The sequence below is a fragment of the Terrapene carolina genome, unplaced genomic scaffold (genome assembly GCF_002925995.2).
Source record: "Terrapene carolina triunguis isolate 2854851 unplaced genomic scaffold, T_m_triunguis-2.0 Scaffold199, whole genome shotgun sequence".
Taxonomy (NCBI): Eukaryota; Metazoa; Chordata; order Testudines; family Emydidae; genus Terrapene; species Terrapene triunguis.
In genome coordinates, this window is record NW_020664550.1 from 129,843 (window position 1) to 201,763 (window position 71,921).

At 43.9% G+C, this 71,921-nt stretch overlaps 3 protein-coding genes across 3 annotated transcripts; 2 read left to right on the forward strand and 1 right to left on the reverse strand.

Moving 5' to 3' along the window:
* Window positions 1–17,657: 17,657 nt before the first annotated feature.
* LOC113407138 (polymeric immunoglobulin receptor-like) lies at window positions 17,658–29,582 on the forward strand. Its single transcript, XM_029912310.1, has 10 exons — window positions 17,658–17,749; window positions 18,962–19,300; window positions 19,968–20,297; window positions 22,259–22,582; window positions 23,144–23,458; window positions 24,536–24,650; window positions 25,416–25,534; window positions 26,195–26,323; window positions 27,824–27,882; window positions 29,322–29,582. The coding sequence occupies exons 1-10, from the start codon at window positions 17,692–17,694 to the stop codon at window positions 29,397–29,399; spliced, it is 1,866 nt and encodes a 621-aa protein (XP_029768170.1). The 5' UTR covers window positions 17,658–17,691; the 3' UTR covers window positions 29,400–29,582.
* Window positions 29,583–33,597: 4,015 nt separating this feature from the next.
* On the reverse strand, window positions 33,598–34,059 carry LOC113407147 (small nuclear ribonucleoprotein F-like). Its single transcript, XM_026655244.2, has one exon. It carries the CDS (start codon window positions 34,057–34,059, stop codon window positions 33,598–33,600), a length of 462 nt encoding a protein of 153 aa, XP_026511029.2.
* Window positions 34,060–34,445: 386 nt separating this feature from the next.
* LOC113407176 (fas apoptotic inhibitory molecule 3-like) lies at window positions 34,446–54,205 on the forward strand. Its single transcript, XM_026655306.1, has 7 exons — window positions 34,446–34,520; window positions 36,290–36,622; window positions 36,959–37,063; window positions 39,770–39,977; window positions 40,159–40,277; window positions 41,199–41,360; window positions 53,573–54,205. Exons 1-7 carry the CDS (start codon window positions 34,484–34,486, stop codon window positions 53,617–53,619), a joined length of 1,011 nt encoding a protein of 336 aa, XP_026511091.1. The 5' UTR covers window positions 34,446–34,483; the 3' UTR covers window positions 53,620–54,205.
* The last annotated feature ends 17,716 nt before the right edge of the window (window positions 54,206–71,921 follow it).

The window sequence follows — 71,921 nt, forward strand, 5'->3', positions numbered from 1 at the left end:
CTTAACAAGAGATCTTTGCCTAATCCCTCCCTCTCATGGAGGAGCAGTAAAGACTCCATAGTTAAGATGGCAGCAGAGTTTTTGTTTATTTCTTTTCAGTTGTTAAGCACTCACAAAGTGCTCATCACTGTATACAATGCAAGTAAGGACAATCTCTGCCTGCCTACATGGTCCGGCCCCATCAGGGCTATGTGGGTGGGTAGCCTTGCACCCCTGCAGAGCCTTGCTGATTTGGAAGGGCCATCTACATGGGTCTTCTTGGAAAAGACTGAAAGACATTGTTTTCTGCAGAGCTGAAAAACTTGATCCCTAGCAAATGTAGATCTCCTAATTTTCTCAGCACTGAGCAGTGGGGCTGGAAATGACCAAAGGTGACTAAGCAGTATGAGTTCCATCAAGTGCACTTCATATAAACTGCTGGTAACTTGTCTTCATGAAAAAAATAACCTGCTGGCACAGGTTAATTCCCCCCTTCTCTTCTTCCCTGTCTCTCTCCCCTCTATTTCCATCTCATCTTGTTATTCTTTGAGGCTGCTCTGCCACCAGTTCCCCTCATTGCTGAATGACAGCACCATGACACCAAAGGTGAGTCATGAAGATCTCAGCTCTATGAGCTTCCACACAGTACACGAGGGCTGAGGTGTGAGAGTGCAAGTTATTTGGATGCAGAGCGGGAAATGTATTTGATTGAACAGCTAGCAGCGCATCAGTTCAGGACTGCACCGCCCCATCTCCAGAAGGGCCTGAGTTGTAAAGATGTGTGACATTGCAAATACCAAGGCCCACCAGGAGGAGGGGACTGGCTGCTTCCCAAAATTGGAATAAAAGAGCACTGTACCATTGAGCTGATCCAGCTCCCATAGAAGTCTTTGGGAATCTCTGTACCTAGGATTTCAATTGAGCCTTTTAGGACCTGATCTTTAGATCAGGGAATCTCAGACTTTTTTCATAGCATGGGCCACTATGGAAAGACTGATCCATGGACACATCCTATCCCATTCATGATGAGGAATCCACTTGCCTTCCCATGGCTAATCAATTAACAGGCCCCTGGGAACTTCAGCAATTGCTTACATGTGACTAACATTAGGAAAGTACGTACGTACTTTTAAAAAAGGCTCCAAAGGTGATCCTGGCAATTATAGGCTGGTAAGCCTAATTTCTGTACCAGGCAAATTGGTTGAAACTATAGTAAAGAACAGAATTTTCAGACACAGATGAACACAATTTGTTGGGAAAGAGTCAATATGGCTTTTGTAAAGGGAAATCATGTCTCACCAATGTGTTAGAACTCTCTGAGGGGAACAATAAATATGTGGACAAGGGTGATCCATTTGATATAGTGTACTTGGACTTTCAGAAAGCCTTTGACAAGGTCCCTCACCAAAGGCTCTTAAGAAAGGTAGGCACTCATGGGGTAAGAGGGAAGGTCCTTTCATGGATCAGTAAAGGGTTAAAAGACAGAAAACAGAAGGTAGTAATAAATGGCCAGTTTTCAGAATGGAGAGAAGTAAATAGCAGTGTCCCCCGGTGACCTCTCTGGGTTTAAGGGCACTGGTTAGATCTTGGAAAGTTCAGGTGCTCAGGTTTTGAACATGGAAGGGGGAGGGAAAGATAGCCATTGATGGACCTATTAGCCAAGATGGTCAGGGATGCAACCCCATGCCTGGAGTATCCCTAGCTTCTTATTGCCAGAAGCTGGGAATGGGCGACAGGGGATGGATCATCTGATGATTACCTGTTCTGTTCAGTCCCTCTGAAGCTCCAGGCATTGGCCACTGTCGGAACACAGGATACTGGGTTAGATGGACCTTTGGTCTGACCAGCTATGGCCGTTCTTATGTTCTTAATGTATTTTTAAACTTATTTTAATCCAGTTTAGCAGCTTGAAATGAGAGAGAGGAACCACACACACCATGTGGTCAGTCAGCTCTCTGCAGGCCACCAGCATGTGCTCCATGGGCCCCCATTTGGGAACTCCAGTGGCAGATGAAAGAAGGCAAGCCATTTTCCTGCAGCTGGCCCAGAAAAGCCTGCACCTATGGGGGAAAGAAGGTGGCTGGACATTGTTGTGTGGGTGGCCCAGTTAAGTCCACGCTTTGGGAGCCTATCCCGCAAGCAGCGAGCAAGAGGAGAGGCCTAGGAATTTCTTTAAGTCTGGCTCAAAAACCACTCCAAGATTCTTTCCCCTGATCATGGGCGTCAAGAGAGGGCTGGTCACAAACATGCACTCTCCCACACCTGGAGTAATCATAGTCCCATAATAACTGCATTGCCACCAGAGTACTATTGCACCATTTAATCAAAAAGTAAACGACAATGTCAATAAACAAACAACACATCAGCAAAACTAAAATGAGACTTGAACAGTCAGTCACATGGGATATTCCGACCTGCCTGCATTTTTGGAGGATATTCCTTTAAGAAGGCTCAACAGGTAGAAGTTCAGGGCTAGAGTTGAGAGGAGTATTTAAATCACTTTCAATTCTTACAGAATTCAGTGTCCTGTTGACTGCACAGAGGGAGGCGGGACATACCCACACACACAGGATCCTCAGAGGTCCGGTTGCTGAGATGGAAGCAGAGTTAAAGTGACCAGACTAACAGAGAAAAGAAGTCACCCAAGTAGTCTGCAGAACCAACAGTGAGTGTGAGTAATGTTTATTATTTGTCTCCCTAAAATAGGAAATCCCTTGTAAGCTACATGTGGGGCATGGAGAAGCAGAATAATTTAAAGCATGATGTCCAGTGTGAATAAATCCAGGGAGCCTTATTCATATATAAATCTAGATAGACAGACAGAGACACTGTGGATTTCAATGGGGTTTTTTTGGTTTGTTTTACAGAAGTCAGGACTGCAGGATTGGCCCCAAGATTTTTATTGTTTCTTGTCTGCAGGGAAATGTACAAAATACTTCTTTATTTAAAAAGTGCTACTGTATTCTACAGTAATGATCTAAAACATTGCAGATCATTATCAGATTATTAAAGCATTTTGGATCATTAGTGTAGAAAGGGCCAAGATTTTAAAGCCAACTAGGGAGTTTAGTTACCCAGCTCTTGCTAATTACAGTGGGAGTTGTGTAGCTAATTCCCCTGGTGGGCTCTAAAAATCAATCATGTTTGCACAATAGGCAGAGATATGGGAAGTGGTGGAAACAGTCAATGAATGGGTAATACATGATTATCCCTAAGCCATGAAAATAGAAAGTTTACTGCACCCTCTACCATCATATATCCCATTTATACCACAGCAGAGAAGGGTTTTTTCTGCACAACAATATTTTGACTTTGCCCAGCAAATATGCTAATAAAATTATTAGTCCGCATTATCATTTAGAGTATGTAGAAACAGCATCTACCTTTATTTAATCCTAAAATATATGCACTGGTGCAATAGCTACTTGTGTCAACCTTTATATTGTGCAATCAGTAGCAACACAGCAAGTATTTTTGAATTAAAAGAACTTCTTGCTTGACATTTTAATGGCATTCAACTATCATTCTGTTCCCTTTGCAAGTAAGGCAGCTCAAATACAACAAACAGAAAACTAGAGACATGGGAACTGGAAGAATCCCAAATATCTGAGACATGGCAAAATGGTATATTGCAGTGTGACACATTTTAGATTAAACATGAGACCAAATCATCTGAGAGCTTGCCCTCCTGATACTGTGAATTTCAGTCTTTGTCTGACGTTAGTCACTTGATATTCTATGGTGAAAATCTTCTGAGTGTAATTCCTAAAACATGCTATGATGATTATACATGTTACAATGATTCCAAACATTAGGATGTGTATTTTAGCACACAGTGTGTAGATACTAAGGTCCCGGGTGCTATAGAAAACCCTAAGACAGGCAAATAGTCAATTTTATCTTAAATCCTGGGACACTTTCTGTTTAGCGCATCACAATTTCATGATGATTATTTATTTTCTATTCATTCAACACCATAAAGGGACATATTCAGAACCTGAAGTATTTCCTCGTTTCTAAAGGTGCTCAGGATGGCTGTGATTGCTCAGGATGGCAATGATGAATTGCTCACTCAGAGTGCCATAAAATGCATTAGAAATGTTCTATCCCTGTGGACTTGCTGCATTTCCTTTTCCAGCCAATAAAAGTTAATCATTCTAAATGCACATGGTGGTGATCCCACTGAAATATCTGCTACATTAATATCTGATTTACATTAATACAGTACATTACATTAATACATTAATATCTGCTACATTAATATCTGAATATTGCCAATGCAGCCTATTGGCTGAATTCTCACAACCTAAGAATGTAACACTGCATGGGATGTGGTCTAGTAATTATAATCCAGAAACGGGAGTCAAGCTTCTTGGGCGATCTACCAGTGGCTTCCAATGCGACCATGAGAAAGTTACTACCACTTTGTGCTTCAGTTTTCCTATCTGTAAAATGGCTGTAATATTTACCTTCAAAGGGGTGCAGATATTCTTCATGTGTGCATAAGAAACCCGTTGAGATCCTCCGAAGAAAAGGCACTACCAAATACAGAAGTGCTAGACGTTAGTCACATTGTAAAAGGAGACAGAATGAAATGCAGCTCTTGCTTTACCGGGTTCTCATTGTCTTGTTTCTGCTTACAGCTTTACCGTCTCACCATCAGCAAACTTACCCTCCTACCCTCTTCATGCCACTGATTCTCCTGACCCCGAGGTCCCGTCTTATTTAGTCAGTTTTTTCATTATCTCTTTTGTGAAGTGGCTCTGCTGGAATACTCTCATTCTTAGTAAATTCAAGGGAACCACTAAATCTTACAGTTGTTACTAAGGCAAAATCCCATTGACTTCAATGAATATTTTACCTAAGTGAACTCTGCTAAGGTGTGACTAAGGCATTCAGCATTTGGTTCTGGGTTTTTAGCCCCTATTCTCCTGTAGGGCTGACAAATGTGAGTCTTCGATAGTCAGTTATTTGTTATAAATCCATTGTAAGAGCAAAATTTTGTTTGCTAAATATAAAATTAAACTAGTGGTGAAGTCAAAGCCTCTCTGAGGCTGATTTGGGTCAAGAATGTTCCCTTATCGCACTTCAATCTTCTTTTTAGTTTGCTTGCAAACAGATCAGTTGTATCCACTGAATTTGGCTACTCACCCAAGTAAAATCTACTTGGGCTAGTAAAGATTTGCAGGGTCAGACCCTCGGCTTGGGTTTTCTTCCTTAATTATCATCCTGCTTCCTTTTTTCTTTTGCAGCAAAAGGACTGTACAAGGCAGCTAAGTAATCAGAATCCTTCTGTACACAAGAGAAGTCTAGATCTGACCACTTCTGGTGACTTTGCATGGGCAAAGTGAAGAGCCTGTGGCAACTTTCAAAAAAGGGTAGGGAATAGCCCCTCAATATCCCTACTCATTGACTAAGGTTACGATTTTGTCACGGAGGTCGCGGAAGTCACGGCATCCGTGATTTTCAGAGACCTCCGCAGCTCCCCATTGGATATTTTGAGTAAAAGTTAGGGACAGGTCACGGGCTTCTGTGAATTTTTCTTTATTGTCCATGACTTTTCCTAAAAATACCCCTGACAAAATCTTAGCCTTACTCATGATATAACCTCTGAGGATGAATATAGACTATGGCTCAGCAAAAGAGGTCACTATCTGTGTCTGTACCAGGCAACTGCATTGCTGCGTCTTACTCATTGCTTTGTGGTACACATTGGTTTAAAAGGCAGTGGGGGGGGGGGGAGAAACATTCTTATTCTATTGTATCTCTGTTATCTCAACCATTTTGAGTTATGTTGAAGGAGCCTACAAACTCAAGAATGTCTAGAAGTAGCATTATCCATTACATTTATAAAATCACATTAGACTGACTGTCTGGAACAGGTCTTGCTTTGGAAAAAAGAGTGAAAGGCCAATGGATGCTACTACTTTGTGATGCACCCAAAAATTCATTTTTCCTCATACTCTTTCAAGGTGCAATACAGCACAACTTCCATTTTCACCTGAGACAAAAGTGAGGGAAGAGAAAGTCTGATTTAGAAAACACTCACAAAATTCAGCAAAACGCGATGAACTTTCCCACTAGTAATTTTTAAAAACTCAGGAAAGTTGCCACCATCATGATTAGCTACTCAATGCTGGGAAGCTTTGCGGCAGCCATTAATGCCTCCTTCCAACTCACACGCCCCAATACTTTAGAGCAGATACAAAAAGTCCATTCCAAATGGACAATAAAGAAAACCCTTCATCTACACGGAGGTGACTAATTCTGGTCATGTTTCTGGTGAATGTGACCAGCCTGAGAGCAGCAATTTTTTTTAAAAAAGTGCATTTGGTAAAATTACAAACTGTACACTGTATTTTTAATGCTTTAATGATCAAGTAATGTTCCCTTGACATTAGCCATTGTTAAGAGCAATAGCTAATGACTAATGGATTAGACTGCTGGCCTCAGGCTATCTGTACTGCTAGCATATACCAGTTCCTTAGGGTTCATTCACAGAGCTGAGTCAATGGAATTTGGAAGGGAGCTCTGGCACTTTCCTCTGCAGCAAGAGCCGCTGATTACCCGTTCTTATGAAATCCTGGGGCTGGATCTTGATCTCAGTTGCACCAGTGCAATCTGGAGCATCTCCAATCGTGTCAATGGAGTAATAATGGTATAATGGAGATCAGGAGATCAACCCTGGGAGCAACTTTTTAAAAAGGTTTCTTACGGTTTTACTTGAGCAAGAAGAAAAATACAAAGATAGAAAGGACTACACAGTTAAAATCAAAGAAAGATTCATATTCCCACTTCTACAGTATTTTTAAACTGAGACTCTGAAAGCACTTAAAAATATTAGTGAATTCAGACTTGCAACATGCCTTGAGTGAAGGCAGTCTATTCTTAGCCAGCCCTTTCAGATTCTTATACTACCTACATCAAGTATGCATTACTGTTCCCATGTTACAGATGAGGAAACTGAGGGACACAGATGTATCCACAGTTGCACACAAAGGCAGTGGCAGAGCTGAGAAAAGACAGGAGTCCTGACACCCAATCCCTTGCTCTAACCACAGAAACACACTCTTCCTAAATCTCTAATCAGATCTAGTGAGCAGGGCTACCTTCCATGCAGCTCTTCTTTCCAGTTAAAAGCTGCACTGCTGCTTTCCAGGTGATGCCGTCACATTTTTCTTTCATCCAGTTTTCTCCACTGGCTACATTTATTGTATTGTGCCCTGGAAGAAGTGACATAAAAACATAAGAATCAAAGGTCCATCTAGCCAAGTATCCTGTCTTCCAACAGTGGCCAATGCCAAGTGCCAGAGAGGGAATGAACAGAACAGATAATCATCAAGTGATCCATCCCCTGTCGCCCATTCCCAGTTTCGGACACGTCTATTTCTCGTGACTGCGGCCCAGAAATCTGCCACACAGGGGAAGTGGGCCTAAAGCAATTGTAGCATTCTTGGGATCATGGAGACCTCACTTGCCACAAAGATTCCAGGAACGGTGCAGCTGGACTGTGGGCAGTAGACCATCTTCAGTTGCTTTAAACGCACCTGCAATTCAAAAGCTACAAACTTGGGGGGAGGGGGTTCTGAAAAGTGGCATATCACACTCGGAGACCTTGAGTCACACATCAAGTTGCTAGTAAATATTTATGTCCCACTGGTACTAAAAAAGCCTTGAAGATAGTGCTTCTAATAGCGCTGCTGATAGAACCTATAATTTTAGTGGTACATATGGGCCACTAATGTTTTAATGAGGGAATAAGCCTTTTTTTGGCTAATAGATTAATGATCGGTTTTAATGCAAACACATATCTAGAGGCTGTTCTCACAGGTGATCAGCATCTACAAGGATGGACACCCTACAAGAGCCTAGATAGATTAATTCTTTATCGGCAGCAGTAGTGAAATCCCTGAGTTTCACGCAAGGCTGGTTTAATATGGGGGGGGGGGGGGGGGTGATTAGGTCCCAGGCCTACACAGGGATTGTCTTTTTGTTCTGTGTTTGGGGAACTGGTCCATGAATGGGCTCGGACACACTAATGCAATATAAATAATAATTAACAAGCAGAAGATGGACAATAACCGGAAACAAAGATTTTCAGATGATTAATATATGTTTCATGCAAATGTAAATTTCGTTTTGGCTAAGGGGGAATTCAGTGACAGATTCTCCCAGGTGAACAATCACTGGAAGGTAGAAGTACACAGTGTGCAGGTCCAAATGTACACCATGAGAACCCCGTGGAAGGTAACAAAATCCTTCACAAAAACTGCTCTTGTATCTCCACGTACATGGATAATGCACTTTTCAATATTAAGAAACTGTCTGGACTGGAGTCCAAATTCTTGCCCTTAACCAGGAAGAGATCAGAAAGTTTCGTATGCAAATATCTAATCGGCTTTTTGCCTTCTTGCAGAGTAGAATAAACTTCAGTCTAATCCAAGTAAAACAGTGCAAAGAGGTATTTTACAGGCCATTATAACCATTATAACCATGGGCTCACACCAATGGTCTAGTCTGTTTAACAAGAGTGACTCATTCTCCTTACGATAGCATTTATGCGTCCTTGGTGAGGTCTATATTGGCTGGCCATGGGGGTGAAGCTGTTAACATTCTTGTTTGCCTTTTTGCTTGATTTCCTCTGGAGATCTCAGGATGGTGACCATTAGAAATCATCCCAGAGCATTAAGAAAAGGATAATGGAGGACGAATATCAGAATAAATCTATTACCATGTGGAACAGAGGCATATTAGAAGCCCTTTCCAAAAGAGGTGGTGGAGAGGTCATTGCTTGGTGTGTTTAAAACTAGATTGGTCAAAGCAATAGAAAATACACTGTCAGGAACAATCCTGCACTGGCCAGGAGGGTGAGCGGGACGGACTAGATGACCCAACGGTCTGGTTCTTGTTATTAATATTACAATAATGTCCAGAAGCCTCAATCAGGATCAGCGCCTCATTGTGCTGGGTGCTTTACATACGCATATGAAGAAATAGTGCCTGCCTCATCCTGTTGCATGAATCCAAAGCTTTGGTATTTTGGACTTGGAAAATGCACAGTTCTGGGGTGCTGCCATGGTTGTAATGCAATGAATTCGTTAAAATAAAAGCACAATCAGATTCCCCCCTCCACCTTAATAGCAAAACACAAGCCATATCCTTTCATAAAAATTATGGGCCACATCTTCAGCTGATGTAAATGAGTAGATGATTTACTTCAATGAAGCTTTGTCAACTTAGATCAGCTGAGGATTTTGACCTTTGAATTTTGCAGAGGGGAATTTACAAACAGGGCCAGCACACACCTGTGCCGTGCAAGATAAAACAAGCCTACCCATATGTTTTTTCCCATGCCAGTTATTTGCTGAGAGGCAAAGAGTATCAGTGGGAACTGGCACAGCTTGTTTTTTCTTCAAACATTTTGCTTTCTGTTTATATATATATAGAGAGAGAGAGAGAGAGAGCAGCTTCAATCAGCTGCGCATCCAGGCAGTGCAAACCAGAAGAAAACACTAGCGAATGCAGACAGACCTGCAGGCGAGCAGCCCCGGAGCTGACGCTTTCTGCACCACAGCTTCCTCCTGCTGCATTGTGCATCTATTGGTCGCATTTCCCTGCACAGTGGCAGCCCTGCTGTCCAGGGCCGTAGCAACAAAGAACGTGGCCCCCTCCGAACGGTGGCCCCCTCCGAACATATGTCCGGGCGGGGCCCCTTACAATGCAGAAACTGGAATGCGGTATTTATTTTGCCACTTTTAGGGGCCCCCTTCCTTGCGGGGCCCCCTCTGGTCGGAGGGTACGGAGGGCGCTCGCTACGCCTCTGCTGCTGTCTCCCACCACAGTGGGGATACAAGATCTTTTCATTTCATCCCTTCCTTACCAGCCTCTTTCACTTCCTCCATGCAGATTCTCTCTGTGATTTTAATATTTCTATTTTTAAGTGCATTTTGACACGTGATTTTTAATGCTGGTGGAAGATTCTTGGATTGGCAGCCCTGGAGACCGATATCCTCAATCCGTATGCATAGATACAGCACAAGCAGTGGCAGTCCAAGCTTCCCCCCAACATACCACCCCCCTGACATTTCTCACACCTGGCCTAGAGTGAGCCCATCAGTGGGAGACAGCACAGTCCAGCCTCCAGGGTCCATTCAATCCTGGGCCTCTTCACTGAAACGGTCCACAAAGGAGGCAGGTATGGCAGGTGGGCTGCATGCTTTTCTCCACCAATAACTGGACTGAGCCCCTCCCCAGCTCATTGCACATGAGCCACCAAACTTTTGGCCAGTCCCAGCCTAAGATGTATTTGACCTGATGACCCCTGTGTGAAGGGGTCTATCCCATTCACAATTCCTTGGGCCACCCTGATCTGCCAAGAAGTGCTCTTCCTTATCTGAGAAGGATCAGAATCCCTCTGGAGAAGTGGTCGGTCTGGACAGGGGTGTTATCTTTAAGGAGGAGCTGGGGTAAGAATGAGAAAAATAAAGGGCTATCCCATTTAATTACACAGCACCACTGGCAACCATCCGCCTATTGCAACTAAACTCACCTGAAATGTCAATAGACATAATTGACGTTTGCAGAGTGCCTTGAGACCTTTGGATCAAAGTGCAAAGTAGAGTTGTTAATTATACGTATAACCATTTCCAAATCTCAGCACAATCAAGGTCATCTTTCACCAGAAACATTTGGAAGGGATATAAGCCCTCATGCTTCAGGGCATAGGCCAACCTCTAATGAGGGGTTAGGCAGAAACTTCCCCTGTGGGCACGTGATCCCATCCCTGCCTACTGCAGGGTTTCTTGCCCCTGCCTCTGAAGCAGCTGGTGCTGGCGACTGTCAGAGACAGGATATTGGACTGGATGAGCCCTGGGTCTGATCCAGTCTGACAATTCCTATGTTCACAACAGAGGTGCAGATGACACTATTTTGGAAACTTGGCATGAAATCCTGGCTCTAATGAAGTCAATGGACATTTTACTATTGACTTGAGCGGGGCCAAGATTTCATCCTGATACGTACTATCAAGGAAAGACTATTTTTCTCCTCTTGTACTCCTGAAAACCCATGATAAAAACCTTTACGAGATACCTATGCAAATGGGCTGTAGTGCACAGACCGGGCACAAACAAACACCTCACTAGACAGAAACCAGTCTCAATACTCTACCACCATGTTCATTAGGCTTAGTCGAGTGTTCGAGTTGGGGCACTTCTCAATAGACGTCAAATTTATGTAAGTGCTGCAGCAGCAGCAAGAACAAAAGTTTAGAGCATACTCATTGTTCTAAACCAAACACGCACCATGGATGTTATAAACCCTCTTCATCACTGGTCAGAATGCAATATATATGGCATATCACTTTGCTTTTAGTCCTCTGAAGTCCCTTTGACAGTGCCCGGCAAACAGTAACTGATTGCTTCATCTTCTGACCCTCTCTCCCCTTCAAGGGCCTCTTGTCTGCACAAGCAGTAAAGTTTAGTGAATTTCAATGGTACTTACTTACATTCTCCTTCACACCAGTACTATATTAATTTCCCTTCTGTGGGTGGCCTGATGTTCAGTCTCACACTGTACCTGCAAATCCAGCAGCAAATGGTCTTCGGAAACAACATGAAGGAAGAGCCCTGTCAGCAACAAAGGTTTGATAAAATTCTCTTCCAGCGTCTTGGATAGCGCCTGGGTCTTGTAGACATAGCAGCAAAGCTTGTCTGTGCCATTTGTCTGTACCTGGGAAATGGCATTCTTCCTGGGCGCAGTGCATAATATGCAGCAGGAGAAAAGGGGGTTTCCAGTGAGACTAACCTTCACTCTTGCCATGGAGGTACCAGACAAAGAGCAATTTACGCAACAGCTGATTGTACTTGCTTGGGCTTGTTACTTGGGGGAAATTCTCCATAAATGCCATGTTTGCAGTGAAGGAATCAAACTAAGACTCTAATAGGATTTGACTGCCAGTAACCCAGTGGATGATTTCAGTGATCACAAATGTGTTTGCCTACACATGTGAATAGTTGTGCTCACACATGAACGCGCACACGTGCACTTGTGTTGATATGGACGCATCGATGCTTGCATGATCTTATGCACACACATGCAATTTAACACACATGCACAAACCAGAATATGCTCCTACATTCTAGCTGTCCTTGAACAAGGCTACAGCTGTGTTCCAAGGAGCTCACAGACCACAGTTGATGTTCCTTTGTTACCTAACAACAAATATTGACCATAAAGAACCACAGAATGATTGACTATTTGCAATGAAGTCAGCCTAACTTCTGACTCCACAGAGGTTTTTCACCTCTCCCACTACCTCTCCCTTGGGCTGTTTAATCTTCTTGTAAAAGGAGGAGGAGGAAGGGTGAGGGGTCCTGGCCTTTCCCCATCTCTCCTAGGCTGGAAAGGCCAGCTCCAATAAAACACAGCAACTGTTGCAAAAAGCAGGGCCCATTTTTGTGTTGAGTTGGTTTTCTGCAGCTGAGTGGGTCATGTTTATCTTACCAGCTTCTTCTGGGGGTGGCTAGTTAAGGGCATTTTTCATGCTCCAGGAGTTAATTATTAGTTACAGACAAGTAGCCATTGAGCAATTAGATATCACAGCAAGAGAAAGAAAGCACAACAGAACACCTTTTATCTGAAGGAGGAAATAAAACCCTCTCTTTGCTGGGAAAAACCCCTTATAAAATAAAGCCTGTCACCTGTTGCCCAGAAAATAAACCAGTCTGGCTATTTGCACAAACTTTTCTTGGCACCCATCATATTCTTGGTAACTGAACAATGAAACACCACAGCTCCCTGGATTAGTTGATGGGTCATTGATCATGCATGGCCTGACACACACATACACACACACACACACACACACACTCAGTGATAGGCAAGCTGGTTTAAAATATTAAGAACCCCAGTTCCCTCCAGTCCATCACTCAAAAGCCCATCCAAACCATTAAAGGTTTGGGACATATGAAGGTTTGAGAAACATATGAATTATAGACAGACTCAGATTAAGATGTGCACAGTTTGATTAGGAGCATTTTAATGTCCCGATGTTTGGAATTTTGATCCTTGACACCTGGTTTCATTTTTGGGGCTCTACTCTGTCTTCCCCTGGCTGGATGCTATGTAGCAGTGGACACAGTATGGTAGATGGGGTGTGACCAGTACTCCGCAGTTTAAACCTAATTCTCAGAAATGTTGAGTACCTGCATCTCCCATTGACTCATCAGAAGTTGCGGAGGAAGGGGTGGGGGAAAAAAAAGGAAAATTTTGTTTAGACCTGCACCTGTGATTGAAAAAGGAAGAAGACCAATGGTCAGAAATCCAATATAGTCTTACGGGAGCTATGGAGCAGGTTTTTAAGGCATGGATTTGGCAACCAACGTGATGCCAAGTGAACGATCTTTCTTCCTGCTGGGTGAATAATGTTAAAAAGCAGAAGGGAGAAACTGAGGCACCAAACTCTTGAAAAGGGGCTTTGTTCCAAAATGGGCCCAAGTTGAAGAGTTTGGATACAGATCCCAGTCGGGCTTCCCTACTCTCGCCTCCCCCCGCCCCTTCAAAGTTCAGAGGTGTTTGGATCTAGGTTTGCGTTCAGCCCATAATAAGGCTAGGAGCCATCTGAAAAGTGTGGGTCCAGATTTTGCTTTGGATTTTTAAAACCTAAAACTTGGGGGAGGGGGTTAGATCTGGCCCATTTGTCCTTTGGAGAAGACTGAGCCCTGGTATGCCCTACAAACCGATGTTGGTATAAGTCCATCGGTGAGGGGTGTGGAAAATAGACATCCCTGAGCGATGCAGTTATCCTGACTCAACTCCTGCTCTGGTCAGTGCTATGTGGACAGGAGAGCTTCTCCTGTTGATATAGCTACTGCCTCTCAGGGAGGTGGAATACTTGTGCTGATAGGAGAAGCTCGCCCGTTGGTGTAGGTAACATCTCCACTAAGTGCTACAGCTGTAACGCTGTAAGTGTCGACAAGCCCTAATTCTTTGCTCTGAGCAGTGGTTTAGCATAATGATGTCTATACACACACACAGGAGGTTTGAGGTGATCTTCATATCAAAAGAACTAAGAGGGGCAGAAGGGAACATGAAGCAAGGTAATTCCATAGTGCAGGCTGTCATCCTGAATACAAGACTAGGCCTTACAAATACTGAACTGTTGTAGAAAAGTATTGGCTTTTACAGACTGTTCGGGGTTACAGAATCCAGGTGTCTCACTCATTCTCTGTACAGAGAGTGTCTCCAGAACAGAAAACACCACCAGATGAATCCATTCTCCAAACAAAGATTGTACCAAGAGTCAAAAATAATTAACATCACATTGTGGAATGCTGTGGTCCAAGCCTTGTCCTCCAGAGTAAATTATCCATGGGAACCTTCAACTGGGCAGAGATCTACAGTACATTTATTCTCATAGAAACTCATGTGCTAACACTGCCCAGACTGGATTGTTTTAGAATGCCATTGCACCGTAGATAGGAATATACACTAGACGGTACTTTCTGTATGATACCACTGCCCTCTAATGGATGGAAGTCAGACCTTTGCAAGCAATCTTTCTTGTAGCAGGCCTACAAACTATAGTGACTTTTATGCAAAGATAATAAAGAATTTAACACATTAAATCATTTAGCATAGCAATACCCCACAGGAAGCAGGTAAATATGATTATCCCCATATGACTCTAAGAACATCCTGATGCCAGATGGCTAGAGGCCTAATGGTATCAGGCTAGGTGTTTCAGCTGGCCTGATCAATTCAGTGTACCCCGACTCAACCATGGTTACAATCTGTATCTAAAAAGGTGTCAGGTAAGGTATCATTGGAAAACCAATAACTCACTGAGCATTAATATTCTTGCATGATGTATACACAGGGTTTGTGCAAAATGTTATGAATATGTGCTAAAATTATATTCTTAAAATGTGTGTGGCTAGCAATGCATAAGCACTGTGTACCTTAGACAAAGGAATGGCCACTTGATTCTCTGACCAGCCCTGTCTTCAGGCAGAGACAATGAAGGCCCATTTTTACATATCAGTTTGTGATGGGGCACTCCACTCACCACAGGTCTAGCACCTTCTCCTGGCTGTTCTGGGGAATAGCTCGCCGGGTCAATGCCACTTCCTCGGTTGTATGCTGTCACTCCCTCTCTCAATCTGGTCTGTAGCCCCTTTCTTGCTCTCCGTGACTCGGCCCTCCAGCCAGGTCACTCGGTGTTCTCCCCTTCCAGGAGCAGAGCCGGCGCTTCCATTTAGGCGACCTCGGCAGTCGCCTAGGGCACCAGGATTTGGGGGGTGGCATTTTGCTGGGTCTTCGGCAGCAATTCTGCGGCGGGTCCTTCATTCGCTCTGGGACCCGCCGCCGAAGTGCCCCAAAGACCGGGAGCGCGGAAGGATCCCCTCCCCCCGCCGCAGAATTGCCGACAACGACCGGGAGCACGGAAGGACCCCCACCTAGGGCGCCAAAAACCCTGGCGCCGCTCCTGTCCAGGAGATAGTTCTTCAAAGTCTCTGTCACTCGCAAAGTGACCCAGGCAGTCTTCCATTCACTGCCCCACCAGTGCCACTTCCCCAGTGGCGGGTAAGGGAATCCAGGCCCACCCTCTACTCCGGGTCCCAGCCCAGGGACCCTACCACATACAACCAAGGTCAGTTCAGTCCCCAACCTTGCCGCTTACTCACTAGGCTGCTTCTTACCCCGGCACTCCCCAATCTCTGGGGTTTACCAGCCTCTCTATTCCCTCCTCCTAGGGAGTCACCATGGGCTACTTGTCTCTATAACCCCCAAATCCAAGGGAGTGACTACAGACTACCTCCCTACAGTCCCCTGCCTTCTCTCAGCTCCCTGGCTTTATAGAAACCCCTCCTGTTCCTGCACAGGTGAGCTTCCCCTAATTAGAGCTTTCCTCTCAGCCTTCAGCCTAATAGGTTAATTGGCCTATCTGGCCTCCATTAACCCCTTCAGGGCACATGTGTGTGTGTGTGGGGGGGGGAGGACGACACCCCATCACACAGATAAACAAAGCTACCAAGCAGGCAAGGACGCAGCAGAACATCTATGCCCACTCCCCGCAGGAGAGAGAAGCTTGGTCTGGGTTTTTACTTTCCAGAGACTACATTGTGAAGATTCGCTGGTCTATAAAGATGGGGGGTGGGGGTGAACCTCAAGTGATAAGCAACTGAATCAACTGATTGTATACAATATTATTGTATTATTAAAGTGTATCAAGTAGGTGTTTATGAAAACTAATGACACACTGGTGTTTAATATCATCATAAAATGTATGTATTAAAACTATATAAGGAATTATGGATACTCATTGATATAAGGCTTTACAGTCTATGTCCAAACAAAGGGAGAAACAGGTCTCTCCCGGACAGGAGGGAACGTAAGAGCTATTTACCTGTTTCCTATGTAAAGTACGCTTGGTGGAATCAAGACAATGGAAGTTCTGTTTACATACACGGAGATGGAAAGCCCACAGGAAGGGAAGAATGAAGTCATCCTGTCTCTTGAAGCAAAGTCATTATATTTTGGGAGATATAAGCAGAGATATGCAGACAAAAGGGAACAGAGCTCTTGCGAGCTAAGAAGGATGGGTCCTTCAACCAGGGTGGGCTGAAGTCTCTAGGAACTGAATTCCACTTAGGCAAAGATCTTTCACCTAGGAAGACAAGGGAAACCAGCCTCTTGTACTTCTGTGGAAGGTCCTGATAGAGGAAAAAACAGCCATGGCTGGGAAGGAGAATGATTGGTGAGACAAAACATTTTAAACAAAGCCTGTACCTTGATAGATTAAGTTTGTCTTTTAGCTATGTGTTTTTTCACTTGTGTTTGTTGGTAACCCTTTCTAACTTTATTCCTTTTACTTGGCATCACTTAACCTATGTCCTATTGTTAATACAGTTGGTTTTTTTTTTACTATAAACTAGCTCAGTGCTGTGTTTAAATGGAAGGGTATATTTGCCCCAGTGAAGTTAATAAGCTATGATATTCTTTTGTGACTTAGGGAAAAAATAAACATTGTTTTTTCTGAACTGCCCAGGAGAGGATTGGACATTACAGAGCACATGATTGTGGAAAATTCAGGACTGGGAGTGTGCTGGGGTCACTCTACAAGTAGCAACCAAGGCTGACAGAGACCAGGAGTGTGACTGGTGTGTTGCTGGCAGACTGCTGGGTTCAAGTTGCTGGATCAGAGCTGCCACTACAGAGACACTCAGGGTGTGACCTGCATGTTTGCTGCTCACTGTGAACATCCCAGGCATGGAGTTACAGTAGCATAGCATTTGAGGCACCTATGATTACAGGGCAGGTAGTGACTCAACCCCTCACTGATCTGGATTGCACCCCACACAACCTGACACCCCATTTTACTAAGAAGGAAACTTGGGTCCGGGGATATTAGGTGACCTATTTCTAGTCAACGGTAGAGCCAAGAACACAAGTACCCTGAGGTCCAGTTGCCTGCTGTGAACCCTAGATCATACTGTTTTTCCTTTAGTACAAATGGCTATAGGCCTAAGTTTCTGGTAACACTCCGTGCACGTGCCTTAACTCACGACTCAAAGTGTTTGTATCATGGATCAGTTCAACGGGTGGTTTTAAAAAAATTTAAATGTCCAACTACATAAATAATGTGACCTTCCGAATGTGGTTATTTACAGATTTCAGGAGAGGTTGGGGAACCAGGCATTTGAAAGGAAAATGACTTTCTTGGTGTTCATCTTCTTGCTCTCCCTCCTCCAAGCTGAGTCTGCAAGAAGTAAGTATCTAATAGTGACTAAGTTAAGAGTGTGAGACATGCCGACATTTAGCACAGTCAGTGTAAGGCTAATCCTATATAGCAGATATCAGTGAAGACATAGTTATGACCAAATAGATGAATGTTCTTTATAGCCCTTGCTGATCTCTTGAGACCATTCAGATTAGAGGCAAATCAGCTGATATATCCGATTTCCTGGCTTTCCCATTCCTTGGTCTCTCTCTCTCTTTGGTGTGGTATTTGGTCTGAAATCTCCTGGGAACAAGAGCTGTGTGATGCACTGCAGTGTTTGTCCATGGGGGCTCACAGAAACCTTTCTACCATTTTGTGGTTTGGATTCCACACCCCGAGTTTCATTTTGAGGTTGGGGTTCAAGTGGACCTAAAATTTCAATGTAAAGCTTAGCCCAATCAATTTGCCGGAGTTTGGCCCAAAATAATATAATACCCATCATGTTTAGCATTGTTTCTTTTAAAAGATAAAATCAGCCCCAGGGATCTCTGCAAATTCAGCCCCCCCCTCCCGACCCCTCAAAGGTTCTTGAACCTCAGTGAAACTATAGGCAAAACCTGAGTTTGAGGTTTGAAACAAAACTAGCAGATGAAACCATCATTAAGGAAGAGTTGCCTAGCTCTGACAGGGACCCACTGCTTTGCAAGATTTCAGATATATGCTGCTTTGAGCCAGGATGGAATAATCAGAGCAGTGACTATTTTCACAACTATTTAGTATTTCTGCCGATGATTGAAATCCAAGGTTGCAAGAAAATTAAAAGAACGTTAAAAAGCCAAGTAAGCTAAAACAGTGAGGTTCATTTCAAGTTTGGCATGAAGGTTTGAATTGGTTCTTACTTCATCCAAACCAGTTTAATCATCACTAGTAACTACCACTCTATATTGCCACAGAAATTTCACAGCACTTTCAGAAACAAAGAGGGGTTTGTGGCTAAGGCACTAGATGGAACACAGGAGATTAATTTTTGGCTCTGCCATAGACTCCTTGTGTGACCTTGGGCAAGTCATTTAATTTTTCTTTTGTCTGTCCTGGCTATTTTGACTGAAATCTCTTTGGGGCAGGGATTGTCTCTTACTTTGTGTTTGTAGCTATGTGCCTAGCTCAGTGAAGCCCTTATCTCCATTGGGGCCTGACGGTGCTAGTGTAATAATGACTTGACTTGTGGTGAATAACATGAAACATGTTTCCTCTTGCCAGTTTCAAGTTCAAGCCCCATATTCGGACCGAGGCAGGTGACCGGTTTGCTGGGAGGATCAGTTACTGTGAAATGCTTCTACCCTCGCACCAGTGTGAACCGACATGACAGAAAGTACTGGTGCAAGGAATCAACACGGCAATGTGTGACCGTCATTTCTTCCAGTGGCTACACTGCTCAAGACTTCGCTGGCAGAGCGACAATCACAGACTTCCCAGAGCAAGGCATCTTCACCATTGAGATCTCAAAGCTAGTGGAAAAGGACATCGGCTTTTATAAATGTGGCATTGGTCTCGTAAATAGAGGTCTTTCCTTCCGAGTCAAGCTGGATGTTTCCAAGGGTAGCTACAGCCTGGGGGCTTCTTATATTATTATTACCAAAAAAAATAATTGTGTTTGGGAAATCTATCCATCGACAATATCCAAGAGAGCAAGGTGATTGGTACCTTGAGTAATAACCAAGATCTCTGCATTTCTAGCACCCCCATCGCTGTAATGTAAAGGTACCATATAAAAATGGAGATGTACACTAATTCTGTTCAAGGCAGCCAAAATTCCTTGATTTATCTACTCTCCTGAGTGGAAAGTGTTAACTCAGCAAAAATAAAGGTTGTAATTTACAACACCATATGCGATCATGTGGTGCAGCATAGCATAGTACAGGACACTACAATATGGTCTACTGTAGTATGGGAGAGTAAGCAGTGCCATATGACATAGTGTAGAAGCATATGATATGGTGCACAGAAGCATGGTGCATTAAGATATCCTGCAATGCAGTGCATATGGGATGGCCTGGTACAAAATGATGCAGGGTTGAAAAGTATGGGAATGTGTATGGAGGTATGGTACAGTAGGGTATACTATACTGGAGTAGACTCTGGTACAGTCTGGGGAAGTATAGAAGAGTAGGATTACTGCAGTACAATCGGGCATGGTATAGAAGAGTGTTGTAAACCGCAATACAGTCTGGGTTCTGGATACTCACTTGGACTATCATTCACACAGGTCCAAACGTGCCCGAAGAAGCCGAACTCTATTACATCGAGCTGGGAGGTTCTGTGACCATCAACTGCGCGTTTGGCACGGAATATGGTAGTGAGAGGAAGTACATGTGCAAAATGGGGGAAATCGGCTGCTCTAATGTCATCGACACCTACGGGAATGTTAACGAAAACTACAAAGGGAGAGTTTTGCTGAGCCCTCAGGAGCTTGATGGGTCATTCAGCCTCTATATGACCCAGCTGAGGAAAGAAGATTCAGGTGTATATTTGTGTGGGGCTGGGACTTACGGAGAGAAAGGAGAATCCAAAGAACTGGATGTGCATGTCTACCAAGGTGAGCGATGGGCAGGGTGTGTAGATTTCAGCCATTCCAACAGTCTGAAGAGATTAATATTTTATTTCCTAAGGGTCTGAGTTTCCCTTGAAAATCTCACTGATACTCTTAATTTTATCTAGAGAGAATAAGAATTGTGCTCGTTGTTCTTTTATGTTTTCATCTATTTAGCTACCAACAGTGTCCTATGTGCGTCACAGACAAATAAGAAGACAAAAGTCCCTTTCCCAAAGACTCTATGTTGCAATCTCCATTGTGTGTTGACAGCAGGGGTTTAAACCTGAGTCTTCATCAGAAAAGCTATCGCTTGAGTTGAAGGAGTAACTCCATTAGTAGGTAGCAGTGATAGGCTGTAATCCTCTCCGTGAACCAGCCTTTAGAGAAGGTCATGATGGCCCATGCAAAAGGCAAATTCTCTTTACAAATTTGGGATGAGCAAACTCCTGCTTGACCCATTTAACTGGCTTATCTTAAATGCAGACTATAGAAGGGAAAAAAACCCGGACACATTTTCCTAACCAGTAGGCTGACCTGCCTAAGCAATTTTTAGAAATAGTGATCCAATATGAAGAGAAAGAACTACAGAATTTAGAAAAGGCTAGAGCCCGTTAGAGCCCATACAATTTACCCCCTCAGCCATCCCAGGATCGCTCCCGACAATCTATTCTCCAGTCTAGTTTTAAATGTCTCCCACGATGGGGCTTCCACCACTTTCTTTGGGAGACTACTGCACGTTAGAAGAGATCTCCCTTTGCATAATCTGCCTGCTGCAAATTAGCCTCATTGCTTCGTTCTGGATTAGTTTCCGAAGCACAAGTGCAAAGAGTAGATGCTCTAGGCAATAAGCCAAAGGTATTTCTATGCTCAGTTGGATGCACTAACAGGCTTAGGGCAGGTCTACACTACCGCTTAAGTCGATCTAACTTACGATGCTCAGGGGTGTGAAAAAGTCCCCACTCCACCCTCCGAGTGATGCAAGTTTCGCACTGTTCACACCAGCGGTATGTCAGCAGGAGACACTCTCCTGCCAACATAGTTTACGCCACTCGCCAAGGTGGAGTACTTATGCCGACGGGAGAGGGCGTCTTCTGTCTTCACTTGACGGGCTACAGCGGCGCAGCTGCGCCGATGCAGAGCTTGTGTAGACTTGCCTTTAGTAGCTGCTGTTCCTCTTGAGGTATGTGTGGCTCTTATTGCTCCACTTGTGTTTGGGTTCCCGGATGTTTGGAGAAGACATTGTTTGGCCTGATGCCATGCCATTGTGCCCCGGGTTTCTCCACAGGTTCCAAGTGAAGGGGACACCAAAACTTCTCATGAACCATTCATGCTAAACCTTAATCAACAAGGAAATGCCCATTATCGTTGGTGTCCTTGCTGGCTCTCTTGACAGAACGACAGGTCTGTGGAGGACTGAACTACTCTCTGGCTTCTAGGGGGGTCCCTCCAGTTCAGGATTGAGGCACAAGGGCCAGATCCAAAGTCCACGGAAGTCAGGGGAAAGACTCATTATTTCACTGGGGGCTGGCAGGAGGCAGTGTGTGAGGGAAACTTGAGCTCTCACTGGCCAGGCTGTGACTGTTCTGTTCTGCAGTCACCAGCGTTGTCAGTCTGTTCTACCCCTTTACCCCGATATAACGCGACCTGATATAACACCAATTCGGATATAACGCAGTAAAACAGTGCTCCGGGGGGGGCGGGGCTGCGCACTCCGGTGGATCAAAGCAAGTTCGATATAATACGGTTTCACCTATAACGCGGTAAGATTTTTTGGCTCCCGAGGACAGCGTTATATCAAGGTAGAGGTGTATTTCATCCCTGCAATTAACTTTACTTTAAAATGTTTTTTTATAAGGAACAGACCCAACCAAACAACCACATGAGGCACATGCAGCATGCATGTTATCACAGCATGAAATGTGTGAGAGGAGTCTAACAGAACGTGTTCCATTTTGTATCTCCAGAGACATCTGTCCCCCAGGGACCACACGTAATAAATGGAGTCATAGGAGGTTCAGTGTCTGTCGAATGCCACTATGATCCACGGGGGAATTACACTATCAAGTACTGGTGCAAATGGAGGAAGAATGGATGCAATCAGTTAATAACCAACCTTGCGAGTATGACAGATTCATATGAAGGAAGGATAGTCCTGCATGATAACCCGGAAAACGGAACATTCACGGTAATAATGAACCAGCTGACAGCAGGGGATGCAGGATATTACTGGTGTATGACGGATGGAGATATGGAAAGGAAATCTACAAAGGAGCTGAAGATTATAGATGGTATGAAAGCACATGTAGTGATTAGTGTCTCTGCCAGCACAAGCGATATGGGTACTTTATCTTTGTTCCTCCCAAAGCAGCATCAAAGAGCAGAGCCTTGTTTTCCTGAGAACTATTTTCTAATTTTTAGCTTCATAATCTTAATGGGTAAAGCTTGACATTTCAAGGTACAAATTAGAGCTGGTGGAAATTTTTCAAAAAAGTACAAGATTTCAACAGAAACTTTTTTTGGACAACGTTTGAAATTTTTTGGCAAAGTTTTCACTAATTTCCCACCAAATATTTTCACTGTTTTTCAAGCTTTTCTGACACAAATGCTATTTAAATGCCATATCTACACTATAAAGTACATAGGGATATATGTATCCATACACATATATAGTACATTTAAGTGTTACGAAAGCAATATAAGGTGCATTTACCCTCATAGATACACTCTGTACCATGTAGTTACATAGTAATTATATATTCCTGTTAACACCTTGTTGATAACAGTACTTCTGCATATTAATTGTTCAAGTCATTAATATCAGCCTCACTGTTTTGTTTCCCTTCTAACAGGGCAACCTGGTTTAACAGGACCGAAACAGATTGATGCAGTCATTGGTACACGGGTCACTATACCATGCTCTTATCCATGCAAATATTATTCTTACCAGAAATATTGGTGCAAGTGGCGTAATACTGGCTGCCAAACTCTCATCTCCGCTGAGCAAAACCAAACCGGCCTGGTTGTCAACTGTGACAAGGAGAAGAGGACACTCTACCTAACTTTTGACCAAGTAATACAGGCAGACCAAGGGTGGTATTGGTGTGGAGTGAGCCATTCTGGTCACTATGGGGAAACCATGGCAGTGTTCCTGACAGTAAATGGAGGTGAGCTTCAGGATTTATTGCAGGACAAAACAGGCAAGGTTTTCTCTGTAACCACGATGCTCACCCATAATGGTGTCATTCCATTGAGAGGCACTATCTCGAAACAACAGCCAAGTGGTGGTATTTGAGAACATCATAATCTCCTCTGCCTAGGACAGACCACACTTTCTGTTTCACTAAGGATCTCACGGTATTCACAACGTTTATCGCTGTAACTCTCATTCACACATTGGTTACAACATTCTTCCATTTTCCAGTCACTGTAACAAGTCTGGAAAAAGAATTGAGTCTGCACCACTTTTACATTTCAGCCCCCTATTATTTATTAATTATTATTATTATTTATATTTCAGCAGCACTGAGAAGGCTTGGCCAAGACCAGGGTCCCTTTGAGCTCATAAGAGAGACTCCCTGCCCCAAAAAGCTTACAGTTTACATAGAGAAGAGCACAGGGAACAAGAAAATAAGGACTATTGTGCTATTTAATAGATGGGGAACTCGATTGCTCAACTCCATCTCAGTACATTTAAAATAAAGATGATTTTTTCTTGGGATAGAGGGTTGGAGGAAGTTGGGGGCAAACACAACCATGTGGTGTTGGAAACCTAAATCCAATATCCTTGTGTTAACTAATGCATGAGAACCAGGAAGAGCAACTAGCTAGAAATGAAAGGAAACCAGTGTCCTTGCTGAGTGAAATGCAAAAAGTAACATGCAATATAAATGGTGATACGCATATCAAATATTTGAATCGTATTCTGGAGCATACTAGTAACACAGCTAGGGATTAAAAACCATCTTTTCAATACATGGCTAGGAAGACCACTCAAGATTTTCTTATGAGGTCATTTGGTAAAAGTGACTCCTGTTTTAAAAAGTCACTTAGGAATCAAAGTCTCATTGAAAATCAATGGGAACATTTTGAAAAAGAGATTTAGGCACTTTTGAAAATGGTCTTATTTATGAATCAAGTACTGACAATATATTGGTTTCTCTCTCTCTCTCTCTCTCTCTCTTTGCTGTGATGTTGGATGCAAATAACACACCATTCTCATCTACTACTGTTTGAAACTAAAGATGCAATCCCTCCCAATACAAAATCTGAAGATGCCAATATTTCCAACACAGGCTCTGAAAATAGTAATGATCCCCAAAACAGAGGCGGGGTCATAGATAACAACTCTTTACCAAGGTCAGTCCATCGAAGACTTTGTTCCAAAGTGGTTTGGAAAAGAATAAGAATTCCCCTGCGCCATCCAACCTGTCCATTTTCACAACCAAACTTTTTTTATAGTTCTCATGTATTCTGATATGTTCAATTCCAATGAGTACTAATTACTGTCAGAAACTGTCCGTTCATGTTTCCCAGCAAAATTTTGCCCATATCAAAATTTTGGCTCAGCTTTGGGTAATCATCTAAACTCTGAATGTTTATCCACTCTGAACTCCAATTTTTTTACTTTTGTCCATCATTTCTCATAATGCCATTTGGCAAATACTCATTCTTCTAAGGCTTCTGTTGGTACAAAGGTTGCAATATGTTCTAGTAGCTAGAACAGCACACTGGGGTCCAGGAACCTGGAACGCTCATTCCCTTTGGGATCGGGAGAAGCCAATTCACCCATCCCAAAATGGGGATAAAGATATTTATCTGCCTCATTGGGATGTCAAGATGCTTTATTAATTGTTTATTAATAGCTCTGACATCTGTAGATGAATATCACTATGTGAATGCAATGATGATTTTGTTCTGAAAAATCCCACTTGATTCTGAATTTTGAATTCGGCCATCCATGATTTTGCCATTGTGAAGCATTTCTGCGTACATAACTGTGCACAAGCTTTCTATATAGATCTTCTAGGCTATGCTGGTTCATCTGTGTTATACAGCCCTGTATAGAGCAATATAAAGTCACAAGGATCACACGTGTGTATTGCTCAATTGCTCCCTTTCCAGCTCACCAGAACATGACAGCTCTAAGGTGATTCTCTCAGTCCTGCTCCCCATTGCTGCTGTGTGTCTGCTCCTTGCTACAGTCTTTGTGGTTGTTAAATTTAGGCTCCTGAAGCGCACAGGTGAGTCCTAACTTTCTTTATTGGCCTTCCAGGGGGCTTAGGGAATACTGTAGATTTGTAGGTAGAGGGTGTATGACATGTACAACAGTCTCTGTCCTGGTATGGGCTGCTCCTATGAGCACTCATATAGGAATGGTGGGAACCGCATCCCAGCCTTTTGCCCCAGAACAAAGCAACTCCATATAAAACATTGTTGGCAAAGTATATGTATGGCTGGACTCAATAATATTTTTGTACTTCAGAGCACTTTACATCTAGCTGATTGACCCTCCCACCATCCCATTTTACAGACAGGGAAAATGAGGCTATAACGGGAGCCGTGTCTTCCTGGCATTAGAACATCCGCTCCGCCAGCCCTGTGCTCAAATCTACTGCCTTCTCTCTCTAAAAATCAGGCAGTAGCAGAAAGCTCGAAGAAAGCCTGTCCTCCTGAGACATCTAGCCTGGTTTCCATACCAAAGAGGCTCAGATAAATATCTGAGTGCTACTAGCATCAGAATCTTTTGCAGGTCATCCAGTACTAATAGATGTGTGCGTGGCTGGGGAGGGAGAGGGTATGGCTACTAGTGAGACATTTACCTTGAAAGTATAAAACAAAGGAGCTCATTGTATTAAATAATGTTGTGTGCGTATGTCTGCTCCCTGCCTCCCTTTTAACAGATTTGGTTTCGGTTGGAAGCTACAGAACAAACATTAGCCTGTCAGAATTTGAGAATTCCAGAGATTATGGAGCGAAGGACAACGTGGGCATACATGATGCTCAGGAGACCCAGCTAGGAGGAGTGGATGGTAAGTTCCATATTTACCACCCATAACGTATCTTGAGGTAAAGAAATGACTGGCCTAGGGGATAGTACATATAAAGAGGATTCTGCATTGAGGCTGCTGGCTATAGAAAAGATACTGGAATCTTTTCTCACTTCGTTGTGCAAAAGCAAAACTTAAAAAAAAAATGTATCTAGCAAGCAACTGCAAACTGGATGGTTTCTACAATGGACTAAATGTATTACATATAAAACAGATTCTCCCAGAAGTGCTTACAATATTAAATGCAAAGTAATGCATATTGGAAAAATTAAACTAAACTACACACACAAAACTAGCTAAATTAGCTGCTAATACTCAAGAAAGAGATCTTGCATTCATCATGGATAGTTCTCTGAAAACATCTGCTTTTTTTGACTGCAGTGGCAGTCAAAAAAAAAGCTAACAGAATGCTAGGAACCATTAGAAAAGGAATAGATAGTAAAAAAGAAAATATCTTAAAGCCACTATACACATGCTTGGTACGCCCACACCTTGAATACAATGGGCAGTTCTGCTTGAATAAGGATGTGTTATTTACCCCTTCACATAACACACTAGAATTAAGGGTCACCCAATTAAATTAATAGCAGGGTTAAAACAAACCAAAAGAAGAACGTAGTCACACAATACATAGTCAACCTGGGGAACTTGTTGACATGGGATGTGGTGAAGGCCAAAAGTATAATTAGGTTTAAAAGAGAATCAGATAAGTTCATGGAGGATAGGGTCATCAATGGCTATTAGCCAAGATGGTCAGGGATGCAACCTCATGCTCCAGGTGTCCCTAAACCTCCAACGGCCAGAAGCCGGGACTGGATGACAGAGTGCATCACTTGAAATTACCCTGTTCTGTTCATTCGCTCTGAAGCATCTGGCACCAGCCACTGTCAGAAGACAGGATACTGGGCTAGATGGACCATTGGTCTGACCCCCTATAGCCATTCTTATATAAAAGCACAAATAGGAACAATAGAGACTTGGTCTCTGATCTCAGCATCTTTCACAAGTACTAAAGTCACAAGAAATAGTTAAAATCTCTTTTAACTTTTTGGTAGTTGGGGTTATTGTTTGAATGACAAGCCTAAAAGTTCCAGTACCTAGACCGTCAAACTCAGTGTGTGGGCAATAGAGTCACTGGTGATGGTCATCTTTGGAAACAGAAAATAAAACTTTTTTAAAGAAACATCAAAGATGTTTGTTCTCCCCTAGAAATCTAGAGGCTTCCCTGGCTCAATACGCAGGGATGCTTAGCACGTAATTCAGGTGCAGCACAGTTGGTTCATGGGCAAGGTGGTGTCGTTGGTGCATTTGCAAAAGCTTTATAGTGCTAGTGCTTCAGCCTGACATCCATCCCAGAGAAGAAGTTGTACCCTGAACATCAGCAGCAGTTTAGTGCATGTAGGAGCTACTGAATAAGTGGGGCTTAGCCTACACTGCATGATCTCCCATGCAGAGTACCCTAACGTCTCCTATGCTTTTCAGAATTTATAACTACCCCTGGCAATGCTGAAGATGCAGAAGAACCACCGAAGGTGAAAAGGGTAAGAACAGCTAGAATATATAACCCAAGGTGCTGCATGCAGCCTAGTCTTTCTTTCAGGCAGCAGAACATCAGCAGCAAAAGCTCCTCTTTCCCCCTGTATGCCCTATTTATGGTCAACTATTTCTCAATTAGCAGCCTATTAAGAATCACACCTGCAGCCTCTCCACTGGAGTTTCTAACCCTTTACTGCACCTACATCATTAGAGCATAGAACTTAACAGCAGTCACTTAGCTTTGATTCATGGTTTCAGTTCAGCTGGAAATATTAGCAGGTGTTATTGTTCTGGAAGCCTGAGTCTAGGTGAGGAGACTGATAAATCCAAAACTGCCAGATTTACTGGATCAATAGAAGCTGTGAGCCTGCCACAGTGATCCAGCTGCTTTCGAGTTCTTTCCTGTTAAACCAAGTAGTTCTCTAATGCCGGGAAGGAGTGCTGTACGGTGGTTTTAGTAGGAGAACTAGAAGCCTGGATTGCTGTGTTTTTTTGCAAAGTCTACTGCTGACTGTGTGTGTGATTGCAGGAAAGTCACTTTAACCAACTGTAAAATGAAATAAAGGTACTCTCACCTCCCGCCGGAGTGCTGTAAGGCTTAGTTACAGATTAGTGTTCCTCAAGCTGTCAACAACTATTAAAAAAAAAGTCCACAACAAATAGTTCTAGGTGCCCTAACAATTAATGGTGCCAGGAGCCCAACCAGTAAATCAAAGCATCAGAAAAGCCCCTTACACCTTTAGGAACTTGCCCCCCAAATCGTTAGAGAATAAATAGGCTTTTGCAGCATTGCCAGAAAGCCACATTTGGGCTATTTTGGACCAAGAAGGTGAGAATAGGGAACAAGTTCCAAAGTTCTCATGAAGAATGCCCTTCTAGTATCTTTGAATTCACTGGTTTGTAAATTTCTTTGAGATCCTTAGCTGAAAGTCACCCAGGAAGTGCAAAGTGTCTTTATGATATGAGAAAATTTTGGAAATACAGCAGCTTATGACACTTCCTTTAGAACAGGCAAATCTTATGCCAGTTTCAACAGAACTAAAACAGGATGCAGTGAAGGGCACATTGCAAAGAATTCCAGGTTTCCAAAACTTAGGACACTTCTCTGAAGTTGATCCAAAGGACCTGAACCTCTTGAGTAGGCAACAGTATGACAAAAGGATTCTCTCAGTGGTAGCAATGTTGGGTACCTTGTTCGCATTGGATACATTGGTCTCTTTACACATTGGCTCTGCATAGCACCTTCAGTGTCTGTAGGGTGACCAGACAGCAAGTGTGAAAAATTGGGATGGGGGTAGGAGGTAATAGGCATCTATATAAGAAAAAGCCCCAAATATTGGGACTGTCCCTATAAAATCGGGACATCTGGTCACCCTAAGTGTCTGCTACCTCCTTGGTTCTTCTGGGGAAGTCTGAATAATGTGATTCCTCTCTTTTTACTCAGGGCTCCAAGGAGGAAGCTGATATTGCTTACAGCACATTCCTGCTTCAAGCGAACAAAGTAGCCCAGGGAGAGGCTTAGCAAGTTCCTCGACTGTCCCAGTACAATCGCTTCTGAAGATGGGACAAGGAAAAAGCAATAATGATTGAAAACACTCCTGTGTTCTGAATCAGTGAACAACAGATCTGCAAGTTGCACTATTTCTTACTGTCAAGCAAACATTTTAATGCATCTAGATCTTTCAGTTCCTCAAAGATTTTTAATGAGGTTGTGTGTGGTGATATAATAAGAATCTTCTGGCCAAAAATAAGTTGCCTTGGGGAAGTTGAACCCTCAGAAGTTTGATTTTTTTCTTTTTTTAGGGCAAAGGATCTCATTTCAAGCAGATTTGAGGTGAAATATCAATAAAGCTCTAATGCCTTTGCTTTCCTGCAGGCTGAGCTCACACCTTTTGGAGTTCACCAAGCCCCAAGGATGGCAATGACCTAAGGATGCATTTAAGATTCACATCTCATTTGATTTTAAAGCACCAGGAGATATTTTAGAACAATGTGAGTCTCTCTTTTGATTCCTGTGAGCTTTTTAATCTATAAGGTAGTACCTGTAGGGCAGACAAGTAGCCTGAAATTGTTTTTTTCTTCACAGCCAATAAAGAATCTGATTGTATTTTAGCAAATCAGTAATTCTGTTCAATTTCTGATACCACATGGAGTGAATGCCATGGGAAGAGGCACATTTTTGCAAGGGGCTGGCCAGGGATAAAAAAACACTTGGGATTTGGGGTTATCTCCTAGTTTTTGTCACTCAAAACCAGAAACCTCTGGAGATACCAGGTACATTTATGCCATACTGTAACACATACAGTTAGGGCTAGATTCTCTCCTGTGCTGGGATCTGCTCATTATAGTGGAGTAAGAATGCGGGTTGTCTGGGAGCCAGTCAAGATCTCAGGGTAAATTACAGCAGCACAGGGGGATTAGAAAGATTGGCATCTAACTCTTATCTCTTGCTGGTCCATCTTCTAGGTGCCAAGAACACTCATAACAAGCCCTCCTATGTTCCTCCCAGGGTCTGCACTAACATAACTGGTCCTCAAGGAACCGTACACCAACTGAGAATTGGTAGAGCACAACTGTGCTCAGCTGCCCATCCTCTCCTGTCCCCAGCACTTCCCCTACCCCCGGGATGGGTGATTACTGGCACAGGAAATGGAGGTGCCTGGCTTTTCACCAAGGGGGTTCTCATCTGGCCCGATTCTGGCTTCTTTATGCCCCTTGCGCAGTGCAAAGGAGCTGGTTTGAGGAAGAAAATCTGACCCAGGTTAAACCCTTATCTCTTGCCATCCTGACTTCTAGGTGCCAGGATCCCCTTCTCCTTCTCGTCTCCCTTCTGAGATCATCAGGGTAACAGGCCACCGGCACTGACTGTCAATTGAACTCCAGTGGCTGTCTCAGATATGGAGATGGGCTAAAGCAGAGGGAACAAACAGCTTCACACTCGCTATCAATAGAATCCTTCATCCAGAGAACCAAAAGATCTGGTTAGGATCCTGAGGTAGGGATACTGACCTTCCTCATTCCATAGCGTTTGGTACAGAAAACACACCTGACCAGCCAGCAATCTATTGACACAGGCTCCCGTCTCATCTCTGTGAAGGGCAGCTGGGGCGGCAGCAAGTTTAGGGCAAAAAGACCTTGTGTTTGGGACATTTCGAATTATTTCATGCTCACTGCAGCATCTGGGGCCCTGTGTGCTGGTTTCTGTGCTGCTTCTGAGACTTGGAAAAGCCATGGGAGAAATTAATAAAAAATAGCACAACGTACAAACAAGTCTGAGTCCTTTGGTTAGTGCCAGATCCTTGTACTTCTATAACCAACCTGTTCTCTTGCTGCCTAGTTTTATACGTTAACTATTATTTCTATGACAGTACTCCTAGGGACCACAGTCATGGGTCAGGTCCCTCAAAGAGCTTACAATCTGAGTATAAGAGGAGAGACAAGAGGTGGAGACAGACAGGGGAACAAAGTAACAACGAGACAAAACCGGTCAGCATGAAAAGCAGGTGGTCTCAGCAAATCAGCTGCCTAAGCACTGTCCTTAAACAGAGCAGTGAATGAACACATTTCACTTTGCTGAAGACATTAGATAGGGCCTTTGCCGTAATGAGGTTCCAACCAAACATACACAAATACAAAACATGGGACGGTGGTTCACACGTGAGAGGGTACAAGGGAAAATGTTGGAAAGTTTCATGGAGGGTTTTCAGAAGGGGGGTGCTTGACACGTGGAAAGCGGGATGCTGTTTCAGGGAGAGGAGGCATGAGACAGAGTGGGAGAATCTTGCCCGCATGCTCGGGGTTCTGCTGATCGCCATATTTGGGGTCGGGAAGGAATTTTCCTCCAGGGTAGATTGGCAGAGGCCCTGGAGGTTTTTCGCCTTCCTCCGCAGCATGGGGCAGGGGTCGCTTGCTGGAGAATTCTCTGCGACTTGAAGTCTTTAAATCATGATTTGGGGACTTCAACAGCTGAGTCAAGGGAGAGAATTATTCCAGGAGTGGGTGGGTCAGCTTTTGTGGCCTGCATCATGCGGGAGGTCAGACTAGATGATCATAATGGTCCCTTCTGACCTTAAAGTCTATGAGTCTATGAGAAAAAGGAGAAGTGAAGAGTTTTAAACCCCACTCAGACGTTTAGAACATGGGTCCTGATCCAAAGTCCATTGGAGTCAATGGGAGTCTTTCCAATGACTTTGATGGGCTTTGATTCAGGTCTATTGGGTCTGACTCTCCTCTCAGTAACACCAGTATAAACAAGGGGACGTCACTGCCCTGAAGTCAGTGGCATTGCCATGATGTGAAACTGGTGTAAACAGGAAGAAAATCAGGCCCATAGTCTTCATGTTCAAGAAAATGTTCTGACAAGTTCTCGGTTCCACAGGGTTCCATGACGACACCCGCAGTGCAGGCAGTGTTATTTCCTGACCTCGCCACCCGCCTACTTCAGAGAAAGCCCTTGTGGTTTGTCAGAGCTGGGAGGAAGCATGAGAGCTTTGCTCGGCTACTAGGAGGGGACGATGCTAGCGATAACACTGAAGCTAGCAAAAGGGGCAGACCCTGCCTCACACCACCTGCTCGAAGATGCATGAACGCTTCCTATATTACTGTACCACACACTATAAGCAAAAATAGGCTGTTTTTTTTTTAAGTAACACTGACTTGGTTCTCACAACCTATAAAAGGGATATAAATACATATTGGCCAAAGGAAGGGTGTGCCTGCTATGGGCCACTCATGTATCACCCTATTATAGGGTGACCAGATAGCAAGAGTGACAAATTGGGACAAGGGTTGGGGGGGTAATAGGCACCTATATAAGTCAAAGCCCCAAATATCAGGACTGTCCCTATAAAATCGGGACATCTGGTCACCCTACCCTATTAATTCCTTCAGTGAAAGCACTGATTGGAGGTCAGTGATGCTACATGTCTTTATTTTAATAATGTGCGGCTGAAAGGAACCAGGCGGACAGCCCTGGAGACCGGGAACCATGGAAGAGTTCCAAGGAGGACAGCAGGAAAGCGAGGCTGCCTCCCTCCACAAGCCCTATGCACCTCAGCCCGAAGGACCAGGGGAGAGAGAGAGAGAGTTTGCTCTCTGTATCTAGGCTCCTTCCCTTTGTTTTTTCACCCTCCCTCACTGTCTTCCCCAGCTTTACTCGCTGTTTTTTCCCACCGGATTGTCACTCTCACTTCCCCTTGGTGCTCCCTTTCCCACACTGTTGCTCAAGCAGAACATGAAAGCAGGAACATCCAAGATCAGCCTGAACTCTGGGACTCCGGTAGTTCAAATAGGGTTGAAATAACCTCATGCCGTATTGGTGATGCTAAGCATAATTGGCCTGACTCTACGGGCATGTCTACACTGCAGAGGTGTCACTGCAGCATGTGTAGACATACCCAAAATAGATATCTAGCTAGCTCCAAAAACGAGAGCAGTGAAGCCATGGCAGCACAGGGTGCAGCTTGGGCTAGTCACTCGAATACATATCCAGAGTCCTGGATGGGCTTTCGCAGCCCATGCTGCCACCCGTGCTTTTGTGGGTGTTACTGGAGCTAGCTAGATCCAACCTAGCTCAGGTATGTCTACACATGCTGCAACTTCCTTTGACTCAGAGTGCCCCTTTGCGTGCATCAGCTTAACTTTGGGTGTGCTGAGGGCACTGTTTGTTTTGTGGGTTTTTTTGTGAAAAACTCATCTTTATTTTCCAGAAATATACACGCTTAATCTCTCATTTCTCCATCTTCTTCTTCTACTCCTCTGATGCACAGGACGTTGTTACATCTTATCAAAACTTCACCAAGGTGGCCTGACAAGGCACCACCTATGTATTCTTCTGGGTTGGCAAGCTGCATGTTCATGTAGCCATCGACAGACACCAGGTAGCCCTTGGACTCCATCCCCCACTTCAGCTTCTCCGTCACCGGCTTCCCCTTCAGCCCATTCAGGAAGGGCTTGCGGTTCAGGGGCAAGCTCGTGGTAACGCGGCCTGGCACAAGGCAGCGGTAAAAACAAAAATTACTCGCAGCACTGTTAGCAGGCAGGCAGAACATCCACACAGAGTAGCTAGTGAACACTAGCTTGTGCACAGCAGCTACTCTGGGCTTTTCCCCCGTGTAGACAAGCCCAGGGTGTAAAGGAAGGTTTACGCTGCATTGATCACAGGACTGATGCTCAGATGACATACGTGAAGAGGAACAAGTGCTGCTGCTTTGGGTTGGTTTTTACTTTGCAGCTCCTGTGTTTTTAACTGTACGTCTAAAGCACCCAGAGCTTTGGATGGTGGGGGCGGAGTGCCCTTTGATGTGGGGCTCAGATCAGACAGAAATCTAAAGAAAGAAAGAAAATCATTCAGTCCAGGTGCAACCTCACAACACGGTTACACCTGGGATGAATTTGGTCCAATATGTTTTGAAGCCTCCTATAAAACTTCCTTTATGGTTTGCATACCATTTGTATTTGTAGCGCGAGAAAGGATCTGATACAGGACCTCAAGCATAGCGAGTTCTTTTTGTTGCTTTCCTCCTTTCTGTTACTGGAAATACGTGCCACAGGAAGCAAGCAGCCATCACTGAGTGTGCGCTAACTCCTGTTTTACAAAGGGAGAAGATGGAGTTCATCAGTATGTTACTTTTCTTGCTGCAAGGTAAGAGTTGTATAGATTAAAAAAGCGCGTCAGGGAGTCCAAATGGAGATAGCAGGTAAGAACAAAGAAGATGTTTGAGCTTTGTTTTTAGACTTGGGGCATCTACAGTTAAACAGTTTACTGGGCCTGTTTGCTTTTATCATAAATTGCAGAGGGTTTTTACCCTCCAAGAACGTCCAATGTGATTTGTAAAACTTGGGGGGGGGGAGGGAATGAAGGGTCTGGCAGGTGGGTAAACCTGAAATGTCAGGAATTGTTCGACGCTGGACCATGAAATATTTCTGTGGCTTTCCAAGAACATTGAATAGCTGGAGATGCTTTAATTCTGCAGGACAAAAGAACATTTTCATTTTAGAGATGTTTATCATGTGAGCCTTGTTTCTAATGCAGAGTGATTTACAAACCTAAGTTAGTTAATTGGGCACACAACGTTAACTTAATGTTAGCTAAGTTGGGATACTGGGCACCTAAAAGCTTTCAAGTGAACTCATGTTTGTAAATTGGATCCAGTATGTTAAAGATATAGGGGTGAAATCCTGAATCCATTGAAGTCAATGAGAGTTTTGGTATTGACTTCAAAGGAGCCAGGATTTTACCCATAGGGTCAAGTCCAGCCAGCCATCAAGTAAAACTCATATTGCAATCAAGTTTTCCATCTGGAAGCAACTCTTTCCCATACTGCATCAGAAACTGCTGGATTTTGTGCATAATTATAAGCACTCCTACAGCATGTTGTTTGGTGGTTAGCAAGCCATTAGCTTCCTCACTGTAGTAATGTGTGGAATTTATCCTGCTATTTTTATCAAGCTAGGCCCAGGAAAATAGATCACAGCAAGGGATTACTGCACAGATAGATGGATGGGGAACCCTGCCCATACCCAGATGTTTTACTTTATTGAATTATTGATTGATTTATAAACTGTACCCTCCCTTCCTTAGCTCAGGACACATGAATAACATGCAATAAAAACATGGAGCCTGATCTTACATGAAGCCTGTTGGGACTTTGTGCTCCAGAAAATCGGTCTTTACTCCCAAAAAGCCAACAGAAAAGGGCATTACCAAACCAGAAAACAATTCCCGCCCATTCAGATCAACCCTCCCTCAGGCAAACATCGAACAGAAGGTCACTGCGGTATATGCTGAAGGTCGACAGACCTGGGCACTGTTACACTAGAGGGGGATTGAATTCCAGAGCTGGGAACCTTCATGTTTAAATACAAGGAGAATTCAAACAGGTGCCCTAGCGGAACTCAGACGCTGCAGTGACAAACAGGGTGGAAGGATCAGAACCCTAGCCATTCAGAGACATATAATGTTGATCAAGTGAATGCTGCGAACCGCGGACACTGGGAGCTGTGGGCGACTATGCCTGCGGATGGTCAATGTAAATTAACTGTCTCACAGCCCGCCAGCGGATTACCCTGACGGGCCGCAGGTTGCCCACCACTCTTGTAGAGTTTCTGTCATTGGAGGTTTTTAAGAACAGCCGTTGGACAAACACCTGTCAGGAACGGTCTGGTTATTTTGTAGTCCTGCCTTGAGTGCAGGGGACTGGACTAGCTGACCTACTGAGGTCCCTTCCAGTCCTACACGTCTATGATTCTATAAAGAGGCCTAAGGCCTTGTCTTCACTCATATTTTACCTTGTGTGAGTTATCACATGGTCAGGACCCACCTTTTTGCCTAGTGAAGACAGTGCCTTGGTGTGACGCCCCTTTAGCATAAATGTGACTCAGGCCCTGTGACTTCTTTCTCTGTGTTATCAGTTTCAGGTGCAGCAAGACGATGCATTCAAGTGACTGGTGAGGTTGGAGGATCCATCACCATAAAGTGTCCTGTGAAGGACATTTCCAGTCGAAAATTCTGGTGCAGGGAGCTCGAGACAGGGGTCTGTGGCACCATCATTTCCACCTCTCCATACATCAGTGAGAATTACAGGAATAGAATATCCATCACCGAGAGGCCTCAGGAAAGAATATTTCAAATTACAATCACAAGGCTGGAAGAGGAGGACACGGGGCTGTACACATGTGGGACAGGATTTCTAAACGACAAAGGCAGTGGAAGGACCCTCCAAGTGGAGCTGAAGGTTTCTAATGGTACGGGATCACTCCATAGTCACTCTGTACAGTATCTCTCTCTCTCTCTCTACAGTGCAGTATCATGCAGGGGTACCATGTCACTGATGCTACAGTATCACTCTGATGGAATGGTGTCACTGCTAATCCAATATCACTCTGTACAGTATCACTGCAGACACAGTGCCACTGAGGCTATGTGATCACTCTGTACAGGATCATTCCGGTTGTACAGTGTCATTGGTGATGCATGATCACTCTGTGAAATACCTCTTACAGTCTAGCTTTAGTAATGAAAATTGGATCGTGACTTTTTAGCATGTGCTCTAGGAACACATCTGGTTCTGTTCCATGCAGGGAATGCTCCACCCAGAATGGGCATGTTGTCTGCTGAACCCCTGAGATGTGACAGACCTATTGTGGTACCAACAGAGTCTGGCAACAAAGGTGCTGACACTCAAGGTGAGGTTTGCTGCATCCCTCTCTATAGCCTCACGGGAGGAGAGGGAAGGGAATTGGCACTAACTGGTCCCCATCTCTCCCTTAGAGTGGGGGAGATCTCTCAAGTTCACACTAATGAGGTGATGCACGTGGGAATCGTATGCCACAGCTGCCTGGGCTGTTCCTGTTCGGTAGCTTTCAGGGCACCTTTCACCAGCACTGGATTCACTAATGTATAATTGTCTATCTAATCTAGGAATTTATCTGCTTCCCCCTCATCATTGTGGTATCAGAGCGCCTCACAATTGTTAATGGGTTTTATCCTCACAGCCTCCCTGTGAGGTGGAAGTATCCTCCCTATTTGACAGATGGGGATCTGAGCCCTTAAGGTAGTCTAAGTGACTTGCCCACGCTCACACAGGAAGTCTGTGGCAGACTCAAATCTCTTGAGCCCCAGTCTGCTGATTTCCCTGTGAGATTTTCTTTCCTCTCTAAAAGAAAATCATCAACCAATCCTAAATACTGAGGCATTTATTTTTGAATGTTCCCATCAAGATTAAGCCTCTTAGGACTCAACAAGTTGTTGTAGTTTTTTGTTACCCTCTCTGACTAAATTTATAAACACGTGGCAGTTGTCGCTGCTAATATATTCAGAATGCCAGGCTCCTGGATCTTAGTTAATAGGGCTTTAGATCTTCCCTTGTATGAGTGCACAGGCACGAAGGCCAGACAATGCTGTGTACCACACATCCCTTCTTCTTGTTCTTTTAGGACTGGGGCTTGTTTCCTCCATTCCTTTCCCTGGGGCTGTTGGCTTGTATTGCCAGCACTAGGACAATATGGACCTGGCTGTGCTGTAATGGTTATATTCAGTGTGAGTCTTGATTTGGCTCTCAGTTAGACTGGAGTGTGGAGTGACTGCATTAAAATCAATGAAGTCATATTTGTGGACAATGGGTGTAAGGGAGAGGCAGTGCGGCCTAATGAATAGGGCATTGGATTGGGGCTCTGGAAACTTGAGGCAAGTCTTCAGTTGGTGCATAATAATTTATGTCAGCTGTAGATCTGCCGCTCTGGTTCTCTTCCCAGCTCTACCAAAGATTTTCTGGGTGACTTTGGACAAGTCACTTCATCTGTGCCTCAACTTCCCCAGCTGTAAAATGGGGATAATAATATTGACTTCTTTTCTAACATGTTCTCAGCTCTAAAGAATGTACATTTTTAATGAGGTAGGTATGTTAATTATTATTATTAATTATCCCTCCGTATTAACAATGGGGATGGTTGTTGTTTTTTAAACAAACAGCCTTCAAAACATAAAAGATCTTTAAGCTTAAAAGGGGAAAGCTGCTGTCTAAAATTTATCCCCAGGAGTCATAATAAATCCTGACCACAAACTGACTCTGTTGGCTTGAGTAGTCAGGAGTTTTGTTAAACTTTCTGCAGAATTCCTGCATTTTAGGTGCTCAGATGCACTGGTTCTCCTATGACTTGCCTTAAAATTCTCACAGTGCCTAAGAGCGCTGACTTCTGGAGGTCACCGATCGGGATGTATTGCACTCCTAATGTATTCCTGAGCTGCTCATTCATACCCTGAGGAATTGCTCCAATAATCCCTGAGATTGTCTTTGTTCTAGTTTCCCATAATCATTCCACTTCATGGGAAAGTGCTTCAAACCTCGCTATCTTCTCTTCTTGTTTCTTTTTTTATGTTTTTTTGCTGGTATGATCATATCAATTATCATCGCCTTATTCGTCTTCTTTTCTACAACAGCTATGTTCAGCCTGTTTGCCTGCTCTATTCTGTCTGTGCCAATGGCCCGAGTCCATAAAATCTTAGCCTCTTCATTCTCTAGAGGGTTTTCAATTTGGTAATCATAATACTGCATAGGGCGTTTAAATCTGTACTTGCCACAGAGGCTCCAATGCAGACACTTGGCAAGGTCATTGTGTCTGTCCATATATTCTCTCCCAGCCAGACTCCAGCCTATTATATTATTAATTAATGATGAATGATTAATTACTCTTATACGAGAGCAGAACCATGTCTGCTGTGTTCAAGAATCTAGATTTTTTGCAGTAAATGTCTATTTATCATGGATCATCAGTAATATCCTTCAAAGATAGTGACTGGCTCCAGTCCTACAATTAGCATCTTTGATCCTCAAGGGCAAACAAAGACTAAATCCTAACCTCAGCTATGCCCACCTACTGAATACAGTATGAGGAAATGAGAGCAGAATATTGCTCAAGAGCTTTACAGTTTAAAAAACAAAAAGCCCGCGCCAAATTTGGGTCTCACTCATACTGGTGTAAATCAATGATTCTCAAACTTTTGTACTGGTGACCCCTTTCACACAGCAAGTCTCTGAGTGTGACCCCCCCCCCTTATGAATTAAAAACACTTTTAAATATATTTAACATCATTATAAATGCTGGAGGCAAAGCGGGATTTGGGGTGGAAGCTGCCAGCTCATGACCCCCCCACATAACCACCTCATGACCCCCTGAGGGGTCCCGACCCCCAGTTTGAGAACCCCTGGTGTAAATCCATGTAACTCCACTGAAGTCAATGGAGTGTCTCCAGATTGATATAGGTGTGAGATTAGCATTTGCCCCTCGCACTCATCCCTAGTTTTGACTTTGAAACTTGCTTTATTGGAAAAGATACACGTGTTCAAGAATGGGAAATGTAGCAACAGTTCATTTTAATATGCTTTCCCCCAGGAGTCACACAACCACAGATGACTAATGGAGCATGGGCAAAATATACCTCCTATGCTGCACCTGGCATCAAATTCCCTGAGAGTACGATAATTACGCCTGCAGACGTCACTGGCAGCACTGTTACCTATGCAGCGTCTGGAAGTATAACAAAGGGGATTCCAAAGACTTCCAGGACAATTGGCTATGCACATCCCAGGCATACAAAGCGGTGAGTTCCACAAACTTTCCCCCATCTGTGATTTTCCAGCATGAACTCTCCCCTAGCTTATTTCATTTCCTCTCAAGCTTACAAATATTACCGGGTCAACCACGCTGTTTGTGTGACGAGTGGATCTGCATGTCAGAACTGGCAGTAAAACCACTTCCCCCTTTGACTCAATATTTTCCAGCCTCTTGAGAAGCAATTATGGGAATGATGTCTTTCAAATCCTGATACCAATTCTCCTGATAATGCTGCTGCTTGTGGCTTCTGTGATAATTGTTAGAAAACAGCTACGAGGGAAGAAAGGTAAGAGAAAGGTCACATACTTCTTATACCAGTCTGTGGTACCTGCCACTCTGTGGTAAAAAGAAAGGACAAGACAGTTTCCACAGTCGGAGAACTATAAGTTCTCTTTGAAAACGATTGATTTCTGCTTTGGATAAATTCACATAATTCCTTGCCTCTTGCAGAAAATAATGTTTTTATTTTTCACTATGAAAACTGCAGGTAGCTGCTAAAGCAAAACGGTAAAGTGGATCAAATTCACGAATACTTGTGAAAATAGCTGATGTTTGCACAGATATTTTATTCTATTCTATTTTGGTTCTTGTGCCATACCCACCACACTTGCACCTATCACATCAAGGGGAAAATTACCAGTCAGCTGGCTTCATTTCTAGGGAAAAAACCAAACAAATCAAACAGCTAGATAGGCAATAAAACAATTTCAGCTGAAACATAAAACCTACGTTGTGAACATCCATATCTGATGACTGAGTGTTCGTTGCCATGTCCCGGCCAAATTCTAATTTGACTAATTACATTCTGCCTGCATAAATTTGCCCTATAGTTTCAATTCACGCTTTTTCGTTTACTTAACCTATTTCATTTGCTCACCTGAATTGTTGTGTTATGTGGCTATACACCTGCCTTCTGTCCCAGAGGAGGCTGCATTTCAGTGAAGACAGTGTAAGCAACTTGTCATCCATTTTGTAAAGTCTGGTGAGCAGAATCTTTGGCTGTAAGTTGCTATAGAAGCACCATTATTATAACTGCTTTAGAGTCTGATTGACAGAGGTGCTAACATGGCACATTTCCACTGGTGGGAGGTGCATATGCTCAGCACTCTCAAAATCCAGCCATTAGTTTATTTCAGGGCGACTATAACAAATCACGAATGTTAAATGTATTGAGCCTGTAGACCTGCTGACTGCCATTGGTTTATAGGCATTACAATCTACATGTTTGGATGTTTTGGAGAAGCCGCTTCCAGTGAAACCTATGGAATAAATCAGAGGTTGAGTGCGCTCGAACATGGCCAAGGGCACATTCCAATGGAAAATATCTACAGCGTGTTACCCCGCAGGCTCGAGGGAGCTGACAGGAACAGTAAGTTCACCCACAACTATTCAATCCCTAATTCTCCACCTATGGTCTTTCCAATCTACAGCAGATGCTCACTAATGTCGGAGGGCAAGATTCTACTCTCATTTACAACAGTCTAATGTTAGCGTAAACCCACTGAAGTCCCTTGACTTACTTTGGATTTTTACTTTGCACTATTCTATTCTATGCAGGTTCTCATACTGGGCTAACGCATCTGGGTGCCTCCCAGTAGTGCATTAAACATCATGACCAACATCTATCACCTGTTGTTTGTTCTGTCATCCTCTCCCCAGGGGGAGAAGCATATGCAGCGCAGTGTCTTGTTTTGGTAGGGTTTTAAGTTTGTTGTTTTTAAATATACACGTTGCTGTGAATTTATGTTAGAGAAAGTGAGGTCAAAGAAACACACTTTGCACTTGGAGTGAAAAGTGATGAGGTTTGTGAAGGCCCTTAGTTCCCGGAGGAGTTTATTCCACAGTATTGGACCAGTCCCCAAGAAAGTTCCGTCTCCCACACGGCCCAGCCTTACCCTTATCGTGCTAAAAGCAGAATTGGCCTCATTGTCTAATGTTACTCATGTTACATGCACCACTGACTGAGGACAGTTCCGTAATCATATCCTGAAAGCTCTCAGCCCACACGCCCATCAGACACCCCTGACAATCCCATTCCCTTTGGCTTATGTAACACACACCTCCATTGTGCTAGTAACGCACTTGGCTGCAGTGCAAGATGCTCCCAGGTTCAGCATGAGCCTTGTGAATCCTGTCTTGCTCCTTCCCTTCCCTGCTTTTTGTTTGCCAGGGGCGGGGGATGGATTTACAAAAATTACTGGAGTAAAGTTGCGCTGCTGGACAAACAAGCATCAGTGCAGTGCTAAGGAAAATGAAAGTGGCAAGTCTGGTGATACCAATGTGTTTATACAGACTGCAGGAACATCTCAAATGGTGGGTTGGGACCCCAAAGTGGGTCATGACCCTGTTTTAATGGGGTCGCCAGGGCAGAAGTTAGACTTCCTGGGACCCGGGGATGAAGCCAAAGCCAAAGCCTGAGCCTCACCATCCGGGGCCAAAGCCCAAGCGCTTCAGCACTGGGTGGCGGGGCTCAGGTTACAGGCTCCCCACCTCCTTGCTGAAGCTTTTGGGTTTTGGCCCCCCACCCCTGCCCTGGATGGTGGGGCTCAGGTGTTGCCCCCTCCCATTTGGAGCAGTGGGGTTTGGGCTTTGGCTTTGTCCCCCCGCCCCCAGGTGACGGGGCTCAGTCAGGCTCAGGCTTCGGTCCCCCCTCCTGGGGTCATGTAGTAATTTTTGTTGTCAGCTTACCCAGGCAGTGTAACCGTGCAGAGCACAAACAATTCGGATACAGGATCAGCCTCTGCAACAGACGCAAATCCAAAGGGCCTCTGTGGGGTAATCCTGGGAAATGAAGCCTGGTCTCCTGCATGTTAGGGCAGAGCATTAACCAATAGGCTACTGCAGCCCAGGATGTTGAACTTAAATTAATTTAGGGGGCACATGTATACAGTGTTCACTAGCAATACACATGCTAACAAACACAGACCCAGACTGACTTCTGCTCCTTCTTACATTATCTAATCACTTCCTTAGGCAAAGCCCTATGCAAACAGACAAACCTTGCATCAGGCTCTGAAGGGCAGCAAACTCAGGCTCTGTTTGATCAACAGAGGGAATAAATTCCAGGACTCACCACTGAGAATTTCAGATCTGGGGGCTGACAGTAAAAGCAGCCCAGCTAATGTCACCTGTCTGGATGACACACAGGGAGGCAGGCTGTTAGCCAGGTAGGCAAACCATCTTCCTAGCTCAGTTACAGCAGTTGGAAACACACAGGAAGCCAGTGAAGTCTTGGTAGAGCTGGGCTAATGTGTTCCAAATGGCACACGACTATGGAACTGGGCAGACTTGGTTTGCACCAGCTATGGCTTGTGTGCAGAGGCTAGACATGTGTGAGCAAGAGACCATCTAGGGCCGGCCCTAGGGAAAATGGCACCCTGGTCAAACTTGTATTTTGGTGCCCCTGACCCCCTACCCATTGCTCCCAGGCCCAACCGTCTCCTCTCACACATTGCTCCAAGCTCCCGTCTGCAGCTTTGCATCCCAGGCCTGCCTCACTCCTTGCTTCTTGACCATGGCATTTCCCTGACCACAGCATTCACCCGTAAGGCCAGCCCTGAGACCATCAAACATTCCTGATGGGACCCTATTGCGGCAGCAATCTGGATGAGACAACCTTGTGGTGATGGCCCAAACTAAAAACCTTGGGTGGTCATGTTGACTGAAAGAGCTGTTGGTGGGGGTGAAAAGGGAAACAGAGTGAAATGTGTTAGCAGTCAGGTTGGACTCTCAACTCTGAGCCATTATAGCAAGTTGCTGCTTACTACATGGTTGCTTTGTTCAGCAGGACTTCAGTATTGAGCTTCATACTTGAGTTGAGAACGATCACGAAAGGACTATGAGCATGGGGTGCTAGGAAATCCAGTTATTAGATAGCTGAACTTAGATCACCAAGCCATTTCCCTTGACCGACCCACCCGCCACAAGAAAGAAATAACGTGGACACTGCAGGAGGTGTATAAATAGGTGAGCTGTCTATTTTAAGGCCTTTCTCTCTCTACCACTCCCTCTCCTCTCAGTAGGAATTTCTCTCTGATATATAATTAGGCTGATAAAATCATCCATAATTACCTGAGCTGTCAGTTCAAGCTGCCTGATGATATCCAGATGTTTTGGCCTTTCATCAAAGCCGTCCCCCTGTCTGAAGCTTTTCCAACAAGGCATGCCGCAGTTTCTGCATTGCATCACCCACACTGTTCCTTTAGATGAGAATGACATTTCATCGCGAAGCTCAGAAGCTACAGAGAAGTCAGGAACCTGGCAATCCTTTCCACGCATAAAAGAGGTTGGAATGAAGGACACTGCAGTCTGCTATCACTGCAGCCGCTATTCCATTCCATCCAGGGAGGTGGAGATTAGAGCTACAGAAGTTGCCATGCATTATGGGACTTTGCATGGTGAATCAGACAGCAAATTCACAGAGAACAGAGTCCTGGCTTAATCAAGTGAAACTCCATTGATTTCAGTGAAGTTATAGCCACTTATACTGGCTCTGGATTTGGCCCCAGATATCCAATTAATTGGGAGTCAACTTAACAAACCATTCAGTGGGCTAAAAATACAGCTCATCCGATTGACTATGTCCAGCCTCTCATTAACCAAAGTGTATATTACGTTTTTCATTCTTTGGGCCCAATCCATCCCTGATGTAACTCCACTGAAGTTACACTAGAGGTGAATTTGATCCAACAATGCTAAGTTAACAATAAGTTGAAAAAGTTGGGTTAATTTTATTCCCCCACACCTCTCCCTTTAATTTTCATGTCTTCTCCTGCCTCTGCACTGATTCCAACTGGAAGCAGCAATGGAAGAGCTGAAATACAGCATGAGATTCTTGTGAGATTTCTAGCCCTGATTTCCAGATCCAAAAGGTTTGGCCACTTATCCAAATGGAATCTGCAAACATTTTGGGGTTCACCCAACAGTACATGCAACTTAAATCCACACCTATTAACCCCACCTTTTAATACTGCTGTCAAGATTACGTCCACCTGCAGCAGACAATGATTCACTCCCGAGGATGCCTTCTGAGGACATGCCTCCTTAATAAAGGGGATAACAATAACACTTTGCATTCATATATCCAGGACCCAGTGATATAAAAGCCAGTTACATAAGGCTCCCCTCTCAGTGAGTGTTATTAGCCCCTTTTTGCAGCTGGAGAGCCTGGAGCACAGAGAGGTGGAATGATTTGCCCAAGATCACACAGAGATCAATGGCAGCGTTCAGAATAGAATCTAGGGGTGAGATTTGGTGCTGTGCCGCTAAGAAGCACAGCACAGAACTCCCAGGCCAGAGGGAAGTGGGGCTAAGGAAGCTCTTGCCAGGCTGCTCTGAGGGCTGGAGAGGCCTGTCTAGGTTACAGCAACCTCCCCAGGCTGCCCTATGAACTGCAGCGCTGCCCCAAATCTCCCACTGCAACATACCCCTCCGGCCCTCTGCATGTCCCCTACAATAGGGCTTATGACGGGGTCCTCAGAAGGCAGGCTTATGGCTGTGTTCTGCAGTGCTGCCTGTCCTGGAGGAAGCATATGTCTATGGGTATCAAGGCTTTTAGAACTGCTTTCCATTATACCTAGCAGGAAGGGGCTGGAGAGACCCTTAGGCTCTAATTCCAGATCCTTTGTTCCAGGCGCTAACCACCACATACGTTCCCTCTTGTTGAGGTACTAGGGTTAATCTATATTTCAGGCCCATGGAGAGGGTGCAAGAGAGGGAGAAACAAAGAGACAAAAACACTCAAAGGGCACTTTCTTTCCTTTACTACTGCAAACGACCCATTAGTAATTCCAACTGCGCCTTCCCCTCACCAGCCATCTCGGCGCAACCAGCCCCACATATCTAAGACCTAACAAATCTCATCTCTCGGCAGTAACAGAAGGGAAGCCAGGTTCATGCTTAGACCTCCTTCCTCTCTAGGGGATGACTAGTTCCATTATCCTCTTCTAGAGAAAAGTTCACCAGTCATCAACAACAACAAGAAAAGAGAGATAATTTTGACATGATATATGGCTTCCCAGTGGTGAGTTCAGCTTACGCAATAAACGGCAACACTAGGAAGAAACTTGCAAGACATGTGACTTAACTAACTGTTTATTTTTGTCTGACAGGTTTAACCTTTATAATGCTGCCATTTTTCAGGCCGCTAGTCAGAGCAATGTCTCAGTGGATATAATACCTAGCCCTTACATAGGGCTTTTCATCTGTAGAGCTCAATGCACTTTACAAAGGAACTCAGTGGGGAAACTGAGGCGCGGATCTGTATCATGGAAATTAGGGATAGCTTGGTTACCTAGTTCTGGCACAGGATACTTATTGGCTAGCACAGGGTACATTTTTAAAGAATTTTTCTAGTCTTGTTTAAATATCCCCAATGACAAGAATGTTATCTTTTCTTAAGCTATTCCACTGCCTAATAGATCTCCCAGTGAGGCCATTTTTCCGATACTCAGACTCAGTTTCTCTTTTTAAATGTCATCCTCTTCATATAGCCCCTTGGAATGCCCGAAGTAGGCGTCCGTGTGTGGTAAACTATTAAATAGCAAAGCTAGAAAATTGTAATAAAATAATGACCGCAATTAATATAACTGACCCATAAATATAGGAGTGCTACATTAGCGCTGAAAGACATAGTGGCATGGATAGAGAATGATCACCGTAAAGATTGTGACCATGGATGGTTTCAATGTTAGTTTACAGGCAGGGGTATAATAGTCCCTACTCAACAGGGCAGGCTCTGTATTACACACCCTAGTCCTTTATTCTTTTGTCCCAGTCAAGCTGGATACATGTTCAGGTAGTGATGCTATGAGCAGACACAGCAGGAAATGCTTTCATTTGGGAAATGCACAGCACTTGCATAACGTACAAGACTCAGCATTTTTTGCTGGCAATAATTGAAAGAAGGTGCCAGATAACTGGATGTTCAACGAGGCTTTTTAGGCATTGATGAAACAGGTGAGAGACCTGCCTTTTCAGAAAATTGTGAGGCAAGCTGGAAAAATGCAGTTAAATTCGCTTGGGGAGTTGTAATTTGTGTCGTCATTTTTTTTTTCTTTGCAGGCTTGGCTAGTCAGACATTCAGTGGATATTTCCAAGTTTGCAAAACCCTGTAATCGTTACATTATCTTGGCAGGGAGGCAATGTGCCTATGGCTTAGAGCACTGGACTGGGATGCAGGAGACTTCTGTGCTATTCCCATCTCTGTCACTGGTCTACTGGGTGACCTTGGGCAAGTTGCTTCTTCTCTCTGTGCCTCAGTTGCCCCAGCTGTAAAACAGGGATAATGAGTGACCTCGTTTGTAAAGCGCTTTGAGCTCTACTGTTGAAAAATGCTGTATAAACGTTATGATGCTCCTGCTGCTGCTGATTACATGTTTCCAACCGCCAAGGCACACTCGTGTCAGGAATCTTTACTGAGAGCCAAGAGTTGCTTCAGATTAACTCATTAGACTGTGTTCCCACTACAATACACAGTTGTCCTGGCTCTCTCAGACCACTTTAAAAAACACCAACTAGGGAATAAGCTCAGGCTCCATCAACCCTAAAGGCAGGATTTTCAGAAGCACCTAGGTCACTTAGGCACACTGGTTCCGCTGGATGTCAGTGGGATTTTGTGAGGAAGAGTTTCAAAGTCACACATGGCAGTAAGATGTGCTCCCTCGTAATGCCTTTTAAAATAGTCAGTGGCCATCTCTGCCTGTGGTCCTAAGTCACTAAGGGTATGTCTACACTACAAAATTAGGTCGGATTTATAGAAGCCGGTTTTATAGAAACCGGTTGTATGCAGCCGATTGTGTGTGTCCCCACATAAAATGCTCTAAGTGCATGAAGTCGGCGGACCGCGTCCACAGTACCGAGGCTAGCGTCGACTTCCGGCGCATTGCACTATGGTACCTATCCCACAGTTCCCGGAGTCTCCGGCGCCCATTGGAATTATGGGTTGAGATCGCAATGCCCGGATGATGCAAAGCAGTGCCGCGAGGGGTTCTGGGTACATTGCGTCAGGCCCCTCCCCCGCCGTCACAGCAACGGCAGACAATAGATTCGCGCCTTTTTACCTGGGTTACCTGTGCAGACAACATACCACGCCAAGCATTGAGCCCGCTCAGCTCAGCTCACCGTCACCATATGTCTTCCGGGTGCCGGCAAACGTGGGACTGCATTGCTAAACAGCAGCAGCAGCTTACTGCCTTTTGGCGGTAGACGGTGCAGCATGACTGGTAGCCTTCATTGGCGATCTGGGTGCTGGCAACTGTGGGGCTGGCAGCCGTAGGGCTGCATTGCACCAGCCCCTTGCCTTTTGGTAGAAGATGGTTTATTACGACTGGTAACCGTCGTCGTCGTACTGCAGTGGCTGTCGATCATGGGCACCCGGGCAGACAATGATGGTTATCAGTCGTAGTATGCTATTTTCTGCCAGGCGCCCTGCTGGCTCATTGCACGTTAGCAGAGTCGTAGTATGCTATTTTCTGCCAAGTGCCCAGTATTGTCTGCTAAGCACCCAGAAGAGGTCGATGGCGATCTGGGTGCTGGCAGACATGGGGCTGGCAGACGTGGGGCTAGATTGCTACACAGCAGCAACCCCTTGCCTTTTGGGCAGAAGATAGTATATTATGACTGGTATCCGTCGTTGTCATACTGCAGTGGGCATCATATTGTGCAGTAGACCTGAAGGCTTACTGCCAAGCGCCCAGTATTTGCTGCCAAGCACCCAGAAAATGCCAAGGGCTATCAGTCATGCTGCACCGTCGTCTTAAGATGTAAAAAATAGATTTGTTCTGTATTCATTTGCTTCCCCTCTCCCTCCTGCTAAACCCAGGCTTTTGAGTTCAATCTTTGGGGGGGGGGGGGCATTCTGTGTGACAGTTGTTTGTGTTTCTCCCTGATGCAAAGCCACCTTTCTTGATTTTAATTCCCTGTACCTGTACGCCATGTCGTCACTCACCCCTTCCTCCCTCCCTCCCCTGGTCCGTCAGATACTACTTTCGCGCCTTTTTTCAGACCAGACGCCATAGCCAGCACTGGGATCATGGAGCCCGCTCAGATCACCGCGGCAATTATGAGCACTATGAACACCACGCGCATTGTCCTGGAGTATATGCAGAGCCTCCTGGACATGCCAAAGCCAAACCAGGACCAGCTGAGGAGGAGGCGATTGCAGCGCGGCGATGATAGTGATGAGGAAATTGACATGGACCTCTCACAAGGCACAGGCCCCAGCAATGTGGAAATCATGGTGTTACTGGGGCAGGTTCATGCCGTGGACCGCCGATTCTGGGCCCGGGAAACAAGCACAGACTGGTGGGACCGCATCGTGTTGCAAGTCTGGGACGATGCCCAGTGGCTGCGAAACTTTCGCATGCGTAAGGGCACTTTCATGGAACTTTGTGACTTGCTTTCCCCTGCCCTGAAGCGCCAGAATACCAGGATGAGAGCAGCCCTCACAGTGGAGAAACGAGTGGCGATAGCCCTGTGGAAGCTTGCAACGCCAGACAGCTACCGGTCAGTGGGGAATCAATTTGGAGTGGGCAAATCTACTGTGGGGGCTGCTGTGATCCAAGTTGCCAGGGCAATGAGAGACCTGGTGATATCAAGGGTAGTGACTCTGGGAAACGTGCAGACCATAGTGGATGGCTTTGCTGCAATGGGATTCCCAAACTGTGGTGGGGCGATAGACGGAACCCATATCCCTATCTTGGCACCGGCGCACCAAGCCACCGACTACATAAACCGCAAGGGGTACTTTTCAATGCTGCTGCAAGCCCTGGTGGATCACAAGGGACGTTTCACCGACATCAACGTGGGCTGGCCGGGAAGGGTACATGATGCTCGCGTCTTCAGGCAGTCTCTTCTGTTTCGAAAGCTGGAGGAAGGGACTTTCTTCCCGGACCAGAAAATAACCATTGGGGATGTTGAAATGCCTATCGTTATCCTTGGGGACCCAGCCTACCCCTTAATGCCATGGCTCATGAAGCCGTACACAGGCAGCCTGGACAGTAGTCAGGACCTGTTCAACTACAGGCTGAGCAAGTGCCGAATGGTGGTGGAATGTGCATTTGGCCGTTTAAAAGCGCGCTGGCGCAGCTTACTGACTCGCTCAGACCTTAGCGAAAAGAATCTCCCCATTGTTATTGCTGCTTGCTGTGCGCTCCACAATATATGTGAAAGTAAGGGGGAGACATTTATGGCGGGGTGGGAGGTTGAGGCAAATCGCCTGGCCGCTGATTACGCGCAGCCAGACACCAGGGCGGTTAGAGGAGCACAGCAGGGCGCGGTGCGCATCAGAGAAGCGTTGAAAACCAGTTTTGTGACTGGCCAGGCTACGGAGTGAAAGTTATGTTTGTTTCTCCTTGATGAACCCTCCGCCCCTCCCCCACCACCCGGTTAACTCTACTTCCCTGCAAACCAACCACCCCACCCTCCCCTACTACCCTTCCCCCTTCGAGCACCACTTGCAGAGGCAATAAAGTCATTGTTACTTCACATTCATGCATTCTTTATTAATTCAGCACACAACTAGGGGGATAATTGCAAAGGTAGGCCTGGATGGGTGGGGGAGGAGGGAAGGAAAAAGACACAGTGCACTTTAAAACTTTAAAACTTATTGCACTGGAAATCATCTAGGCTGGAGTGATTGGGTGGCCGGAGGCCCCCCCACCGTGTTCTTGGGCGTCTGGGTGAGGAGGCAATGGGACTTGGGGAGGAGGTCTGTTGGTTACAGAGGGGCTGTAGCGGCGGTCTCTGCTCCTGCTGCCTTTCCTGCAGCTCAACCATACGCAGGAGAATATCACTTTGATGCTCCAGCAGCCGGAGCATCGACTCTTGCTTTCTGAGTACAAGTTGACGCCACCTCTCCTCTTCACCATGCGTTTCAGCACGCAACTTCTCCTCTTCAGCCCGCGATTCAGCACGCCACCTCTCCTCTCGCTCATATTGGGCTTTTTTAAAATCAGTCATTGACTGCCTCCACGCATTCAGCTGTGCTCTGTCAGCGTGGGAGGCAGTCTGTAGTTCAGTAAACATTTCGTCACGCGTCCTTCGCTTCCTTCTTCGAATATTCACTAGCCTCTGCGAAGGAGTAAGATTTGCAGCTGGTGGAGAAGGGAGAGGTTGTTAAAAAAGATACATTTTAGAGAACAATGGGTAGACTCTTTCACGTTAGATTTTGCTGTTCACAACATCACACAGCACATGTGCTTTCGTTACAAGGTCGCATTTTTCCTCTTATATTGAGAGTCTCCTGGTTTGGTGTGAGAGATCACTCACGCAGTGCCAGGACACAGATTTCAGCTTGCAGGCAGCCATGGTAAGACATACAGTCTTTGGGCTTTTTTAACCTTCTTAACATGTGGGGATGGTTTCAAACAGTACTGCCCTCATTTCCCATACCAAGCACCCGTTTGGTTGGCCATTTAAAATGGGTTTCCAATGTAAAAGGAGGGGCTGCGATTTCAGGTTTAACATGCAGCACAAACCCAACTAACTCCCCTCCCCCACACACCCAATTCTCTGGGATGGTCACTTCACCCTTCCCCCCCACCGCGTGGTTAACAGCGGGGAATATTTCTGTTCAGCAGAACAGGACGGGGCACCTCTGAATGTCCCATTAATAAAATCGCCCCATTTCAACCAGGTGACCGTGAATGATATCACTCTCCTGAGGATAACAAAGAGCGATAAGGAATGGATGTTGTCTGCATGCCAGCAAACACCGGGACCATACGCTGCCATGCTTTGTTATGCAATGATTCCAGACTACGTGCTACTGGCCTGGCGTGGTAAAGTGTCCTACCATGGCGGACGGGATAAGGCAGCCCTCCCCAGAAACCTTTTGCAAAGGCTTTGGGAGTACATGAAGGAGAGCTTTCTGGAGATGTCCCTGGAGGATTTCCGCTCCATCCCCATACACGTTAACAGACTTTTCCAGTAGCTGTACTGGCCGCGATTGCCAGGGCAAATTAATCATTAATCATTAAACACGCTTGTTTTTAAACCATGTGTAATATTTACAAAGGTACACTCACCAGAGGTCCCCTGTGTGCCCTCAGGGTCTTGGGTGAGTTCGGGGGTTACTGGTTCCAGGTCCAGGGTGACAAACATATCCTGGCTGTTGGGGTAACTGGTTTCTCCGCTTCCTTGCTGCTGTGAGCTATCTATGTTCTCTCCATCCTCATCTTCCTCGTCCGCCGAACCCGCTTCCCTGTTTCCAGAGAGGGACTGATAGCACACACTTGGGCTACTGGTGGCTGCACCCCCTAGAATGGCATGCAGCTCCTCGTAGTAGCGGCATGTTTGCGGCTCAGCCCCGGACCTTCCGTTTGCGTCTCTGGCTTTGTGGTAGGCTTGCCTTAGCTCCTTAATTTTCACGCGGCACTGCTGAGCGTCCCTGTTATGGCCTCTGTCCTTCATGGCCTTGGAGACCTTTTCTAATGTTTTGCCGTTTCTTTTACTGTTTCGGAGTTCGGCGAGCACTGCTTCATCTCCCCAGATGGCGATCAGATCCCGTACCTCCCGCTCGGTCCAGGCTGGAGCTCTTCTGCGATCCTGGGACTGGGACTGGGACTCCATCATGGTTACCTGTGCTGATGGGCTCTGCATGGTCACCTGTGCTCTCCACGCTGAGCAAACAGGAAATGAAATTCAAACGTTCGCGGGGCTTTTCCTGTCTACCTGGCCAGTGCATCTGAGATGAGAGTGCTGTCCAGAGCGGTCACAATGAAGCACTGTGGGATAGCTCCCGGAGGCCAGTAATGTCGAATTCCGTCCACACTAACCCAATTCCGACCCCCTAAGGCCGATTTTATCGCTAATCCCCTTGTCGAGGTGGTGTTAGGAAACCGGTTTAAAGGGCCCTTTAAGTCGACAGAAAGGGCTTCGAAGTGTAAACGTGTCCAGGCTTAAGTCGATTTAACGCGGCTAAAGTCGACCTAAACTCGTAGTGTAGACCAGGCCTAAGGCCTGTGCTACACTTACACGTTTTATGACATAACTACATTGACGAGAGGTGTGATTTTTTTTTTTTTGTTTTTTGTTTTTTTGGCCAAAATAGTTTTACCTCTATAACCCCTCTCAGTGGCAGTGGAAACTGGCAGGGATCCATTCCTGCGTAAACTCACCCACAGAGAGGGGCACAGAGATCAGAGCAGGACCCAGAGGGGCTGGAGCATCTGCCTTGGGGCCTGGGATTGGGCTGGGAAGAAGGGCATGAGATCCAAAGGCGCTGGAGCAGTACCTTGGCACCTGGGATCAGCCCAGGGAGGAATCCCCAGGATTCTCCTGCCCATCCTGGAGCACCCTGTCCCGCTGAATCTCAGTACCTTCCCTCACACCCCCTTCTGTCCATGCAACCCCTTTTGTGGTGACTTTACCAGAATAACCCTTCCCTGCTTACAGGAGTCTGCAGTGCAAAAGGCTGAGAATCTATTCCACTACATCTAGTCATAATGGAGCTGAGTAGGTAGTCACAGTATTCCTCCCTGCCTCATACCACTGCATTACCCTAGACCCATTGCTAGATGTAATATTTTATAAAAAAGATACTTGTCTCATTACCACCTACTGTCTATGTTTTTTTCCTAGGTTCTCATGTACCGCGTGACTCATATCACTGCAGAGTTGACTTATAAGAGCTGCTGTGACTGCACATCGGTCACCAGGCACAGCTGAGGAAGGACTTGAGGCACACACAAAGCCGCCTCCAATCAGCACCTGAACCCTACATGGCAAAGCATTACTTTGATGCTGTGACCATGCTGCTCTGCAGAAGCTGCTCTACATGCTTTCTCCACACAAAGTGCTAATGCTAAGTTTACAAAGGTACAATGGATTTGCTGTGGTTGTTTAAATGTGATTTTTCTAGTTTGCTCTGCAGATCTTGGTCTTGCTTTGCAGAGCTTGGTCTGTACAGATGATTGCCAAAACACGCAGGTTCAGGTAAACATTAAAAGCAGAGGTAAACTTTTCCCCTCAATATTTATTGACTGTGGATGAAGATTTCTCCTATGCAGAGGGCCAGTGCAGGACCGAAGCACCACTTAAATCCTCAAATTAGGTTAATAGACTGAAGTGTTGTCTCAATTTTGTGCTCTTTGCACAAGAATGGATTTCACCCTATAAGCTCATTGGCATTTTGATATAGCATTAAAGTTCATCTTCATTGTCAGCTTGAACTAGGTGAATATAGTTGGTAATCCAGTGCCCAGAAAAAGAAGAAGGAGAATTGTTTTGCAAAAATTTCTCGTGTTTCATCAAATGCATTTTTGGTGCTAAATTTCTGATCAGCTATGAAACTGGCTGGAAAACAGAGTTTGTTTTTTTTTCCTTTCCAATTACTTTATACACGTTTTTCATTCAAATAAATAAAAATGTTTTGGAGAAATGTTTAGGGAGTGCTTATTGTTATTGAGACTCTGGGCCTGATCCCAATTTAACACTGATGTAAATCCATTGACATTAGTGAAGTTATGTTTAATTCCAACGTGTTACCCTTTCTGCTTAACAATCTGTCCCAATTTATATTCAGTTCCAACACTCCGCTTCCTTCCCCAGGTCTAAAGAAGAACTCTGTGTAGCTTGTACCTTCTACCAGCAGAAATTGGTCCAATAGAAGATATTACCTCACTCAGGGGGGTGTCATTTTTAATTTATAGCAGTATAAGTGAAATCAGATTCAGACCCTAAACTAACATCACAGGCCTAGAGAGGTCCCTCCGTGTATACCCCTACTAGTGTGGTGGGGGAGCTTATATTGCTACGGTCCAGGCAGAAGGTATCATCTCAGACTACTTCACGGTGACCTTCACAGTGGTACTGGATCCTGTTCTCTAGTCACCATTCCCTTCCATGACTTCGGATTCCTGGCCAGGACTTAGTATGACCCCCACGTGGGTACACTGGACAGAATGGGCTGTGTTAATCTGGGAGCGAAAGACAACCACAGGGCCCATCTGTGTCCAGTAGCGTCAATAAGTAATCCTCCTTATATTTCTCATGGCTAAGTCCTGTCTGTTCTGAAGACAGGAGGACAATACAAGCCCTCTCCCCCTTCTCAGATGCTGCCCTTCCCCTAACATCTGTAAGAAAGAAATGAACTACATCTGTTTTGAAATGAACTATTAAACTTTTATTAGCTGCAAAAAAGCAAGTAACTTTGACCATACATCTTAAATACAGTTAGACATTTAAAATATTGCAAGAACAAATATTGTCATTACACCTGATGTCAGTTTCTCAATGACATTATTCACTGCTAGTAGCTTGTACAATATGTACATACTGAATAACAGACAATACGATCATGCCATATTAGTTATACAAGAACAGATACACCTTAAATACATTTTATATAAATACATCTTAAATAAAACAGATTATTTAAATAGAGCTTATTTAAAATAAATAACATTTGGAACTTGCAAAGCACCTTTCATTAGAGATCTCAAATGAGTGTTATGATGGAAATGTAGTTTTAGTTCTAAGATACTTTACAAGTTAGTGTCTGATAAGCTCTTGTCACTTATACCTGTGCATAATGTGATGTGGGAATCTCAAAAGGTTCCGCTTTGGGTGAATACTTATCTAAGTTTATCTAAACCTCTTGGGACTAATTCTCATCTCACTGACACCAGAAGTGAAGTCCTGGCCCCTTTCAAAGCCAATGGCAAAACTCCCATTTGACTTCAGTACAGCCAGGATTTCACCCCAGATATATAGATACACATCTCCATCTACTACCGTGGGGTTTCTCCTGACCTACATGGATGTAAGTGAAAGGAGAAGATTTAGATCCAGCGTTTGGTTCAGGCCCATCGTTAGTAGAAAGTACCAGACAAGTAGCGATATAATGTTGTTGGGCCCTGTGAAATGGAAACAACATCAGTTTGTTCCTGATGTGACATCTCCACTCCACTCCCATGGCCTGGGGCTGAGAAGCAGTGAGTGCTCACAATTCCAGGATCAGGCAATCTGCTTTAGCTGTGCAGTGCCGTCAAATGAAAGTAGCTCACAGCCTCTATCACCAGATCCCTTGAGATTCTAAAGATCAGGATCTTGGGGAATTTCTCCTTGAGCCATGCAGACATCTGCCTCTTTCAGTAACAAACAACGAACATGCACAGGACCATCGTCACCTAATGTACACTGTCAGACCTTCCATGGAGCTACATCAGTTTACTCTGTGTTACAGAAAGCAAAAACGACATGAAGATTTGTAAATAATTTTGAAATAAATAAGATATTGAAATAAAAAATAGGCTGTGTTCTTGATTTTCTCCGTGTTCTTAGTTCTTAATCCCTTCCATCCAGACGAAGAGAACGTCCAGCTCACCCAGTGCTTTGTTTGCTGCAGCGTTTCTATCCAGCTAAAGAAATAAAACCAAGTCATGCTGTTAGTGCCTTCATAAAAAGCTGTAGATAAAATTAAAGGTTGATCATAGTGATTTGGTTTTGCATATACACGTTTTACTTATGTAATCAAGGTGATCTCGCAGGACTTTACTAAAGGAGCTCATTTTAATTTTTTGAACTGATTTTCTCTTAATCTTATAAATTGAAGACTGGAGACTGAAATGGTAGACACCGTCAAAATTCATGATTTAGCCAATAGGTATCATACAGTTACCACAGTTAATTTCTACGTAAAATCTGGAGGAAAACTGGTATCTTAGATATCAGTATGTGACAACTATTTGCAAATTCTGATTCTTAAAAACAATGGGCAAAATTTTCAAAAAAACCTAAGTGTTGTAGGAGCCTAATTCCCATTTTCAAAAATGACTTGGGCAACAGTTGATGGGATTTAGACTCCTAAAGTGCCTAGATCCTTTTTAAAAATGAGATTTAGGCTCCTAAATCAGTTAGATGTTGCAACACCGAGTACACCACCACTTGAATACCTTTCAAAATCTGGGCCTAAGCTCTGTGGGGCAGGGACTGTCTTGCCCTGTGTGTCTGTGTAACGTCAAGTACAATGGGGCCCTGATCTTGGTTGCAGCCTCCAGGTGCTATTATAATACAAATTACTAATAATGAGTTGGTGTGTTGTTTGTTCCCTCTCCCCCACCCCCTCAGAGCCAGAAATCAATTGTGCAATGGATGATGGGAGAATCCCCCAAGTTACCTTTTCATATTCCTCTCTGATGAGTTGAAATCTACTGTTTGACTCTTCCCCACAGGAACACTTCCTCTGATCATGCTATGTAAAAGAAAACAAATACATTGTTAGAACTATTGGGCAAAGCAAGCAAATTTGCTTATTTTTGGGAACAGCTTAGAAGCAGCCCTGGAGACTGAAGTCCGTGGTCTGGAGCTAAGCAGGCTACCTTATATTTCCCCTACCCTGGCTTGCAGAAGAGAAAGCTTGCTCAATCTCCATGGCCCAGTCAGTCCTTTCCTACTTTGCTTAGACTGCAAAAGAATGGGAACTAGCACCAGTTATGATGCTGTTTTTCTCAGCAATGTCCACTAGGAGCTAGACAGAGATCCACCTACTCATTTCAGAAAAGCTGTCAAACCCATGGTCAGTGTTTACCAACAGGTAGCCTAGAGGTGAAAAGCTTTATGGCCCAGATCCTTAAAGGTATTTAGGCACTTAACTCCTATTAAAATCAATGAGACTTTAGGTACCTAAGTACCTTTGAGGATCTGGGCCTATTGTCCCATTTCTAATTCTGGAATCATTCAGTCACCCAGCAGGTAGGTATCAGAGGGGTAGCCGTGTTAGTCTGAATCTGTAAAAAGCAACAGAGGGTCCTGTGGTACCTTTAAGACTAACAGATGTATTGGGAGCATAAGTTTTCATGGGTAAGAACCTCACTTCTTCAGATGCAAGTCGCATCTGATGCAAGTAGCATCTGAAGAAGTGAGGTTCTTACCCACGAAAGCTTATGCTCCCAATACTTCTGTTAGTCTTAAAGGTGCCACAGGACCCTCTGTTGCTTCTTTCAGCAGGTAGGTGTTATTCGAACAGACAGCACAGGCTGCGCTAGCTTATTTTATTCAAGGTTTTATTTTTTAAACATATTTCACACACTGTTCTTATAACTATTGGACCCAAGACTCCATCTTTTCGTGATGTTATTGGCCCCTATTTCATGGCATTAAAGAAACCTGATATAGGCTCCATGCTTACACAGTGTTTCAGTTTCCCCTTAATGCTGAGGAAGGAGTTAGACAGCCTACTGGTTCTTCTGCGAAGTAGGGAGCTTGTTGCTTCATGGTGCTTGAAAACACTTTCAATGTAGAACCTCAACAGATGGCGGAGTAAGCAGCAGCTCTCTGAAATCTAAGGCAAGAGGAGAGGACATGAGGCTTATCGCAGTGTCAAAATATCCTATGTCTCTTATTCATTTGCATGCAAAGTCTCTTGTTATATGCATTATCTTAAATGAAAGATACACACATATATTTGCAAAGTAAATCTTGAAATCATAGGCAATTCAGCACAATGCTCAAGCAGTTGAACTCCATAAAGTGGTTCCTCTGTCCACACTGAGCCCTGGGTGCCATGCCCATTTTCCAAGATTATTTTCCATTGTATTCACTCATGTTTCATCCAGCAAGCTCTCAGCAAGCTTTTGTCCATGAGATCATTGCAACGTAAGCTGGGCAAAATGCTTCTCTCTGAGCTCAGCTTTGGATCTATTGTGACTAACAGTGGTATCAGATCTGTAGTCTCATGCCAGACATGCACACTCCAATGGAAGTTCTGTACAAAGCAGGAGAGCAGAATTGGAAATAGTTCCGGGGCAGCTTGAAGAGGAGGATATCTGCTCTTTATACTGTATTCTTCATAGAATGCATTAAGGGGAAACACTCAGAAGGCTAAACTGCAGAGGCAGCTCTTAGAGTGAGATCTTTAGATTACAAATGACACAGGGTCTTGGAGAGAAGGGCTTTAGGTGTAGACAGAGTTGCAGAAATGAAAAGACCACATTCAGATGTGAAGAGTCACAGGCACAGGGCAGGACATTCTGGAGGAAGAGGGAAAGCAGGTGTGGGGGTGTCTTTTAGACACATGACCTGTGTAAGGTAGATGTTTGGGATGAAAAATGACTCCAAGATTTCCGGTCTTGAGGGCAAAGTAAGAGGCATGGGACAAGGAGAAGAGGCTGGTGGTGAAAGGAATAGAGCGGTGATGGAACCTCGAAGGCCTCCTTCGGGGAAGGGACAAGAGGAAGATATGAAAAGCGCCACTAGAAATGAAAAAAAGCTTGTGTGTGTGAAGGTGAATTCAAAGCAGGAGGAGAGAGGGCAGGAAATTTCCCTACTCTGAGCACCAGGATTTATTGACAAATGACAGCATTTACCGGGACTCCGTGCAGAGCAACTCTCTTCAGCAATACAACGTCAGTCATGCGGTCTTGGGTTTGCTGCAATTACAAAAAGAAGAGACATCATTTGAATGAAGGTAGGGTGATCAGATGCTAAGTGGAAAATATCAGGACCACCGCCAGGGGGCGCCCTTTTAATTGTTACACTCACCCATCTGGGTCTTCGGCGGCGGGTCCTTCAATGGCTGACGGTCTTCGGCGACGGGTAATAAACCTTGCGCGAAAGGCAGAAGCATCCGCCACCGAAATGCCGCCGAAGACTGTCAGCGACTGAAGGACCCTCCGCCGAATTGCCGCCGAAGACCCGGACGGGTGAGTGTAAAAAAAAAAAAACAAGCCCGAAACAAAATATCGGAACGCGGGACAAACTCCTCAAAATCGGGACAGTCCCGATTTTATCAGGATGTCTGGTCACCCTAAATGAAGGGATGAAAAGGGGAAATCAGTTTCCATTATTTTTGGCTTAAAATTATAGTCAGCCACCTGAGAGTTTTGCTCGGGGCCACTGTTTCTTTTTTACATTGGTTTCAAATGACATTGAACTGGGCATTTGTTCCAACCTAATGACTACTATAAATGGTAAAGAAAGCAAAACGTTGGTTCCAAATTCCTTTCATTTTCTATAGGAATAATTCAATGTGGTGTTCAGTTCATCTGAGTCTGCAGCTGTTCTGCCTCTGAATTTGCTTCTAGATGTCATGTTAGCCAATGCTCTGATTGGTCTCCTTTAATTCAGACTTCTCAATATGCACTTGTGATTTCCTGTGAACAGATTGGAAGCCAACACGCATTTCCAGGTGGTACTTACGGTGGCTCCTCTGATTGCACCAAAGTAGTCCCTTAGTTCCTGGAAAGACACACCACTCAGTTCACAGTCACCAAAGCGGAGCCTTCCTCCTTCCGCCGTTAGAATCTCACCAAAGAAAAATGGAAGCAAAACCAGGCAGCAGAAACGACTCATGGTCATCATCATTCTACTAAACAGACAGGCCAAACTGCCCCTGTTAAAAAGAAATGAGGGTTGCAATGTTACATTCATGTTGAGACTGATTTTCAGAAGTGTTGAGCACCTGCTGCTCCCATTGACTTCAACTGGAGTTACAGGTGATTGGCACCTCTGAAACCAAGTCTTTTGTTAGCATAATTAGCTGTTTATACAAGTATGATTCAATGTGTTCTCCACTTGATCCTTTCTCTCTGTAATGCCTTCCAAATGTATCCCACTTTGCCATTTTCAATTGTCATTAGAAATGAATGACTCAATTTCTTTCAAGTATGCAGTGTTGTTGTAGCCTCACCCACCTTGTCTCTCAATTTCTTTCCTTATCTTCTCATCTTTCTTTTGACAGTTTCTTCAGCCTATTGACTCAGTGGGATAGAGCCTAATCTAGTAGAAGTCAGCATAGTAATATATAATATACTTAAACACTTGGCAGAATAGTGATGGAGTAATATATGTGCTTATGGGCTTTGTTGAATCACAGTCTTAAGTCAAGTGATGGGACTTCTATCGGTTCCCTGGAGCAACTGTGCCATTCATTTTGCTCACCAAGTCTAAAACTCTTAAATGTTATTAAATGCCAGGTATGTTGTTTATGGAAAACATGAACAAAAGTGACCATGCTACCAACAAGAGTGAGTTTGTTTAATTTTAAGAGTAATGGGCCAAATTCACCCTTGACACCACCATTTTCATTCCATTTTACTTGGGTTCTGAAGCTTCTATAATCCAGAGGGACATGAGTTTATTCTGTAATAATACTTAGCCCTTCCTGAGCACTTTATATACCAGGATCTCAAAGCACTTTATAAACATAAATGAATGTGCCCTTAAAACACCTCTGAAAGGTATGTAAGAATTCTACATGTGGGGAAACAGGCACAGAGGTTTACTGACTTTCTGAACAGGCTGTTTGTGGCAGAACTGGGAAATAGAACCAGAAGTTTCATAGATTTCAAGGCCAGAAGGGATCAGCTAGTCTATCGTCCTGTATATCACAGGCCATAGAACTTCCCCAAAGTAATTCCTAGAGCAGAGCTTTTAGAAAAACATCCCATCTTGATTTAAAAATTATCAGTCATGGAGACTCCGCTCTGACCCTTGGTAAATTGTTCCAATGGTTAATTACTCTCACTGTTAAAAATTTACACCTTATTTCCAGGCTGAGTTTGTCTAGCTTCAACTTCCAACTATTGAATCATGTTAGACCTTTCTCTGCTAGATCGAAGAGACCATTATTAAATATTTGTCTCCCATGTAGGTATTTACAGACTCTAATCAAGTCACCCCTTGAAGTTCTGATTCCCAATCCTCTCACTTGACCACAAGATCATCCTTCCTACTTTCATATTAAATATAAGAGAATAATGGGATCTCATGCATAGTCCACATGAATAGCAAACCCTCCAAGTAATTAGTGTCATTATTAATGACCTACTAATTATTCTAAAGGTTATTTAAAATGACCTTTCTAGGCTCTTTGTATGTGATTTCATATAGGAAAATAACATTTAGATGTCATTCTAATTCTTCCCTGTGTATAAATGGTCAACTGTAGAATCTAGATTGTGCCAGGGCAAAAATATGATCAGTCACAAAATTTGATTTCATGTTCAAGAAGGCGGGTTTTTTGCCTGTTTTTCAAGCATAGTTTAAAATTGTTTTTGTTGCTACAGAAAGTGTTCATAGACTTAAGTGAAATAACTTAATTCCTCTAGAGTCTAGACTGTAGACAATCCATGTTCAATGTCTAAACCCATTTAAAATAAACAACAAGAAATCTTCTGCTATTATATAGCTCTTTTCATCCAGATATCTCAAAGTACTTTACAAAGATACATCATAACATCACCATTTCACAGATGGGAAAATGGTGGCATAGAGAAATGGAAGACACTTTCCCACCATCACGTGGCAAGTCAACAGTAGTTGGGAATAAAACCCAGGTTTCTTGAATCTTTATCCCATACTCTAACCACTAGACCATGCTGGTTTTTAATACACAGTTCATTAAAAATATAGCATCATTATTTTTATGTTAGCATAAAGCAGAGTACTCAGTTCCATTTCTTACCTGAGTTCCTTGGAGACTGTAGCTTGGTGTTTATGGATTTCTGCTTCTAACTGCAGGTTTCTGGTCCTTTTTATACAAGTGAAAGGAAATTTCCTGCAAACCTTTTCAGCTGTTAGGTACACTCGCGTGGGGGTGGCTTCTCCTACCTTCCTGTCTAGGCTTCATTTGCATATTTCAACAGTTTCACAAAAGCACCCCCCAAAAAAATACCCTAGTCATGAGTAATTAGAAAGTGACTTCATTCACTTGCAGATTTATAATGATTTTGAAATTGAATAGGAGGTGGGTTCAGGACCTACTTCCTTTGCAATAATGCAGTGCCTAAGTTTCACGCCATTGCTCCTTTTAACAAAAGACTGTAACTAAACAGATGTTTTACTAAGTTTTTATTAAAGATAAACAGAATTGCTGACAGTAGAAGTTAGTTTTTTATGTGGGTGCTGAAAGAGAGGGTGAGAGATAAAAATGGACAACAGTAATTGACAAGAAGATTAACTTATTCCGGAGTAAATAACTGGAAATGATCTTCAGAGTTCATTGGAAAGTTTCCTGCAACATCAGAAATTCAAAGTGAGCAAACCAATCTAAACTCCACCGTGGTAAGAAGACAACAATGGACATACTTAGGACACGCTTTAAAGATGCCACCAACGCCATTTTCACAGCAAGTGATAAAATGGACACCACTTGAAAAGAGGGTGACCTAGAGAAACATGATGCAGAACTAAAGAGAAAGAAGCCAAATCTATCAACATGTGTCTCAGAAGCCTCAACAAACCAGCACAAGACCAAAATAAATGCTGGAAAATGGTGGATGCCCTGTGCACCTGAGTATGCAGGAGGGTAATGAAAGATAAAGACGAAATATTTACCTTAGAAAGAGGTTCCAAGAGCATAGCATATAGTTTATACTGATGTGTAAATGGATTAGGTATAAGATGATTATCTCTATCTAAATGACACAGAGGCCAAGAAGGTGAGTTGGTTTGTTTCATTTTTAAAAATGTCTGCAGACCTTGATTCAGAAAAGTACTTAAGAACATGCTTAAGTCCATCCCTATTAGAGAAACACTTACGCATGTACTTTAGTCCTGTTGAAGAAAATGTTGACCCAGGGCCCAAGCTAGGGAAAAAAGTGATATAACCTACTAGTCCTTGTGCAGTACACGGAAAGGAACCACAAAAAAGTCAAAAGAATGACCAAAATTGCCATAAAGGCTTTAGTAAAGCTGCACAAAAAACGGATTTTTTGGTTCACTGGCAATCCTGAACAATAAAAAAAAAATTGTTTTGGGGTGAAATCAAAAATAAATTTTTCCAACATTTTCAGCAAACCAAAATGTACAAAAAAAAATATTTTGTAATTTGACCCAAACCAAAATATTTCATTTCAATTTTGAGCAGTTTTTAACATTTTTAAACGGTTTTTAACATTTCAACATTTCCAACTATACATATAAAATGATGGGGTCTAAATTAGCTGTTACCACTCAAGAAAGAGATCTTGGAGTCATTGTGGATAGTATCAGAGGGGTAGCCGTGTTAGTCTGGATCTGTAAAAAGCGACAAAGAGTCCTGTGGCACCTTATAGACTAACAGACGTATTGGAGCATAAGCTTTCGTGGGTGAAAACATCTACTCAATGTGCAGCGGCAGTCAAAAAAGAGAACAGAATGCTGGGAATAATTAAGAAAGGGATAACTAATAGGACAGAAAATATCATGTTGCCTCTATATAAATCCAGGGTATGCCTACATCTTGAATACTGTGTGTAGATGTGGTCACCCCATCTCAAAAACAATATATTGGAATTGGAAAAGGTTCAGAAAAGGGCAACAAAAATGATTAGGGGTATGGAACGGCTTCCGTATGAGGAGAGATTAATAAGACTGGGACTTTTCAGCTTGGAAAAGAGACGGCTAAGGGGGGCTATGATTGAGGTCTATAAAATCATGACTGGTGTAGAGAAAGTAGATAAGGAAGTGTTGTTTACTACTTCTCATAACACAAGAACTAAAGGCCACCAAATGAAATTAATAGGCAGCAGGTTTAAAACAAATAAAAGGAAATATTTCTTCACACAACGCACAGTCAACCTGTGGAACTCCTTGCCAGAGGATGTTGTTAAGGCCAAGACCATAACAGGGCTCAAAAAAGAACTAGATAAATTCATGGAGGATAGGTCCATCAATGGCTATTAGCCAGGATGGGCAGGAATAGTGTCCCTATCCTCTGTTTGCCAGAAGCCTGGGAATTGGGTGACAGGGGATGGATCATTTGATGATTACCTGTTCTGTTCTTTCCCTCTGGGGAACCTGGCACTGTCCACTGTCGGAAGACAGGATACTGGGCTAGATGGACCCAGTAGGGCCATTCTTATGTTCTTAAGCAATTAAATTTTGAAACAATAAATTGTTTCAAATCAAAATATTGGAAACATTTGAATTTTTTTTCCCAATTTTCCCCCCCAAAATGGTCAATTTGGCAAAAATCGACACACATTCACAAAATTTGTTTCAGTGTGGCCGAACCTGCAATTTTCACAGAAAAAAGTTGTGGTCCAAAAATTTCACCCAGTTCTAGTCTTGAGCCCAGCAGCTACAGGAAACTAACTAAAGCCTCCCGTAAGAGCTCCCCAGGCTAGCCTGACATTCTCGTAAGGTTTCTTATATTCCAACAGCGTCCTACAGGTTCTGAGTGATTCCCAGTATGCTGCACCTGCGACTTAGTCAAGGAGGAACAAGTCAGCTCCATTAGCAGCTGGGCAGCCACCAGCACCCAGACTCCTTATTTATTTATTTAGACGTAAAATGATTAACAAAAATTGCCTCTCCAAGGCTCTAGGCACCTGAACACCTCCTTAATTACACTACGTAATGAAATCCCAGCAGCAATGAAATAATCATTGCACCAGAAACTCAGTCAGCCAGACACCTATAGAAACTCATTTCCACTCCATTATCATTACGGGATATTACTCAGGAATATTTATTTACATATTAGAGCAAGATGTTCAGATGTGCTTAGCACCCTGTCGTTTTCCTTGTGACACTTACAGCCAGATTTTCAAAAGAGCTCAACTTCAGCACTTTGGGTCTTGAGTGTTTCTAAAAATCTGACCTTTAGCGTACCAAGCATGTGTTGCTTTAGTGCAGAGGCAGTCAATCAGCTCTCCATGGGCCAAATCCAGACCGCCACATGCTTTTGAACAGACCGCAACATCTTTTTATTTACTTATTATCATTATCGTTATTGTTTTTGTATTATATTCTCTGGAGTCTGGACCTTGACAATACCTTGACCAAGAAATTTGGACCTTGACAAACAATAATTGATTAGCCCTGCTTTTGTGCAGTTCCACAATCTAATTTAGGGCAGTTCCACATTCTAATCTCTTTTCTCGACCCCAGATGGTGCTGAAGTTCTGAGACACCAAAAACCATTAAAAATACAAGCGATTCTCATAGCTGCTGTCCTGGCCTTACGTCGAAAAAGGGTAGGGAGGCATGAAGAAGCAATTTATGAATGCACGGGTTTAAAAATAGCTGTGTTTACACTATTATCTTGTCAATGAGATGGTGGGGTAGATAGACAGAATGGTCTGTAGATAACGCAAGTTAGGAAATAGCCCTGATGAAATAGTTTCAACAAAGCTGGGACGTAAGTTTCTCTGGGATGCAAGTTTTTCAGTTTATGTTTCTAAAACAAGTGGGAGGTTGTGGAGTCTGATCCGCTGGTGAAAGTTTGGTGGCGATGTCAAACAAGGGGCAGAGGTGTTTGAGCAGTAGGATAGAAAGAAATTCATATTCCCATATCCCACTGGACTCACTCTGTCTTTATGATGTATACATCTGACAGACTATGATGGGGTAAACTAAAGAGAATAGGGTACGTCTAGACTTATTCTCTGGAATTATTTTTTAAAATAATCTGTTAAGCATTTTACGTGAATGGTACCCTCTCTAAGTGTATTATAAAATGTTATGGAGACTGTGTGACTTTTAATTCTGTGTGTGTGTGTGTGTGTTTACACACAGGAGAGAGAGAGTGTGTGCGTATATATACAATATGTGTATAGATATCGACACAAACACTTATAAGCACATGCACATTGAGATGTTAGTAAAATAATGAATGAAAGAAAGAAAGAAATTCAGCCACTGATGATTTGTCTGCTGTTTTCTTCCAAAGAGTCAGGGTGGGTGCGGTAATATCTTTTACTGGACCAACTTGAGTTTGGTGAGAAAACAGAAGTTGGTCCAGTAAAAAACGTTACCTCACCCACCTCGTCTCTCTAATATCCTGGGACTGACATGGCTACAACAATACTGCATACAACAATGGAAGATATTTGTTTCTAAAGTCAGGGTTCTGGGATTTCAGCGTTAAGACCCAAATGTGGAGCCTTCCTTGAGAGTGGAAGTCAGAGCCAAATTAATTCCTGAGTTTACTCCTCTGGCTTCACACCTGAGAGGAGTCTGGCCCATACTGAATAGGACTGTAGTGATTAAACTCTCTTCTTTGAAAATAGTTTGAATGTTAATTGTGTGTTTTCCCTGTACCAGCCCTTCCCTTGTGGCCTCAGGGCAGCTTTACATCACAGTTGCGTTAGTTGTCCCCTAAGCTTATCAGTGCAGCCATTTGTAAGGTCTAGTAACATCCAGGAATAAAGAATATAGGCCATACTTATAGGATGGGGGACTCTATCCTAGGTAGCAGCGATTCTAAAAAAGACTTTCGGAGTGATGGTGGATAATCTGCTGAACACGAGCTCCAGTGCGATGCTGTGGCCAAAAGGGCTAATGTGATCCTCGGTAATATGAACGGGGGACTCTCAAGTAGGAATAGGGAGGTTATATTACCTCTTTATTTGGCACTGGTGCAACTGCTACTGGAATACTGTGTCCAGTTCTGGTAGGGTGACCAGACAGCAAGTGTGAAAAATCGGGATGGGGGTGGAGGGGTAATAGGAGCCAATATAAGAAAAAGACCCAAAAATCGGGACTGGGACTATAAAATCGGGACATCTGGTCACCCTAAGTTCTGGTGTCCGCACTTCAAGAAGGATGTTGAAAAATTGGAGAGAGTTCAGGGAAGAGCCATAAGAATAAATAAAGGATTTGAAAACATGCTGACAGTGAAAGACTCAGGGAGCTCAATCTATTTAGCTTATCAAACAGAAGGTTCAAAGAGTTATACAGGGATGAATTGGTCCCATTCCTTATGGAAAAGTCCTATAGAATTTAACAAAAACTTAAATCCCTTCTATAACGTTCCCCAAAACCTACTGAATGGTTAGCATTTTCTATTGAAATCTATAGGAGTTTAGAGTCATTTCTGTAAAACCCTGCTGGTTTCATCCCTATTGAATTAATATTAGATTAACTCTAATTTCTATAGAACTCTGTTGTTTTCACCCTATAAAATCCTATCGATCTGCCATGAAGCCAACCTCTTCAATGTCTATTAAATACTGCTGTTCCTGAATGTAGCTAAAAAAAAAAGTGACAATACTTAATCTTTTCAATAGAAAAATTATATATAAAATCTATATTCCCTATACTTCTCCACAAGGGGAGACTGCTGCTTGGACCGGTTTCTCTCGTATCACTATGTTTTCACTTGTTGTAAAAGGACCTAATGGACCATGTACTTAGATACAGAAAGGAATGAGTGGGGTGACAGGCCCAAGCCTGCACAGAGTTGCTGGAAATGAGCAAATGGCTCTGGTGCAATGGAAAAAGGCGTGTACATGGAGAGTGTCCCCCGGGGAGTGGCAAGCAAGGAAGCTGGAGGGAAGTGCTTAAGGTTGGGAATTTCCTGAGAAGGAAAAAAAAAAAAGTCTGCTCCATCCTCAGCCCACCTGGAAGCATCTCCCTCTCTGCCCTGTTCTTGCCCACACTCCTGTGTTGTGTCATTCTGCAAAAGAGAGAGTGAACTTTGCCAATACACCTCATCCCTGACAAGCAGCATTAGGGTGATCAGACAGCAAGTGTGAAAAATGGGGACAGGGGGTGGGGGGGTAATAGGAGCCTATATAAGAAAAAGCCCCAAATATTGAGACTGTCCCTATAAAATCGGGACATCTGGTCACCCTAAGCAGCATGCTCTGCTAGTCCAGTCCTGAGTCTCCAACACACAGCTCGGCCGTTGCAACAATCCACATTAAATGATTGACATCTCAGTTTGCCATCTCATCGGAAACATGGCACATTACCTAGCCCTAAGTTTGGTCATTGGCTAAGCATGGACTCAAAAGAGAAAGTGCCAGTTACTGAACCACTAGCAGAACTTCCTTGTAAGTCTCCATTAAATTACTCACCTTGCTTAACTATTGCCTAGCATTTGACATAGGATGGGAGCAGAACACCAAAGATACTGCAGGCAAATAAAACTCATGCAATTACACTGCAAGCAAAGGGGAATTATAGTATCAGCGCAGTTCTCTAGAGCTGCGTGAATTTTTTTGGTTGAATGGTAAAGTCCCAAAAAACGCAATTTTGGGGCAACAGAAACTATTCACAAATATGGGTCAAATTTGGTGAATAATTTCAGCCAAATGAAAAACAAGGATTTTTTTTGAAAAAGCCAAAACAGTTTGTTTCTATGTTTTCTAAATGAACTGTTTTGACATTTCACTTCCAAACAGTTTCATTTTGAAATGTCATTTTGGAACCACACTGAATACATTTTGTTCAGCCCTAATGAAAATTGCTTGATTTTTTTGTTTCAGCAAGAAAAAAAAATCAGCGTAGGTTCAAAATGAAATGAAAACAACACATATTTGGGTTGTCCCTCCCAAATCAAACAATCAATTATTCACTCAGCTCTGTTTGACACTGCTTTAACACCTAACACATGTACTTTATGAATGGGAGTTTATTACTTTTCCCAGCATCCCAGGGAAGTAAGGGGTTTTTTTTCAGATGGGTGAAACTGATGCACATGAAAATGTACAAGTCATTTCCACAAAGTATCACAGGAACACGTCAACAGAGCCCAGGAATCCTGTCTTCAAATCCCTCCATCTAAAACTTGGACTCACTCACTGATTGTGCATGTGTCCAAATATATTTAGTGTGATCTCATTACAGATGATAAAAAGGCATATGACACTACACAATCTTTTAAACAATAGTTTAACATTTCAGTCTCTACCCAGGGCTTCTAAAACGCTTAGAGCTGCCCAGGGAACGACAGTTCTGTTGTGTGACAAGTTTGTTTTTGTTCTGCATTGGAATGAAAACACAAGGACATGTGATCGGTAAACTGATGGGGTTAGAGTACGGACCTGGGCTGTAGCAGAGCCAGGTTCAAGTCCCTGCTCTGCCTGAATCAGACCAGAGCTTTTCATCCCAGATCACTCCAAGCCATGTAGAACAGCGATTTGAGCCTTCTTCTCCCACATCCCAGCCACTACCCTAGCTGCCTAGTTTTAGGGTATGTCTACACTTCAGCTGGAGATATTATTCCCAGCTCAAGGACATATACCTGCGCTAGCTGTGATCAAGCTAGTATGCTAAAAATAGAGTGTAGCCATGACAGCACAAACGGCTGGACAGGTTAGCCACCCCAAGGAGGTGCCTAGCATCTCAGATGGGCACATTCTCCCATTGTTCCCACTGCCGCGACTATACACTATTTTAAACTTGTTAGCTCGATGAGAGCTCGTGTGAGTACATCTCCTCCAGCTGAGAATCACACCCCCAGCTCCAAGTGTAGACCTACCCTTAGAGAGACTCTCCCACTCCCCCACCCCGGCTAGACCTAAAAACCTTCTCAACAAAACTTTTGTGGAAACCAATACGTCTCCACAAAACGGTTCAGCTTCACTGAAACACCATATTCCAACCAGCTCTATCCCTACCTGCGTCTCTCTAGGCCTGTTACCAACATTAGTGGGTCAAGCTTCACAACCCCTCCCCCATCCGTGGTTGGGGAGAAATACAATCCCCATTTCACAGAGGGAGAAACTAAGGCACAGAGGGAGGAGGTGACCTGTCCCAAGGAAGCCAGAGACCAGGAATTGAAGCCAGATCTGCTGACTCCCAGATTTGTGTGTCTGCCCCAAGACCAACAAGGAGTCCGGTGGCACCTTAAAGACTAACAGATTTATTTGGGCGTAAGTTTTCGTGGGTAAAAAGGTTTTTTACCCATGAAAGTTTATGCCCAAATAAATCTGTTAGTCTTTAAGGTGCCACCGGACTCCTTGTTGTTTTTGTGTATACAGACTAACACGGCTACACCCCCTGATACTTGCCCCAAGACCATCCTTCTTCCCAATGGATTAAATCAATTTAATCTGGTGAATGATATTAATGCAAAAATATTGGAATTAAGTGTATTGGACCCTGAGAGGAATTCAGTCCGAACTATGAATGTGTGGCCCGCCAAGATGCGAGGCCCAATCCTGCAGTCCTTGCTTAGCTGATCCAAAGCCCACTGAAGTCAATGGAAAGACTTTCACTTTCCATTGGATCAGGCCAATACAGAAGCAGTCCCATTGCTTTCATTGGAACTGTTCTTAGGAATCAAGAACCTGATCTGGATTTATTCTGTGACAAGCAGCTTTACCTGAAGATGAAGTGATTAAGTCACCACCCCATTCATGTTTTGTTGCTCTGACTTGAAAACAGGAAACATGTGACGAATATAATCGTATAAGCTGCCCTCAGGCACCGCAATGCTGAACACCGACTCTGGGAAGTGATCTCAAAGCACATGGGGGTGAACACACCCATTCGGGATTGAGACACTATTGTACAGCAAGTTGACAGTGAGACAAGTGGAAGGAAAAATACATAGACCTGATTGTGACAAGACAGATTACACACAGCATCAGAGGAGGTAACCCCAGGCAGGGTCCAGTTTGGCATAGGAAACTATTTGAAGAAGAAAAAGTGTAGTTTAGGAGAGCAGAAATTCAGATTTAATGCTTATATATGAAGAAATCTAGCTAGCTACCTAGATATTAAATGAATTTTTGTGTTAATTTAGTGCTGGCAAATGATGCTAGGCCACTAGCTCCTGAGAGTGAAGTCTTCTGCTTATCTCCAGGGTGAAACCAGCATAGGCAGTGGCCATGCAAACTTCTTCCACCACTCTCCCTGACCAATGTTTCGCAAATCTGCCCTGGTTGTACAAATCTACACTCTCATACCTGCTCTCACCTGATATCCTCTGGTCCATGACACACCTTTCTGTTCATTTGTATGCTGTGTGATAATAGGGAAAGAATCAGAAGTAAACTCCTGACCTGCAACATATTGCAAACAAAATCTGTAGTTAAAAGAAATGCATAATTACTGCGAGACAAAGCCAATGCTATGTACAGTAAGTGCCAGATTTTCAAAGGTATTTAGGCACCTAAAGATGCAGATAGGCATCTATTGGGATTTTCAAAAGCACCTAAGCAGCTTAGGTACCGAACTCCAATTGATTTCAATAAGGCATCTCTTTGTAGTTTACCATTGTAGTGTATTTGGTGAGCAGCAAAAATCATATCTGCTGTTCCATGTCCCATGC

Excerpts from the sequence above, each read along its gene's own strand:
- LOC113407138 (XM_029912310.1), top strand. The coding sequence starts at position 17,692 with ATGACTTTCTTGGTGTTCATCTTCTTGCTCTCCCTCCTCCAAGCTGAG. Across the intron at positions 17,750-18,961 it reads CCAAGCTGAGTCTGCAAGAA|TTTCAAGTTCAAGCCCCATA; the intron begins GTAAGTATCTAA and ends TCCTCTTGCCAG. Across the intron at positions 23,459-24,535 it reads GTTCCTGACAGTAAATGGAG|ATGCAATCCCTCCCAATACA; the intron begins GTGAGCTTCAGG and ends TTGAAACTAAAG.
- LOC113407147 (XM_026655244.2), bottom strand. The coding sequence starts at position 34,059 with ATGTCATCTGAGCATCAGTCCTGTGATCAATGCAGCGTAAACCTTCCT.
- LOC113407176 (XM_026655306.1), top strand. The coding sequence starts at position 34,484 with ATGGAGTTCATCAGTATGTTACTTTTCTTGCTGCAAG. Across the intron at positions 37,064-39,769 it reads CAAAGGTGCTGACACTCAAG|GAGTCACACAACCACAGATG; the intron begins GTGAGGTTTGCT and ends GCTTTCCCCCAG. Across the intron at positions 40,278-41,198 it reads ACAGCTACGAGGGAAGAAAG|GCATTACAATCTACATGTTT; the intron begins GTAAGAGAAAGG and ends ATTGGTTTATAG.